Below are 72,089 nucleotides of genomic sequence, written 5' to 3'. Positions count from 1 at the left end.
CCACTGACATTGCTCCCCCACTGCCAACATTTCTGGACCTGTGGGGAGACCCATGAAGCAGACGACATGGCCTTGTGCGTCAGATCTGGTCCGCAGGTCAGAGGTTAAGCACCACTGTTTTAGCAGCTAGCAAATAAAAGTTTGAACAATGTCTTTAAAAAGATTTCAGAATTCTTCTCTTCAGAATTGGAAATGTGAAATGCCCTGGTTCCAATCCAGACTCCATTAGGTTTACATTGGTCAACACTGCTACCAAAAAAACCAAAACCAAAACCAAAACAACCCCCCCCTTAAAGCCACAGCATTTATTCGTTCTGTACTTTGTTATGTGTATATATGTATAAATGAATGTATAAGGGGAATTAATACATGATACTTTTTCTTTGCCAACAAAGTAATCAGAATATTCATGTTATGGCTGTTGTCTGATTTTTTTTTTTAGTAGAGTCTGTTCTGCTGTAAATATTCAGAACATGGGTGCCGAGTTCATAGTAGCCCAAGAGTCCTGCCCCCTGCCCCCCTCCCGCCTTAGGGAGAAGGCTGTCACCTGAAATGTGTAAGACTTTCCATATTTCCATCATCTTAGTTCCCTCCCAGCAAAAATAAAAGTCAGCACCTATTGTTCAGAGCTATTGAGTTCTGAAAAGATCTACCCATGTACTACTTACACCAAAGTAAATTTGACCCAGGTGTCTAAAGTGCATAAAGTTCTGCCTCTAGTTCTCCCTAGAAAGGGGTATTCATCATTAGTTCAAAAAGTTGGTAGCTCAAAACCAAAGCACAGCTGAACAGTATATTTTTTCTGAACGTGATGCACAATTCAGACTTATTCCTTTAGGCAATACATTACAATAACAAACATTACATCTTAAATAAGTGTGTAATTGTACTCCAACACACCATATTGTACGTCTGATATTGAAGAGTATTGAGAAATGTGCTTTTGATATGAAAAATATTATCATTTCCAGAGCAAAGTAGATAACCACTTAGTTTTACAAAAAGTAGTAGGGCAGGTTTAGTTCAGTCAGATCTGAGGCCTCACAATACTTGAGTTGGGCACTGCTAGCCTCAGCAGTATACTCAAGATTCAGTATGCAACTGCTTCTTTCCATCTTCTCCAAAATGGTTACTCTTATCAGCAAAGAATTCAGTTGTATGTGGAAAAGATGGCACTAGGGCAGTGGTTCCCAAACTTTTTTTTTCCCCCACAGACCACCTGAAAACTGCTGAGGGTCTCAGCAGACCACTTAATCGGCGTCATCAGAAAAAAATAAATCAAAAGTGCAGGGCCAAGTACAGATATTATCGATTGTTCCACAACCTTTCTGCAGACCACCTGAATGGAGGCTGTGGACCAGTTTGAGAACCTCTGCACTAGGGTGTGTGTCAAGATTTTGTGCATGGGGCTTGTGGGATGGAGGGTGGGATTTCCAAAACGGCTGCAGAATTTAAACATCCAATTCCAATCACTTGTCAATGGGATTTTGGCCCATTTCTTTCATGTCTCTCAAAGTCCCAGGTGATGGCTTTCTACAGAATAGAGGAAAAAGGAATTCTAAGTGTTCTTTCAAAGTCGGCAGACTGTTCAGCTTCAGAGTTTTCAGCCAGCCTGCAGCAGATAAGTAGATAAAAGTAGCATCACAACTCATCCTTGAAAAGTTTAGCCCTTTCCAAGAAAAGGGTCCAACCTCAAGGGCAAAATCGGGCATCCTAAGAGATCTTTCAAGCAGGGAATAATACTTTTATACTTTTGACTACGTGTCAGAGTGAAATCAAAGTCCTTTAATCAAGCCTCAAAATAGTCTATGAAGAAGTAGTAAACCTTTTTTCCATTTTAGAAAGGGAAATATTCTGTGAAAAAAACCCCAAACCAAAACAAAAACTCTAAGACAGTGGTTCTTGGCCTCTTCCATATCAACCTTTCATGCTACAAAAGAAAAGCATTGCAACTAACCATCAGGAAAAAAAAAAAAAAAAGAGGGTGACAGTGACTTCATTTATACAAGTCCTTGATCAGTTGGGCCTTGACAAATCCTGCTTTTGAGCACTTGTATGTCCTCTCTCAGAAATACTGCTTATGCTTCCAGGCAGGATTTTGAAAAAAAAGTAGAATGTAGATGTGCACTGGGGCCTTAATCTCTGTGTCTTATTTTTAGCTTCATCAGAAGATTCAGCAACATGAGGATATGGAAGCAAAACTTGCAGAAAGTAGATCTGAATGTGTAAGACTTCAGGCACTGCTCCACCAGCTGGAAGAGAATCATCTTTCTAGTTCTCAGTCTGTGCAGCAACATATTGCTAAAGAACTTTGGTAGGAACATCTGAAATTACACATCAGTGCTTGTGAACAACTTTTCAGTAGCTTATTTGGAGGTCCTGCGCACCTTCAACTCTTACTGGCAATCAGGGCCTTTGTTTGGCTGATGCAAGTAAAACAGATGCGACACACAGGATCTTATCCCCAAACAGACATGTCCTCCCTTTCTTATACAGTTATCTATTGACCACATTGGAAAATTATGTCCTCTGTTTATCCAGGCATAGCATTGACAAGAAGTATAAGCTTCCCCACACTGAATCCACAGGATTGAGAGGATAGTTCAGTTTTACCTATTCTCTATACTAAAACCATTTCTGGGATTCCAAATGTCAATTGTTTGGGCAATATGGACACCTACAACATGTTTAATTTAAGTGGCACAGACTATCTTCCTTGGCTAGTATTAACAGTTTTTCAACCTATGGTACGCATACCCCAGGGGATATGCGAGACTGGCAGGAAGGTTTGCAGGTACCCCAACACACTCACCCTCTTTTCATCTCAAAAGTATGGCAAAAAAATTTGGTGTGCCACACATTATGCAGCGCTTTAAATTCCCCAGTAAATATTTGATATGCCATGCTTTGCACAGCACTAGGTTCAGCCTGCCTAGCTTTGGCCAACATCACCTTTAGCCCAGGTACATACTTGAGTTGTTCACTCTGGTGTAAAAAGGTGGCAAGCCTATCTACACCAGGTCAGACATCCATCATATTAGCCTTATATACACAGCCCTTCTTCCAACATATGGCACACATTAATCTGCAAATACAAAATCCCCTGGAAAATTGAGTGTTGGGGTACTTATTAAATTTTTTGGAAATTAGGGGGTATTTGCTACTTAAAAGGTTGAGAAACACCGTCTAAAAAGACCAATTTTTTTTACCATTTGGAAAATAACTATCCAAGGGCCAGTTTCCAGGAGAGACGGATCTCTTTCAGCACCTGAGGAAGATAGAGAAGTCTCCATCAGGAGGAGAGATTATTTTTGAGATATGAAGTGGACTTACTGCTTCTGAGAACATAAGCAAAACACACAGCAGGTCAGGAATCAGCACAGAAATTAAAAGCAAACTAGTTGTTTTACTAGCATTAGTAAACAAAAAAAACACAACCAAAAAGCTGACCAAACAATTACTAGTTTAATATTAGGAAGTTTTAGTCCTACAAGCAGGAATTTAACTATAATTCGCACAGAAAATGAAGATCTGGCAGTCTAGATCAAACTTTGGTAGTTTTACTATGCTCCATAAGTTGCAATAAATTTAATGTGTAATTGACTCCTATAAGCATTTCACTAGGAACACAGCTTTCGGACTATAATCTAAATTTATTTTTATTTAAGTGAGGAAGCCCAAAAACTAAGAGAGTGGCTCAAAGAAAAAGAACTTTCTGCTGATGAGAACAAATATTTACGCAACAAAATGGCAGAAGATTGTGGACATCTGACAAAAGAAAATGGTCTTCTACAATTTCAAGTGCTAGAAGCTAGTAAGCACCTAGATAGAGTAAGTTTCCATTGGTTTTAAATAAGGTCGTTCAGAAAGTGGGGAGAAGGGGTTGACTAGCCCCAAATAGATAGGAATTATTTTTAAAACTTGTTGGACAAATTTACACATTAGTTCCTCTAGGAGTAGGTATTTGTGAACAGATAAGCTTTCATATTAGACTGTAAATGACTTGTGTTGCCTTGGAAGTGCAAAAATGTTTAGGTACAACAAAAAGTTTGCCATTTTTGCTTTAAAATGTTAAGATAAACAAAAATGTACTTTTTCCACAGCTGCCCTGTGCTAACTTATTAGTGGTTCATTTAAATAAAAAAGAAACATCCCAACATACCAATTCAACAACACTAGATTTGCGTTTTACTGATTAAGTGGAAGAATAGTAAAGCTTGTGAGTATAAGAAAGGTTGCGGTTTATGTACACAAACCAACATCAGGTCAGAAATATGTCCAGTGATCTCACTTCTTGATCAGCAGTGGCAGAAGTTGCTCCAGATAAAGCAGACTGTGCTTTTGAGCAATGACTCCTCTACCAAATTTGAAACTTCATGGGATAATTACCTTTTAGGTAGTATTTTTATTTTGGAGAGGGAATAAAGCAATAACAGAGGAAAGTAGAAGGAGAGAGAAGCAATTCTCAAGAGTGGTAAGCCACAATACGTACAGGTAACTGGTCTAAACAAGTGCTGCAATCCTTAAAGCTTCTTTTTGACCAATGGGTTGAACACCCCTCCTCCTTCCATGATGCCTGATACTGAAGGGTATCAAAAGGAAAGTTTTTAATCCCATAAGAGCTTTAGAGATTGTTTGGCTAGGTTTATAAAAATGTTTGCAACTTGGGCCTAGGTTTAGTGTCATCTGGAATTACCCCATTCCTGTTCAAAACAGTTGCTGGACTGCTGATGTTTTTCCCCAAAACAATACATTCACTGTACTATACAGCCTCCAACTGGGGATGAAGGGTCCTCTCAAGACTGCTTTGAGGCAGAGGTGCCCCTCACTATCAACAAGGTGTCACTATAACCATCTTCAACACAAGAGGTCAAATGACTTAGTAGTGGCCTTCCCTGCACATGAAAAATTTCCACGCAATTTTAAAGCCTCATCCTCTATAAAAGTGGATTTTATGAACACAAGTTTTAACTTATGCACAAGTTAAACTCAGTATAAAAGTACTGCATATGCAATTTGCTACAGGAGAGGCAGCTGAGAGAAGAGGAAAGCACCTGCAATTCAAGGCAGATCTCTGAGCTAGTTTCTAGAAAGGAGAAAGAAAGGCAACTTGAGCTTAAGCTCACAAGACGAAAGAAAGAAGGCCCTTCTCATATGAGAACAGGTACTGCATATTTTGTTTTGACCTTTTCAAACCAACTATAAAAATACTTCTCTTCCCCTGGGACCCGAGTACTAAAGCTAAAGTGAAAGAGACCCATTTCCTCCATAATTAATTAAAATTAAAATAGTAATTTGATATCTAAGCCCAAGAGCACTTTAACACACATACACACCTCGAGATATGCAAACAACAGGTTGCAGGTTTAGGGTTACATTGTGTTAAAACAGCTCTTGTATAATGTTAGCAGGGATAGCACAGTTGTATAAGCTCCGGCTTGAAATATCAAGACGCCCTAGCACAAAAGTTCAAATTCCAACAAGGCTGACTCAGTCTTTCCGCCTTCCAAAGTACATAAATCCAATTCCAGGCAGTTTTACTGCAGGAGGAATTCTTAAAAGCAACGGTCCTCTCTGCTGAGTGTGGATGCTAAGGATCTCATTTCTAATAATGTTTCAAGTTCTTTTCCTGCCACTTATAGTTGCGAGGCAACCAACTGCTAACCTCAAATGTTGGAACAGCATTTCAGTTGTCGTTTTCGTATGAACATTATACATACATTTTGTAGAGTTCTTGTACCCAAAACATTTTACAAGCAACAGAAATGCAAAACATTTGCTCTGTAATTATAGTACAAGAAATGAGCGCAGCTGTACTCCCAAATACTAGGAATTTTTTTTGTTAAATAAAAGTGTATGTGCTTTTAAAAACAGAGGCAGATGCTCAAAGTACTGTATTCAATCCAAAAATTCCATTAAAATCTTTGATGCTATGCCAGTCAGTTATTCACAGAGCTCAAACTAGTTAGTGAATGATTTCAGTATTCAGAAGCATTTACCCAATTTACTAAAAAGCTATAGTCTGAAAATGACATGTCCATCAATTGCATGGAAACACAAGAAAGGACAGCAAATCAAATATATAAAAAGCAGTTTATAGTCAAATATTTACAAATTTTTTTTTTTTTATTTAAATTTTGTATTTATATGCTGATATTTAAGCCTTGCAACTATATGCTTAGTTTGAGTGGTGTGGCCTTGATTTTCATAATCGTGCATGCAAAAGTCTTCATGTAGTTTAGTTATTGCAACTTTAATCAAAGTCAAAATTTTCTATTTATACAAGCATCCCAATTTGCATATATAATCCTGTTAAGGTACGAATTATTTGTACAATTTAAAGAGGTAGCTTGTCTCTCAAAACATTTCAATTGCTGGTGTAAGAGTCTAAAGTGGAACTCTTTTGTAGAAGGGAAAAAAAAAAATACTATTCACACACACAAAAAGATGCCGAGAAGCCTGATCTGACTGTATTGAACTGCTTGAATTTTCAGGAAGTTCCTTAATAAGGATTGTAATGAGGGTAGCCTGAGGCAATAGAGATGTCAATCTCACAGAGTACTGTCTGTAATAACTGTAAATTAATGGGCAGTACAAGATCACATTCTTGGTTCCTACCAGAAGATAGCTTGTTTGTTGAGCAGAGACAATGTGGCAGGAATGGACAAAAGGGAAAAATGGAAAATTGCCTCATGACACAAGACAGGGGTGTCAAAGATGCAGTTGGCGGGTTGGCTGTAGAGCCCCATTTGGCCCCATGCCGCCTATGAATTGAGTGGACCCACAGGTAGCAGGTGAGGTGCACTGAATGGCCCCATGTGGTTCCTGTTCCAGCGTGCATCTGCTCCATGCTGGATTCAGTATATGTCCTGGAGCAGCCAGAGCAAGCACCACGTACAGTGCAGCTCTTGAGAGGATGCTGCACGCAATGCAGACTTGGACCAGCTGCTTTGGGGCACATGCCCCACATGAGTCCACTCCAAAGCACATGCTGGATCCATTATAAAGTAGATCTGCACTGAAGCAGGCACTGCATGTTGTATCATCCTGGAGTGGCGAGAGCAGGGGCTGTATGCAGCATGGGCCTGGAACAGCCCATGTAGTATCCTCCCCGGCTGTTCCAGGGCTGCACTACACAATGCCTGCTCCCACCACTTCAGGACACCCACAGGGCCAGTACGTGAGCCCAATCTGGCCAACTGAGTTTGACATTCCTCATAAAATACTTCAAGATAGTGGTGGGGAGGAAGTGCCGTGGTAAATTTATTCATAAGACTCTGTACGTAGCCATTTGGTAGGGAGAAACTATAAGTTTTGCTGGTGACATTAAAACTTTTTTTTGTAGAAAGTAAATTTTAAAATGTCTTGCATTGGTAGTAGACAGTCATTTTTAATTAAACCTTTCTTCCTTGAGGTAGCTAGAGGAAGGCTACTGTGTCTTCAAATACATTTTCTATCATTTCAAATGGTTGAGAAAGCTACAAGTTTCCTACAGCGCTTTCAAAATTTAGAAAGCTATGAAACGGCTAAATATTAGTAGCATACAAAATTAAAGTCTATTCATTACATGAATAGGTACTAGATCTCCAGCAAGGAAGGAAATCTGTGGATCTAAATGAACAATCACTTCAGAGCCAGCTAACAGACTTAGAAAGAAGATACTTACAGGTTCAACTGGAAAAATTCCAGGCTACAAAGGGAAAAAACTCATTTGGTACAACATATTTCTCAGTTACATAAACAGGTAAATAATTCAGTGCTTAAAAACAACTGATTGAGATGGAAGCCAGAAACTTGACACGAAATGAATTAGTCAGTCATTCCCTTCATAATGAACATATTCAAAAGATAGAGCCTGTTATAAGTGGTACTTGTTACCTCAACTCTAGTTCAAGGTTGCCCCTGACCTTTCCATAAGATCCTGTTTTCAATGGCTTATAATTTTGCCTATTTATTCTGATAATTTTCCATGCTGAAGTCAGCCTTGGGCTAAATTGTTTGGGGAAAGCAAAATCCATTTATATGCGTCTTAGAACACGGCGAGATCACACACACACTGCAGTTTTTTCTTTTAAATATGGCCAAGCAATAGGTTACATCAAGGAGTGCTACTAGCACCACGCATTTGAGAATAGACTCAATGTGGCAAGGACAGTGGGTCACCTTTATTAAAAGTATGCCTTCTCACCATATCCTATTTGTTTTTGAAGATCTCATGGAAGTTTTATAAATTAAAAAAAATATTTTTTCCCTCTTGATGCAATAAGAGTCTGTATTTAAAATTAACCCACTAACTAAACCTAAAAATGAGTCAGAAGTGGGAGTTTTAAAAGTTACAGCTGCTGTGCTATGACTGTTACAACACAAATGCTAGGGACTATCCAAACAGCGAATTTCCATGCCACAGCTGACCAATGGTGCAGCTCTAGTCTAGTATTCCTGGCTCGACACCACTTGAAAGTACATGAAATCTCAGGATGAGTCTGCCTAGTATTTGCGATTTAAAATACACTGATTAACAAGACTCCAATACATCTCTCATATACCTTGTATACATTTAATCCCTCAATTTGCAAATAATTATCAAATTGTAAGAAACATCTGGAACAAAGATTAACCTTTTCATAATGAGCTGTGCATGATAAAGTTATGTCCTCATTTCACTTCTCAGTGCAGCATATGACAGCAAAATTCTAATACATCTGCTTTGTATATAGACATGAGTAAATCCAGAAATCTATTATGTAAAATAAGGGAATCGTAAGTTCATGCTCTGAAGCTGTTAGAAAATTTGTAGTTGCTTAAACAAAAGAACAGAGATAACCAACTAACAACTTTGCATAGTCATGTTAGTGCATAAATATTTGTGTACACCAGCTTCACCCTAAAATAAAGCTTTAGAGCAAGGCACCTTCCTAGAAATGTAGTTTATTAATGCAGCATTGAAAAGTTCTCCTCTTTTCAATTATCTAGATTTCTGAAAAAGATGATGAAACACATCGCATGCACAGGCATGCTCATACTATGGTCCAGGATCTCAACAGTCTGAAGTCTCAAGTGGATATACAGCATACCTTACAGAAAGAAAGCTGGAAAGAGCTTGCCAATAGTCTAACAGTATAAATGTCATCTGCACAGCAAGCTTTATTCAAGGTTGTCAAATTTTTATTTAAAATGAGCTTAATAAGTGACACTAAAACTACAATGGATACATATAAAAAGAAGGCATATGTCCTGAGGCACCAGGTCTTTTAGGTAATTGTTCCTCATTGATAAGTACTGTGCATTCCTATACAAAAAATTAAGTTAGATCATGTCTTGGTGAGTTACAACCCTGGGAAAGAGGCTAGGAATGCCAAGAGGAAACATCATGTTTTGCCTTTGCAAAGCTGGCTTCAAAATACTGACCAAATATTAGGCCTTGGCTCTCTTCAGAGTGGTATATATTAATTCTAAGGGAAGGACATCACAGTTAGTGGCAGGTTCTGACATGAATTTTTTTCCTTCAAAGTCTCTTCTTAACATAAAGTGATGGAATTTCCATTTTGACTTGTATATAACAATGATTTTATAAAGCTCGCCATTTTAAAATTAATTATTCCTGGCGTACAGGAGTTAATGTTAATTTGTTGACAGGTATGTTATCTAAGATTATACAGCATTTTTAAATCTCAGCCTTCAGGAAAACCTGATTTAAAAGCTTTTGGCATTTATTACCTCCAGGAAAAAAGTTGTGCTGAACAAGTTACTAGTACACTACTTACCTTAACTCTGAAATTTAGATTGAAATGGCTTTGGACATTCTCAAATTCTTCAAAAGAAAAGTTTAATTTTCAGTTTAGCATAAATCTGTAGCATAAATCTCAAAACAATGGCAGCCATTCCATAACATTTTGTACAAAATATATTTAATTTTGATATTAGCAAAGTTTTCCATTAAAAAAAAAGATTGCACTCAAACTGAAGCAGTTTTCAAGTTTAAGTGTCAGACTTAGCTGGTCTAAAGTCTTCAGAGAAGAAAAAGTGCTTTGCCCAATTTGAAAGTTTACATCGTATGTCTGGTCTCTCCAAGAATTTCAAAGCAGCAGTATTTACTTGATTACACTGCAGGAAAAAAAACAAACAAAACACAATCCCAGTCCTTGACAAATGCAATCCTGACTCTCATCCATTCTGAACGTTGCTACTGCAAAGGATAAATTTTCCTACCTTATTGTTTTGACCCTCTCAACCTTGTTGCTTGAGCTGTGCGCCTGGCTTGTTCTGGTCAGACCTTATGAAGAATGCCTTACATTCCAAAGCTTGTCTAACTCTATCCCAACTACACTGTAGGTCTAAAGATATCACGCTACGAAATCCCTGCTTCTCACTAGAGCAATGAACATTTAACAGCACAAACAGCATTAATTGACACTAATTTACAGGCTTAAAGCATGCTGCAAAAACTTAACATGATTCCCTCCAAACAAGCCTTTTAAAATAACCTGTGCATCAAAAAATTCTTAACTCACCATTGTATCAATGCAGAAACTTGCATTTACAACTGGATCCAATAAAGTATGTAGGTGCTGCAACACCTAAAAAGACACCAAAAGGAAATGCTATACAACAAGGGTGTAGTTTAAATACCTGTTCCTTTCCAGACCTTAAACATCTGAGTCCACACTAGTAAGACCTCCCCATTATCAGGATTCAGAGTCTGCAAATAGCCACTTTCATCTATGCTATGAACAAAAAAAAAAAAAAAAAAAAAAAAAAAAAAAAAAAAAAAAAAAATAGCGCATACTTCACTTTAGAAGATATTTTTAAAAGATATTCTGGCGGCGGCGAAGAAAGACTATCCTTTGTATAGTAATAACAGTTAGAGTACTTGCTCCAAACTAGAGGCCTAGGTTCCACATCCTTGACAGCCTGAGTGGATTTCAGCTCACATCTCCCACCTCCCTTCAGAGTACCTTAAATACCAGGCTACTGACTAGACGCAGCAGGGGCACACTTCACCAGTTCTGTAGAATGCATAAGCTATACCATTGTGCAAAAAGGATTCATAAAAAGCACAAGAGAGGGCATGACCATTGGCTAGTGGTTAGACCATTCACAAAGAAGAAGAAAGAGCCCTGGATTTTGACCCGATCCAAGGATTATTTCAATGTCATTTAATAACTCTTAATTTAAAAAACACAGAACGGCCAGGGACTAGAACCCAGAACAATGACATTGCTTCAACAGGAAGAACCGAATGCCCCAGCCTAGGCTAGCTTAAAGCCTAGTGGTCAGGGCAGTGTTGGACTCCCAGTCTAAAGGTAGTCATAAAACAAAACAAAACAACAAAAAACCCCCCTAAAAACAAAAACAACCCCCCCCAAAACCAAACAACTACTCCAACCACAACCTCATTTTCCAGATAGATGGGAACTATTACAATTACTGTGCTCACATTTTAAGAAGAGTTTTATATATTATATATTGTATATTGTATATGAGAGGACTCCAAAGCACTATTTCACCTAGTTTCTCCATTTCAGTGGGCCAAGACAGGAACTAGATGTTCAGCTGCTCAGACCAGAACAGTTAAAGTAGCTGAACTCTAGAGCTAGAGACAGACATTACACACAAACTGGTTTAAGTGATCAGAAACTGCTTTTTGCCTGTAACTGAACAGATGTTCAGAGCACATAAACCAATCTGAAAATGGCTGAAACTGGTTTGAGATAAACCTGGTTGAATTGTAGCATCAGACTCAACTGATTTGGGTCAGACCGGTTTATGCAATTTCTGTCCCAGACCCCTTGCTGGTTTAAGAGACCCCCAGCATGCTCTCTGTGCTGGGCAAGTTTCTTTGTTCAACAGTAGGGCTGGCCCCTCCCCTCTGCTCCCTGGCAGGAGCTCCAGCAGACAGCAGGGTCTACCTGGCTTCTCCCTGCTCCCCCACTCCGACCATCTGCTGCTTGCCTCCTTCCCTCCAATCTCCCACAGCACAGGCCCCACCCCACAGACCCTAGGCATGTGGTATGCTAGCTAATGCCAAAAGGTGTCTCTGTGTGCAAGTGTCTCCAATTTCACTGGGACAGGCAGACAGAACAGTGACTGCTTAGGGCTTTTTGGAGCTAATCAACAGGTCAGCTGATAAGCTGTTTGAGAAGAGTTTGAAGTAATGGAGAGAGGCTATTGTTTTACAGATGGGGTGATAAACACTGTAATTGGCTTCCTGCTGGCTTGCTTGCCATCAGTTTGCTGCACAATATAAAGAAGCAGGGAGGGAGATTGAAAAGCTCTGTATCATTAACAGATGCATGCACTGCACATACACCCCTTGCCTCAGTGCTAGCCCACAGCTGGCAATATACCCGGCCCTTGAGCAGCCAGCGGGGAAGAGCCTGGGGTGGTGCAGGCAGACCTCCCTAATCAGAGATCCTGCCAGCACCTGGCCATCCCGACCCCCTCACCCCCCAACCCCAGCTCAGTGCTGTAAAAGGGAAGGGAGGGCTTCTTTAGCACCCCCCAGCTTCTACCCTGAGCCACTGCAGCCATGAATTTCCTCAGGCCAGAGAGAATGTTTGGTTACAAATAACCTAGCCAGGTTAGACTAACTTGTAAAGATTGAATCAATCCAGGCTCAGGCTTTTTGAATGTGTAGCCTAGGTGTAAAAAACTTTCTGGTCAAACAAGGAAGCTTACTAGGTGGCTTGACTCCCTCTGAGGTTGGATAGCCACTAAGCATCATAAGTCTTTAGATCTCAATGGGATCAAGGGCCAGGTGCATCAACAAATGATAGATGGATATATACTAGTTATGAAACTGAATTAATAGACTAGAAGTGTGATTATTTACTTCATGTATGCATTTGGAGAGATGTTGTTCCAATTAATAAAAAAAGTAAGGCAGACAAAAAGGTGTATGGCTCGCATTAAAACCGCCAACTACTACAGAACGATTTTTGGCTTCATACTGCTATAGATTAAATAAGTTGGCTTATAAACAAATATGTTTTAATAATTGCTTTTGTGCATTTTTATTCTCCATCTTGTATGAAGCTTCTCTTCAAAAAAGACACACTTAACATACTTTTACTAGTTTTATAAAAAACTCAGTTTTTAGTACTGCTACCCCTGGATCCTGACAAAATGTATTTCTCAAAAATCCTCAAAACAGCTTCACTCTTAGCTCCACTTTTTTCCCCCCCTGCCCTGGATTTCAGGCCTGCTGTTTTTATAAGATGGACTTTGTAAATAAAATATATAACAGCTAAAACTCCATTTTTATCCAGCATGTTGATGCGTCATCTTGATTATATTTTTTTCTGGAGCACAAGCAACATGATCAACAGTTCCTCAAAAGGGAAATCTCAGTCCCAGAAAGCTTATGAACTTTTCAACAAAAAAACTACAAAGAGGCAGTACAATCAAGAGAGCTATGCGGAACAGAACATAAATAACGAACAAAATGAATATTTTAACACTAACATACTAAGAGAAAAGGTGCAATACATAGTAACTATTCTTCTATGAAACTGCCTTATTCACTGTACAAATCAACAAAATTTGAGTTACTTCCTAGAAATGACTGATTAATGTTCTGATGGAGAAATGAACCTAGAAGTCTAATCAAAGTCCTGAGAGTGGTAAGCCTAGTCTGTCTTGGGGTCTTAAACTCTAAGCCAGTTGACCAATCAATATATACAAGCAAAGATGTAATCAAATTGAAGCTCATGTATCACAATTGCATCCTTTGGTTGTTCCATCAGTCCTCCCTGTAACTTCCTTTTGACATCAGAAAACCCTCAGGCAAGATCACTAGAAGTTATCCCACCTTCATTTTTTTTTTTTAACCAGACTCTCAGGCCTACAAAACATAGGTAACCCAAAAGTGACTCTACCTGCAAAGTGAGCTCTGCAATAGGAATCAGTGTTTTTCACAGTGCCTAAGACTACAAACACTTGTTTTAGAAGACCCAGGAAATTTGTTTTGTTGGCAGGTATGGAGGGGAAAAGCAACATTACAGGAAGAACACAATTAAGAATCTGAAAAACAAATGGGAAACAAGCCTATTTAACAAACAAGAATTCACTGAAAAAGTCTTACAAATTTAAAGCTAGAATCTAAGAAATAACAAAATTTTGCCCACCTACACAAGAATATGCCTGCTGTTAGCAACTGGAACCATATAAGAACCTGGTGTTTTGGACCAACACCCCCCCCAAACCAAATACACACACACATCACACTTGCAGTCAATACTCATATTCCCCTTAAAAATGGAAGCCAAAGGCTCCATATTGATTAAGCCATACACCCCCCACCATGACAGATATCCATAAAAAGGAGAGGCACTAAAAGTCACGCGACTCGTGACTGTAGTGACTGATAGTTTCAATCCCTGCTACCTGCACTATGTGTGTTGATGAAATATATATATGGGCTGTGACAGACACAGGAAAAAGAAGAGTAGCACTTTACTTTCAGCTTGGTGCACCCCTGCACTGAGCATACCACATGCCCAGAAGAGGAATAGAGTCAGTTTGACTCAGCATCTGTATAGCTCATGCACTTCAGTGGAGCTTTTTGACACTTATCTAATAAATGATTGAACCAAGTATTAGATAAAAATGTCAAAAAGCCCAGTTGAAGTGTATGCGCAAGCCAGGTCAAAGTGACGCAATTCCTCTTCCGGTAAAGCGCTGTTTCTCCCCTGCCAACATCTGTCAGTATGCTGTGTCCAGGGCTCTTGCACAGAAACAAGTTAATGATCCACTGTAGAAGCTTAACTCAGAAGTACCCAAACTAGACTGAACAATTTTGTGTTCACGCATCTGAATTTTACAATTGAAAGATGGTCTTAAACTGCTGAATAATTCGACAGAAACATTACATCTTGACCTAAAATTTATTATGCATTTATCTTATGTCAATCTTAGTTGTAGCATGTCTAATCTGATGGAGAGGGGCTAACCACCTTTTCAAGTCACTAGCTGGAACATCCCAGCAATAGGTGACTGGTAGGGGGTGCATGTGCCACCCCGACAGTCAACACTGATAATGTTGGTAGAGCTGGTGCCCCCCCTGACAGCACCCCTGCCATTGGCAGCTTCTGTGGGTGCTCTCCCAGATTCAGGAAGCACCAGTCACTCATGATCCCAGTTCCAGTCAGCACATCAGTGACACATGGGTGCAGACCTCTTCTGCAAGGACCAGGTACCTGGAAGTTGTGTTGCTGCTTTTCCAAGCTCCCCATTCTCAGCCTGGATGTGAGCACAGCTTCTAGACAAAGGAGAGGTGTGCTGGGCAGCTAGGAACGGTGCCCATGCTGCTGCCACTACTTCTTCTCAGCCCTTTCTTCTAGCTTGTGGGGAACTGTACCAGGGCCAAGCAGATTTAAGCTGCATCCACAGTGCAGCTGCTTCTCCACTCCCCACCAGACCCTCAGCTGCAGCATGGACACTACTTTCAAGTGTCTGACACTAACATGCATACCACCAACTGGAAGCAGCACCCAGGCTGCAGCCAGGGACCATGGCAGGTGGGAAGTGGGAAGGAGCTGTAACATATGCAGCTCCTCGATGTCCAACCCTAGCATGGGCAAAGGCAAATGTTGCCAACCCAAGAGACTGAAGACTATTGATTAAAGTGGTATAAATTAGTAATAGTACCTTCCATCATCCTACTTCATGATCTACTACTTAAAAGGAGAAAAAATAAAAGGAAAAAAAAAAGTTTCCTACATTGTAACAGTCATTTTAAATTCCAAATTGGAAAAAAAAAAAAAAAAAAAAAGTTTCCCTGCACCACAGGAAGTCAGAAGAAACACATTACCGCTTGACTTCTTTGGTGTGAGAAGGTAGCTTGAGAAAAAAAAGTGACCTATGATGAAGCAAGTGGAATAAGTATAATTTGATTAATGGTACCAATTTATCTAAATTGTTTTGACTTAGAATTACAGCATTATTCGTTAACTGCCTACAACTCAAGTTGGCAGATACTAGTTGTCAATCCTTCTAGTTCAAGATGGATAAACAAGAACTAAACTTCTGCTATAAACTGCAAGCAGAGATAGATATGAAAAAAAAAAATCATAAAAAAAGTGGAACGGTATATCAAAACAAACCCACATTTTACTCCACACAATTTCTTCCACTAACAAATTTAAGAAGTGGAAAGCTGAGCAATAATTAACTCAGATTATTCAATTTTTAAACCATATTCCAAGCAAATTCACTTCTCAAATGTGAGAATAGTATCTCCAAAATGTAACTCTCTTGCACTAAAGACCTATGAAAACACTAAGAAAAACAAAAACTTCTGACACCAAATGTTGCCAAGGAAATAGTCAGTCACAATGCAAGTGTTTAAGGCCAATCAAATGTACTAATACATGAATTTTTATAAATTATTTAATCTAGCCCTGCTGTTCAAAATATAATCAGAACAAAAGCACAACAATTCTGTAGTGTACCAAGTGTATATTTCAATTTACTGTATGCAATCTAACAACAAATTTGGTCATAATTTACCAGATATACATAAATGATTTAAGTAGTAAAAGAAGATTCAGTTCCAAGAGAATAAGTTCATACCTTGAGGAAAAAAGTAAAATACATTAAGAATGTAAAGCCAGGTCCAGTTTCTAAGCATTCGGTGAGCAGTATTCTAATAAAGCAGATTTAGGTGAATTTCAGATATATATATATTTAATATATATAGACAGATCTACCAATTGTAAACTATGGTTTTAAAGGGGATAAATGGGATGAAAAAAAAAAATCTTTATGCTATACTTACATATTCACAAAGCAGAACATTACTTTAACGTTTAAAATACTTTTCATTCATATGATCTTTGCCCAACTAATTTCTACTTTGGACCCCACCAGAATTACACGTTACTCATTTCAGGTTTAGAACAATGCGAATAAGATGTATTCTTCAGTTTAAAAAACAAAACAAAAACAAAAACCAAGAACTAGCCATGTGTCAGGTTTACAATGATGTGGAAACTACCAATGAAACAACTGGATGATTAAAAAAAACGCATTTTAATACCCATATAACTGTAGTTCAAACTTATCTCAGTTTCATCCAGCAGAGACAATGTCTAACATTAAGCCACTGTTCTACTGGAATAAAGGACAACAGTAAAGCTCGTCTCTTTAAATATATACCAACTTTGATCAGATGGAGCACCATTAGGATTCTGTCTGTCAAAGCATAGTTCAAAAGTTCTCCACTCAACTAACATAATTTAGTTACCCGATATAAAATAGGAAAATATACTCATTTTAAAATTAAAACAAAGCTGAAAATATGGTGACCTTCAATTTTTTCATACAGTACTGTCACACCGGCCAAGCTGTGTGTTATGGTAAATGCTGTGCATATTTATTTATCGTGACATATTACATCAAACGCAGTGTCCAACAATTGGTTAATTTGTTTGCCATTAGGCTAGATGAAGCAGAGGAATTTAAGCTAAAGGTGCAATACCCTTCCCTCCCTCAGAAAGAGGCCTGAACATCATTGGTATAGCATTACTAATTTTAGGAGGAGGAAAAAAAAAAAAAAAAAAAAATCAATGACTACAAAAATTCAAGTTTCAATGCTTCCTCAAAAACTGAAGTAAAGAGTGTTGGGAGTACATATAGCTCTACAGGGTACACCAACTCAAAAGAGTATCATTATATTTGGGGTGTGGGGTTCTTTTTCTTTTCTTTTTTAAGTTCTAGAAAATTAAGCCGCCAAGACAGACATTATTTAGTAACTGAACACTAGCAACAACCCAGGAAATAGAAAATAATTTAAGAAGTGTATTCACTTGGATAAACAGCAGTGGGCACAAGAGCCTAGTGTCTAATTGATACTGTGTAACAAAGCTTGCCAAAAGCAGACACAGGTAAACTAAAACTAAAAGGTTGCTTAATATTTCTATGACACTCTTTCTCCATTTCTGGGATTCTTTAAGCTTTATGTGGGACTGAGGTATACACTGGAGAAAGAAAACACAAACAAAAACAAAGCTTATGGGAATTAATGCCAAAAACGCTAAATTTTTACCTGACACCTGTCATGGCTGCCAGTTTTCAGGAACACAGCAACGATCAAATCTCAGTTCTCCTGATATTAGGAATATTAGTCATTTTGTTTTTCCTTTTTAAAAGATTATTCCGCATTTGGTTAAAGAGTAATAGCTTCCTTGCAATTTCAAAAGAAACATGAAGGAAATAGCCATTAATGCCAATATTAACTTCTCCAGTGCTAGTCACCTAGACCTCATGCTGGCTTAGAACCAAATAATTTAAATCAATTCATTAAGAGGATGATATAATCTACAGTGCATAATTTAGTTATTAATTTTAGCCCACTAAGTTAAGGGAGAAGCAAGGGTGGTATGACAAAGCCCTACTTATGGAAATGAAAGCCACTAGCCCAAATTAGCCTCACTGGCTCTGTCAGTCAAACCTATGATTGTTTTGGGGAAGCTGTTGTATTTCCATACCAAGATTGTAATTTTCTTCATTCATGTTAAAGGATACATGAATGTGTAACATAATAAGTATAGTTGCTACCATGTTGAATAGGACCCAAGTAGCTATATCCTATAAATAATAAAAAATACAATTTTCTTTTGATAACTGACTGTAGATGTGAGGACTCTGTATAATTCAACCAAATGGTTGTAAGCTGTACAGTCCTGTGCAAATATCATAAAAAAATTTAATAATCCTTTTTTGCTATAAGGCTTTGACCCTACAATTTTCACAGCAACATAACTACCATCCAGCCTGTACCATATTTTGCAAGCCTTCAGTCCAAGAATTCAAATAGTCAATCCACATAGTGTCCAGCTGCAGCAACCATAAGCAGTATGCCTGGTCAGTCATCTAAGGGCATACAGACTTCTGCGGATTCATCCCATCTAGACGGGTCATTCTGTTCTTCTACATCATCACCTAGCTCTTCGTCAGCTTCTCCCACTTCATTTTCCTCATACTCTTCATCCCTAGGGAAATCTGTGTCCTGCACTTGGTCTACTCCCTCTTGCCCTCCCGGCTGAGATTTATCTGCACAGTCTACGCAAACTCCATAGCGTCGTGATCCATGTCTTATTCCAACACTGGCTGCCAGCATGAAGATCTTCTTACACACCATACATTTGTATTTTTTATCCTTTTTGTGCACCTTAAAAAAAACAACAACAACAAATTACATTTATTTGGCAAATCTGCTGCATTTGCTTGAAATGCCACCAAAGCGGAGGTTTTTTTGGAGGTTTTGTTTCTCAGAAGACCCAAACATATCAAAAGTTTGCCAGAAACACTTTTGTTTGCCTGGTGAACTATGAACACTGGTAGGGGGTTGAAAGGCAGCATTATAAAGTGGCCTTAGGTACTACTCACAGCTTGAGCTGTTGGTAAATAAAATGATCAGAAACATTTAAGATCAATTTCACTTCAATTTTACGGGGCTTCGACTGACTAAAGTGTATGAATGTGATGCAATAACGTAGAGAGACTACAACAAGTTCTCATGTAGAAGGCAGGCTTTGTGATTTTAATGGCCATATATTTAAAATGAGCAAGAACACATCTTGCATGAACTGAAGATGTAAGTCTCTTTGGGCACTGACCAACATGGAAAAAGATGCACTTCACCAGAAGCAGTAGTGCATTAGTTCAACTGGGTTCCACAGCATCCATGTAGATCAGGTGCTTTAGTGAGGCATTTTGGCACTTATTTGTAGCTGATTCAAACCAACAATTAAAAAGTGCCATAAAAGCCCCAGTGAAGTGCCCAGTCTATGCAGACGTTGGGTAAGCTGATCCAACCAACGCAATACCTCTCTTTCTGAGCATGCACTGGGCTCAATTACAGGGACACACAAAGTTTAAAGTAAAGCGCCATTTGACCTGGGGGGGAGGCGGGGGGGGTGTGCTAGGTCTTTAATAGGCTTTTGTTCACAACCAAGCAAATTTTCCCAATTTCCTGAGAAGGGATTTTTCAAGTCCTGTAAAAGGGACAGACCAGGTACATAAAAATAGGTTGTTTTGGTGCCAATACATCATTGATTAAACTTTAAAGGATAAAAATTAGCTATCAGTTAAACAGCTACCAAAGTATGCATTTATATAAGAACGACTAAAATGAAAACTACTGAAGATCTTTGGCATGGGTACATATATTTTGCTTGACCCAGTATTTGGATTCCTGAATAATACTGCTGACATTTATAGGAACAGCTTTCCACCCATCATCCCCCACAACATAAAATTAAGGCATAAGCTAAGCAAGAAAAAAAAATACTCTGAACCAAGTCACCTTCGAAGGTTATAAAAAGGCGAAACTTAGTTTAATAATCCTCCTCTTATACTAAAAATAAAATATATATAATTTAGATAAAAATCCTTATGGAGGGGTCATTTCAGCAGGCATGATGGATAAAAGCAACATGCAGACAGCTCAGGTTCAACTCAGGCGGAGAACAGTTATTGAAACCACTGATATATCGCTTTCATAAGTTAGACTCACTGTATGGCCACACACCTAAAGCCACAAACTACTCATTATTGAGATCTGCCAAGTGACAGCAACTACTAACTGAAGCCAAATCTAAAACATTTTTTAAAACAAAAGTACTCTTTTACAAAGACTGAACTATCTTCTAAAAGAATTGCATTATTGCTTCTATTACTTTCAAAATATTCCCACTGACCTACAAAAATGCTTGCACCATCTACACAAAGAGCTTTGGAAAGAAATTTCAAGGATACTCCATTTTCCATTTGGGTATTTAAAAAACAAAGAGAAAGAACTGTCATGCCATCAGATAAATATATCTATTTCACAGTAAAGCACATCACATAAAATCACTTGTATGCAAAAATTAAAAACAAAATATCTGAGCATTGAGGCATAAAGTTTACCTACCAAGGAATGTCTCTTTACATGCTCTCTTCGTGTAAACAGCTTTCCACAGATGTCACAACTAAAAGATCTCACCCCTGTATGAATGAGCAAGTGTCTCTTTAGTGTTCTTCTGTATTTGGCTACATAATTACAGTGTGGACACTTCAGTTTGTTCATGATTAGAGCCGATGTATCGCCTAAAAAGGTATTTAACAAAAGAAAAAAAGACTACTTCAATATATTACAGAACAGCTCATGCAGTACAGACAAAAAAAATAGGTTTTTAGATGCATATATAAGTATCAGAATCAACTCTAGTTGTAATAGAACCAAATTTAAATCAATACTGATAGGACAAGTAAGTAGATATACCCTGCCTGTAAAGCCACTTACTAAAAATTAGGAATACCCATGAAGTCTCTACTGAAATATTTAGAATGAAAATGAAAGATATAAAGACCAGTTCTTTTAAGATGGGAGCAGGGATTATTTTTATGCATTAAAGACTCTGCCAGAAATCTTTCACACACTTTAGTCAATTGTTTAATCCAGTTTATACCACATTCCGTATACATTTTCATTCATACTACCTTATCCTGGAAGTTATACTTCAAGGTACAAATTTTATTTCAGACTCAAGTAGCTATAGTCTACCTATACCATGGAAGTACGAACTTCCAGGTGTTGCAATCTGTAACTTCTAGTTAAATCAGAAAGGAAGATTATTAAAGAAAGTTCCCAATGTATTTATCCAAGAGAAAAGGAAACAAAGTGAAGCTAGAAAAGGGAAGGGGAGGAACAAGACAGTGGGTTATACTGTAAATTTCAGTCCTGCCATAGAAGGGGAGTTGACATACATTCTGAAATTTGCATTCTGTTTGAAACCCTCCCCACATCCCCACACTACTTTATATTTGGGCTTCTAAGGAAAGAAGACAGAGATAGGCGTTTTAGAGGTAGTGAAAAACAAATATCATTAGAAAAGATCTGGGTTCTGTAATGTTACTCTATTACTGGCCTGATGGTAACCTCTGGTAGGTCATTTCACCCTTTCCAGGCCTCAACTTCCTCACTTTGTAAGCATACTTAGCTTAACTTAGAAAAAAAAAGGGGGGAGGGGGATAAATAAATCCATCAATGAACCTTCACCACTAGATCTCAAAAGGTAGTACGTAAGAGCTGTTTTTACTCGTCTTAGGAACACACAGAATTTGATGCAAGTGCTTTATGAAGAATAGATGTGCACTAAAGACCTACTAAAATATACAGATATAGATACATAGAGAGATATACAGCTACAAACATCAAGGACAATAAAAAGTCCTTTTTTAGATATGTGGAGAGCCGGAGGAAAAGCAAGGGTAACATTCATAGTTTCCCAGTTGGTAGGGTCAGAAGGGACCTGAGCAGATCACCAAGTCCGACCCCCTGCCATGGCATGAAAGACTACTAGGGTCAAACGACATTAGACACCTGCTAAACCAGATGGGACAACTGACAACCGATGCCCATGAAAAAGCAAACTTTCTTAATGGGTATTTTGCATCAGTTTTTCCACCAGTCCCATGGGATGCCCCAGCCCACTGTGGGACAGCGAGGCCCGGGTGAGGGAGATTCCTTACCCTCCATCGAAGCTTACCTCATGAAGGAACACCTTGACAGGCTGGATACCTGCAAGTCAGCCAGCCCTGATGGTTTACACCCAAGGGTACTCAAGGAGCTGCCTAGCATCATAGCTCATCCCCTGGCATGGATCTTTGAGAAGTCCTGGTGTTCTGGTGAAGTGCCCAAAGACTTGATGAAGGCCAATGTGGTGCCTATCTTCAAGAAAGGGAGGAAAGTAGATCTGGCAAACTACAGGCCTATCATCCTGACCTCTATCCTGGGGAAGGTCTTGGAAAAGATTATCAAAGAGGCCATTCTTAACCGACTAGTTGATGGCAATATCCTGAGGGATACCCAGCACGGGTTTGTTGTGGGTAGCTCTTGCTTGACCAATCTCATTTCCTTCTACAAAGGTGACCTATCACCTGGACAAGGGGGAAAAGATTGATGTCATATCTCGACTTCAAAAAAGCCTTTGATCTGGTATCCCATGATCACCCCTTGGCAAAACTGGCTAACTAAAGCCTTGACCACACCACAACCTGCTGGCTGGGGAATTGGCTCCGTGTAGGACCCGGGGGGTTGCGGTTGACAGAAGCCAATCATCGAAGTGCTGTGACCAGTGGGGTCCCTCAAGACTGTCCTAGGGCCTATACTTTTTAACATCAATGATGTAGACATTGGTGTCAAAAGCAGGCAGGCCAAGTTTGCCGATGACACCAAACTCTGGGAGTAAATCATCCACACCTGAGGACAGGAGGGTGATCCAAACAGATCTTGAAAAGCTCATGAAATGGGTGGATGAGAACATGATGGTGTTTAACACTGAAAAGATGCAAGGTTCTCCACCTTGGCAGAAAAAACCTGCAATATCTTTATAGGCTCAGCACTGCCACACTGGTTAACAGTACAGATGAAAGGGACTTGGGGGTCATGACTGACCACAAGATGAACATGAGCCTTCAATGTGATGCTGTGGCTAGTAAAGCGAGCAAAAACACTGGCTTGCATCCACAGATGCTTCTCAAGCAAATCCCGGGACGTCATTCTCCCCTTGTACTCAGCCTTGGTGAGGCTGCAGCTGGAGTAGTGTCAAGTTTTGGGCTCTGCAATTCAAAAAGGATGTGGAGAAGCTTGAGAGGGTGCAGAGGAGAGCCACATGCATGATCAGAGGTCAAGAAAACAGACTTTATGATGAGAGGCTGAGAGCCATGGGACTCTTCAGCCTGGAAAAGCGCAGGCTCAGGGGTGATTTGGTGGCCACCTATAAGTTTACCAGGGGTGCTCACCAGGATCTGGGGGAACATTTGTTCACCAGAGCGCCCCAAGACAAAACAAGATGGAATGGTCACAAACTTTGCCACAACCTATTCAGACTGGACACAAGGAAGAACTACTTTACTGTCCAAGTCCCCAAAGTTTGGAAAAAAGACTGCCCCTGGAGGCAGTTCAAGCACTCACTTTGAACACCTTCAAAACACATTTGGACATTTATCTTGCTGGGATCTTATGATCCCTGCTGAATCCTGCCCCTGGGGCAGGGGGCTGGACTCGATCCTTTGGGGTCCCTTCCAGGCCGAATGTCTATGAAATATGTAGAGAGATATACAGTAAAAGCTCTGTTATCCAGCATCCCCCAGGAATGGGGGGTGCCAGTTAATCAAATGTGCACCATTTGGCACACTCCCCAGCATCAATGTGCCAGGGGACAGGGAGGGGCCTCCCCCCCCCCCCACAGGCTGCTTTTTCCCCGCAAGCAGGCTGCTTTGCTCTGGGCTATGGGCCGACAAAATGGCAAAGAAAAACTCAGCTTGCAGTGGCAAAATGAGAAGTCCCCCAGAAGTGGTACCTCCAGCTTCACTTCTGCCATGTCACTCGGATGCTGGTTAATACAGTTTTCCGGCTAATACAGTGCCAGTTAACACAGCTTTTACTGCAGATTATATATAGAGATATAGATATTAAAATAGGCTGCCGCTTCCCAGATTTCTTCAAAAGAGCTATCCCTAGCCCCACATCTATGCAGCAAAGAGAACCTTTCTTCAAAAAGGAAAGAATATTCAATTTAGTTCCAAGAGATGTCTTTACCCATACTGTGAGGCAGCAATACATTTCACCAACTAGAATTATGAGTCAGTACGTTGAATTTTAAAACCTGAAGCCTGTTCAGCAATCTAACCTAGTTTTTTTCTGTACATTTATCAACTTATCCAAGCCTAGCAATAGCTTTATGTTGTTTAAACGAGTAAAACTAACAATAATTGTTAACTTGCAGTAGGAAAAGGTGACATGGTATTATTTAAAAATAAATAAATAAATAAATAAAATGATGGCGTCTTCCTACCCATGGAGGAGGGAATTTTTAAAAAAATATTTTTTCTCTAAAAATATTATTAGGTACCAGTCCTCTGGTTTACATTATGCAGGTGGTCAGATTTAAGAATCATGCCAGTCCCTTCCAGCTGTATGAATCTATTAAGGAGTTACGTATGCTGCTTGCAAACAATACCCCCCCGCCAAAAGCACTTTCAAACTTGGCACATTTCCACGCCAAGTTCTATGCATGCCCAAGAGAGGCAGCATCTTAGCTGGACCTGGCTAGCCTGATGTCTGTATAGACCGGGTGCTTTACTGGGGCTTTTGCAGGGGCATTTATGTAGTAGCCAACTGATTCAGCTTTAGCTACAAGTACAAACACTGCAGAGCTGGGTGGAAATAATGAACTGCTTCATCCGATAAAGTGCTGGGGGGGGTGGGGAGTGTTAAGAGTCTGTAAGCAGCCTTAAGGAGTTGATCACAAAACCATCAGAGGGCCCACATTGAAACAGGAAATAAGAAACAAAAAAATTTACCTACCATTTTCCCAAGCTTCTTTTGGCCAAGATTCCGGCAACAATCCATACTTGAAATCGTTTGAAGTGCCTGGCAACAATCCATACTTGAAATCGTTTGAAGTGCCTGGCAACAATCCATACTTGAAATCGTTTGAAGTACCTGTTAGAAATATAGCATTTATTTTAATTTTATGGATACCAAAATCACTATGGAAGAGCATTCTGTAGAAGCAGCAAATATAGCAAAACAATCTGAGAAAACAGATTAAACTTTTCATAAGAATCACCACTCTAAAGTCTAATATACAAGAGGATTGATTACTGGATCCATCTCTTATGTTAAAGATCAGCACAACAATCAAGATGAAGCCCTAATTTTATCAAATTATAAATTTTCAGATTATCCTTCTGAACAAACTTTCTCTTCCCTTTTCCAGGAAATGATGCAAAGTTTTTGTGCCATAAGAGCCCCTCCCTTAAGGTGTCACTCCCTGTTCTTCACCTTTTTCCTCCCATCTGCATAGCTTTGCTTCTGTTTTCCTTCCAACACAAAGTATGTTAATTCCATAGTTTTTATCTTGTATACCTGAAAGATATACCCGAGTGTTTTTCCACCCCCACAATTGTCTGTAAAGACATGCCTTTATTTGGAAAAAAAGTAGATTTATGGTTTAAAAAAGAAACACTGTCCACTTACTGCTTTTCAAATGTTATCCACTGCACCCAGTATTTTAAATTTAGCCTGCCAGTTTCTAGTTAGCTGGTTTCACAGTTTTTATACATAACTTTTCCACTTTTATTTATTTTTAAACATGTACACAATTCTTTCCCATTACTTTTCTTAAAAGACCTAGCAGGTTCTATATTTCTGAATCTCCCATTTTATAAAAAGCATATAGATGTAAAATATTCTTTTAAACAATGTTAAAAGCCAAGAACAACACTGTTAAAAAACTCTCCCTGTAATTATAATTTGGATTTCTAAATCTTCTCCCCCCCACCCCTCCACTCTACCAACAAACAAAGTCACAGTCTAAGAGAACAAAAGTTATACTTTGCTTATTGTCTGTTCCATTTCTGCTGGTCTCCATTTTTTTCTTTATCCTTTAGTTCAATCCCATTGCTTTACACCTAAAAGTGCTGAAAAAGCTACTTGGAAGCAATATTATGATGATCTGTCAGCAACCAAATGAGTACAGCTCCCTCACCCATTGCTTCAGTTCTTAAAACAAGAATGCGGGCAGCGTGATTCACAATAGGCAGATCCTGACTGCATGGACAGCATTTTCAAGCATGTTGATATTAGTAAGCAGACAAAATTCAGACTGAAATCTGATGGACTGTCACAATACCAAGTCATTTTCACCATTTCTTAACTGGTAATGGAGGCTTATATCTGGAGAGTAATATTTTGATCCCCCTTTTTGTGGGAATTTAAATCCTAATGCACACTAAAACAAAACAAGCCAAGCAAGACTGCAGGTAATTCTGCACTTTTGGAAAGTGCCACTGACAAATGTGTTTGCTGAGAAAGCGAGAACGTCCTGTGGGGGTACAATAAGAAACCAGAAAATTAAAAAGCTACGCCATACCTCTGGCACTGCTATAGCAGCAAAGAAGAGAAGTGAAAGGAGGGAAAGGAATTCTCTGACACAGGTTTTTAAATGGGAAATGGCCAATTTACTGAAATTGAGAAAACATTTAAGAAGTTTCAGTTTGAGTAAATTTCTGAAAAAACAAACTAAAATACAGCTTTCTGATGGATTTCCGTCATGCTTCCCTTCACACTGCTTGGAAGGGGCTTTAGGTCTGGATCATTCCCTTCTACAAGTTCCTTTCATTTCAGGGTGGCTGATGAGATGTTAAAAAAGCAGCGATTTAAATTCGGCACATTCTGGGCACAGTACAGGAAGAAGCAGTGGCCTTAGCTGGACCTGGCAACCCAGCTTGCCCAACGTCTGTATAGACTGGGTGCTTTAGTGGGGCTTTTATCTAATAGGCGATTGAATCACCCATTGGGGTACACTGATAAAGATTTTTTTGGCTGATACTGATGGCTGATTATTAACCAGCCATATTGCCCGATACTGATTTATAGCCAATATGAAGCCCAGAAGCTTGGAGAGCACTGTCAGGCCAGTAAGTCTGTGGCAGGTAAGGGGCATGGGGTTGCAAATTGAAGCCCCCATGGTGATGGAGGGAGTGGGGCTGGGGACAGAGCTGGCACTGCCCAGCCAGGGTGGTGAATGTGCCCCCACCAGGAACGGGGCAGAGACAAGAGCAGCTTGTCCAGGGGATGTATGGGGGCAACTCCCCACTGCTGCATACACCCTGAAGAACAAGCATGAGGGGCAAGTGCCCCCTGGATTTATATACAGGGCTAAGGTGGGCTGCTTGCTGTGGGCTCAGGGCTGCACTGGCCTCTTCCTGGTGGGGGGGCCAGGCCAGGACTGCACTTGGGGCCGGCAGTGGCAGAGCTGGGACGGGTGGATACAGCAAGTTTTGGGATGGCTGTAACCACCCCATAGCAGCCCCAACCCTGTCCCACCCCAAGCACAAGCCTGGCTCAGCTCCCGCCAGGAAGAGGCCAGCACAGCCCTTGACCCCAAGCTTGCAGCTGCAGAGCTGGTTTAAAAAAAATGTGCTTCAATGGAAGAAGCAGCATGTTATTTCAAACATCTCCAAGCAGCTAAACATCTCAGCTTCTGCACTCATCATGCTGCAGAGCCAGGAGCTTCAAACATTTCTGGATCCAATTTTATTGCAAAGTTCTCAGGACTGAAAGTTTAGATTTTTTTTTTTTGGGCAAAATTCTCTCTTGTATGATGCTTACTTTTTACTAGTCCTACAGAAGTTTCCATTATTCATTGAAAAAATAAGTTTTATTTTATATGCTTAGAATTTCACGGGGGGGGGGGGGGGGCGCAGCAGCGCAGACGACAGGACATGACTGCTTTCGAGTTGCTCCAGAAAATCAAAACCAAATATTCTGTTGTTTAATTTACCTTGGCAAGTAGAAGAAGGTAGAAACTGCTATGGCACACACTGTTACCTGGCTGCAACCAAAGCCTGGTGGGATCATGAAACTGATTTCAAACAATTTAATAAGTCACAAAACTTGGAAGATCTTAATGGACAAGAATATATTCCCCTCCACTGCCATGTAGGCTTTTCTTTAAGAAGTTCAGGGAGATCAGGGGAGAACAAGGGATAATTCTAATTTTTCAGCTTTCCAGTCAGAGTTCTCCACCTCTCTTCGGGTGGGTGGGTGGGAGAAGAAGGCAAGGGTGAAGAGGTAAAGGGAAAAAAAGAGAAAAGAAAGAAAAGAAGGTAGAAACAGCATCAGAGCAACAACTTTTTTTCCCCCCTACCCTGTTACAAGATGCAAGGGACTGAGAGAAATAAATATTGTAATAAATTGCTCTTTGAAACAACAGATCTTTTTTTCCTTTTTACATAAAAAGGAGGGAGTTGGTGCTTAAAAATGGACATAATGATATCAGAGGCATCTCAAAAAAGCACGTCATTGAATATATACACGTAACCCCCCCCCCCCCCCCCCAACTATTTGTTTCCTTGAAGGGCAAAGTAAAATTCCATTACACAGACACAAACTAAATGAAGAGGGCAACCCACAAATCCAGGACCAGTAGAGGTGCGTCAATACATTGGTCTGATATCAGATCTCTATTGATATAAAGAAAATTGTCTATATCTGATATCAGCCCATTGGGGCTGGTAATTTCGCCAATAAATGCCCATGCTGCATGCAGCTGCAGCTCAGCAGAGAGTAGAGCTGGCAGTGTGGAGAGCTGCTTCCAGCTGGTAAGTTAGAAGGGCAGGGGGAACAGATCAATGCTTCCCATGGTGAGGTAGAGGGGCACAGGACAGAGAAGCAGCTTGCGGAATAGGGGCAGCTCCCACTGTTGCTTGCACTCTGGGAGGGGGAGGGGGTGCGCAAGTGCCCTTTGGATCTACAAGGGGGGCTGCAGCTGTGGGGTGGAGCCAGATCCAGCGCTGCGTGGGGAAGAGTGGGCTCCAGCAGTGGGGCAGCTACCCCAAGTTTCCCTGCAGTTCTGCTCCCAGCCGTGCACTGCTGCAGTTTTTCCCAGTGCTGGGATGGGGATGCGGCGTTCAACTGGGGCTACGCTGGATGGTGGTGCGGGGCTGGGAGCAGAGCTGTGGTAAAGTTTGGGGTGGCAGCCTTTTCCCAGCGCCAAAGGAATCTGCTTCTACCAACACAGCACTGGCTCCAGCTCCACCCCGCAGATGTAGCCCTGCCCCACACCACGCAGATCCAGCAGCACACACCCCTGCCCCCTCCGGGGTACAGGCAGCAGTAAGAGCTGCACCCCCCGCCCCCCATGAGGCATGCCTGTGCCCTGCCTGGGCAGCACCTGCCTCAGCCCCAGTCCCTCCCTTACTGCAGGGGCCATTGATCTGTCCCCACGCACCCCTTCCACCACACCAGACTTACCACCTGATGGCAGCTGTATCAGATTGGTATTAGTTGATATGCCTCCTTAAATATCAGCTCTCTGTATGAGCCCCCAAAATCTCTATTGGTGCATCCCTAGGGTTCAGTGTTATCTGATATCACTAAATTGTGGAAGCTACAAGTCTCCAATGAAGTCTTTTTAAAAAAATTCTCTTGAGCAAAAGGAATGGTGAAGAAAAGAAAGCCCTTAAAAAAACAAAAAACAAAAACAAAACAAAAAACGCCACACAGAAAACCAGGCCCCTGGCACATATTATACTTAAGATGTGATTACCTGGTTAATCACATCTTAAGCAGTTACCTTGCCACATGTTAACTATGTTAACAGTATGGTAAAACAAGGAATAAACTACAGAGTTTATTGCACATAATTGGTGTAATACTTTGTGGCTGGTTCCCATCATACCACTAATTGAATGTGTGCCCTGGTTAGGCTCCCAATCGCAGTGCATGGCACTGACCTGTTGCAGCAGGGAAGCTGTAGGCAATGTCGTGTGGGTACATCGGCTGACAGGGCTCCCAGCCACAGAAACTTGTTACCTGCCAGTGCAGGAGGAGCCTGGATCTGATACTTGATCCCACAATCATGCTTTCTGCCATGCACATGTGGATCCCATCAGATCTACATTAGAGCCCACCAGATCTTTGCACATCTGCTAGGGGCCACAGAAGTGGTTTAAAGCAGGCATCAGCAACATTTTTGGGCAGTGCCAAAAAACACCCGCAATCTTGACTTGTAAGGTGTTGGTGTGCCAGGGGTGGATGACAGGGGAGCCACGGAGGGCCTGATCCTTGTTGTGGCAGTTCAACAGCAGCCCTTTCCCCACTGTTTGCCCCAAGGCATGCATACACCCACTGCCAGAAACAGGCCAGGCTGGGGCTCCATGGACCCTGGTACAGCTTCCTGCAGCCTCTCAGAAGCAGCCAAGGCTGCACTGCCACAGCAAGGATTGGGCCCTCATGGCTCCCCTGCTGTCCACCCAGAGGCATGCAAAATGCCTTTGCGTGCCATGCTGTGGCATGTTTGCCAGGGATTGGCTTCTCTTAGTTTAAAGGAATTAGAGCCACAGACACTGGGGGGAGGGGGGGCAGACAGATTAGAGCCAAAAATATTTTAGCGATATGAGGCTAAAAAGTTATTTGCAGCGCTGAAAAACCAAGCTTTGAAAGATGTTAGCACAACAAAGTATAATGGCTTTGCAAACAAGCACAAAAGATTTGACTATAAATGTGCACCAAATTAACTGCAATTCAGCCAGCCAGCCTTTTCACCAGCTCTAAGAGTTGAGAGCTTAGTACAAGGTTCCAGAGAAAGCCAAAAATGGACTTATGAGCTTAATCCAATACAGATAAATACCTCTCCCACAAGCTTAAAGGGAGACTTGCCTCGACATGAAGCACAAAAAGAACACTAACATTAGCATATGAAGGCAAAGAGTACTACAAAACTTCCTAATCTCTAATTTAGATCTAAGCTGTTGATAGCCGTGGCCAATATTTAGGTCACTCCAAAAGGAAGTCACTACTGCAGAAAAAACAAAACAAAACAAAAAACCCCCTTCATCTCGTGCATTATGCGCAGCTCAGAGGAACTTTTGATAACTAAAACGGTAGTTTTCAATCTGTGGTCTGCAGACCCCTGGGGGTCCACAGACTATATTTAAAAGGGTCCACAAAAGATGACTATGATCAATCAAAAGTATGAGAATACCCACGCTTGCATCAAAAAGGGGTCTGCAAATTAAAAAAGGGTTGAAAAACGAAACACCAAATCTAAAGGGTCATCTATGCACAAAGGAACTACATGAATTTAACACAATAATCACTTTCACTAGGTCCCAATGGAGACACTTCTTATAGGGAAAAACCCCCTACTTTTTGTAGTTTGGTTTAATCAAACTTATAAATGGATTAAACTAAATTGTAAAGGCACTTAAGAGTGTGAAATACTGTTCCAGGCTATTTCCCTGTCTAGGCAAGGTGTTTTGTTTCGTTTTGTTTTTTGAGGTCTAGTTACATAAAACTTTTCACAATGAGAAATGCAAAGACAGGTTGTCTACTTTCACCATCTTAACCTAAAACCCAACATGTTAGCAATCAAGATGCCTGAAGCTCGTCAGTAAAAACCACACTGAAGGATTTCCATGAACCTTCAGACAAGAAATCAAGACATTCTAATAAGTTTCTTCTCAGCAAACATGCCAGTTTTCACTCTCAAATAACCAGGTAGACATCCTTGACTGGGAAGGCTTTCTGGTCACCGAATCAGACTGCCAGGTTTTCAGCTGGATGCTTGACCACCAAAACCCTAAACTGATAATGTACTATTAATCTTTGTCAATAAAAATCTCTACAGCAATAAGAATCCCAAACCATAATATTCCACAGACATCTCTAGGAGAATATCACTTTTTCAGTTATCCTACAAGACATTTGTTGCCCTTGATTCAAATCAACATTAAGTAAGTAGACAGTAAAGAGGGGAGGACGAGGGCAACATGAATCAGACTCGATGTTCTGCATAGCTCATCTCGACAAGGAAACCAGCAACGTCACCTAGCACAGGCACTGCCTTGCAGAAGTTCAATGATACCTTCTATTATTATTGGTATTAGAGTCTAGAACACACCATGGTGTTCCACTGCCTTCCAGTGTCCCAGTAAATATAATTAAACACATGACAGACATTTGTCCCCTAGTTCTCTCTCAAGGGGTAAGAGTGTTTTTGCAATGGACATTTTTTTTTTTTTGTAACATACACCCTTATGTCTTTAACCTTATCTGAGTAACAAACATGTATTTTGCATGTAAGAATGGAAGATGACTACCTTTGTAAGCCTTATTTCTAAGCGTGCACTGATAGAGATTTTTTTTTTGGGGGGGGGGTTGTGGATACCGATAGCTGCTATTTAAAGGAGGCATATCCAATATCTGATAAAGCTGCCTTCAAGTGGTAAGTCTATCCTGGTGGAAGGGAAAACAGAAGGGAAGGGGGCAGATCAACCCTCCCCACAGTGAAGGAGAGTTGTGGCTTGGGGGGTGGGGGGATGGCTCCCACCCCAGGAGGGTGGAGGGGGGTGCCCTCCAGATCTGCCCAGGGCAGAGGTGCAGGCTGAAGCTGGTGCTGTGCAGCTCTTCTCAGCAGGGCTGGGCTCAGAGGAGGAGCTGGCAGTGCTGGAAGGGGCTGTAGCCACCCCAGATTTCACTACAGCTCTGGCTCCCAGCCCTGCACCACCAGATGCAGCCTGACTCCATGTCCCACCTCCATCCACATGTCGGGAACAGCCAAGGCTGTGCTGGACAGCTGAAAGGAACAGCAGTGCTGTAAGCGGGGCTGCAGTGAAATTTGGGGTGGCTCTCAGCCCTCTCCCAGTGCCTGCTCCGAGTGTCCACCCCTGTCACAAGCTTCATGCAGCGCTGGAAGAGGTTCGGAGCAGGCACTGGCAGCGCTGGGAGGGAGCTGCAGCCACCCCAAATTTCACCACAGCTCTACTTCCAGCACCACTGCCGACAGCTGCTCAGCACAGCCTCAGCTTTTCCTGGCGCATGGGTGGAGGCAGGACATGGAACCAGTCTGTGCCTGGTGGCACAGGGCTGGGAGTGAAGGTGCAGTGAAATTTGGGGCAACTGCAGCCCCTCCCAGTGCCACTGGCACCTGCTCCAAGCCCAGCCCCTGCCAAGAAGAGCCCCATGTAGCACCAGCTGCAGCTAAACTTTCCACCCATGCAGATCTGAGGGGCACCCCCTCATACCCTCTTAGGGTGCAAGCAGCAGCAGGAGCTGCCCCCCCCCACCCCCATGAGTCGCACTTCTATCCCGTTCCCCTTCCCCCTCCCCCAGGCAGTGCCTGCCCCCTCCCTCACTGCAGGGGCATTGATATGCCCCCCGCTTCCCCCCAAGCCCCTTCTGACTTACCAGCTGCTGGCTCTGTTCTGTGCTGCGTGCAAGCACAGGCATTTATTGGCCCAATATCTGATACAGCAAATTTTCTTTATAAATCAGTACCAATCCGATAAATCGGACTGATGCATCAATCCACCTCTACTTATTTCCTATGGAACTTCATTTCTGTGACTTTGGCTAGCCCTGAAAAATGCTTCTTTCTTGGTAGACTCTTGTACTGTCCTCCTGAAGAAGTCAACAAGTACCTATCCATAATCAACTTAGGCTCCTCTTGAATGTCAAAATGATCTTTGCATTATAAACGCAATACAACTAAAATGATTTCAAGGAAGAACTTGGCCTACTTTTAAGTGGCTCTAGGATAGATACACTTAAAGGATGGATCAAGAGTACTGTTGTGATCAGTGTACTTACTACTCCTGATAAAAATTTACATTCATTTTTTAAAACTTTATAGGGTACTGCCTGTTCACAAAAGCTACCAAGTGAAGAAGTTATAAATGTGAATCATTAACCCCGATGAGTAAAATCTTGATGTTTCATAGATAGCATTTAATAGCTGAAGTCAGGGGTAGTCCAGAAACAAACTTTACCAGTTCTTTATATAGAACTGATGGAAATAACTCTAAAGCCTGAAACTTTATAGGCAGCATATCTGAGGAACTTTTGACCAAACAACTCCAAAAGGATGCAGTATTAGAGACTACTTATATCTACATGCCATCTTATTCTGAAGACTATTCTTTCTGTGCAATTAAAAAAAAAAAAAAAAACACCACACACACACACACAAATTGCATCTTTAATGGAAAAAATGCCAAAGATCTGGTGCCTCAGGTTCATACATCCAATGTTAACAACACCAAGTTCCAATCCCACAAAAAGTCTCTCTTCACGGTAGGAAACAAGCAAAAACAAGAACAACCCAAAACATTAAAGCCAAGAGCGAGAACACTCCAATTGCTGGACCCAACTGATATTGCTGCCAAATATTTTTGATCAAATTAAAGCATTTGTGTTTCTTTTTAAAGAAAAAACTAAATAGTCCAAAGTTATGGTTTTATAACCTACAAGTACATCTGTAGAGAAGCATTTCCATTTAGCAGTGCATACACACCTACTAGGTTTGAACTCTGCAAATACACGAGCAGTTGCTCACATCACCTGCATAGCAAGTGAAATGATTTAAAGAATCTGCATACACCCAAGTTGCAGTTCTGAGTTAGTTTCAAATTCCATTTTTAAGACTGATCTTTGCCTTACTCTGTTAGACACCACTCAGAAAACTCCCAAAGGGCGTGGACAAAGCACTAACAATAGAGGGCCACTGCCATACCATTCAGATGCAATTATCCTCGACAATAACCTTATGAAAACAAGCTTATCAGAGGGAAGGTTAAAGTCATGTGACAAGTCACTTTTCAGGAGATCTGAACAGAAAGTCACTTAAGAGAGAGACTGGAACTGAACTGCTCGGCTAGTGTACATTGCTTAGAACAGCTGTTTTTAAACTCCGACAGACTGTACACCACCAATTTAAAACAATACAACCTTAAGTACTACCAGCACCAACTTAAAGTACCACTTGCACCCTTGCATGTCATATAAAGTAATTAGGGGTGTACTTCATAGCTGTGTTGGTCCGAGACGTAAAGACGTATAAAAACTAGAACTCTTGGTTCCAAAATTATACCTTTAACTAGACTAACTGGAAAATGGCAAGAAAATTGTTCCTTTCTGCAAGCTTTAGGGATCAAAATCCCTTTGTCAAGCTCTGGGAAATCAAAAGGTAGGAATCAAATTTGGAGAGATTCAGGAAGATTCAATGATTTGGACATAGACACAGTTTTAAGTGTTTTTTCTACATACCTGAAGGTACTAGGCAGCTCGTGAATGTCGAAATGCTGGAGTGGATGGAGCGTCCCACAGAAACGCGGGGTCCCCCCAGCATGCTTGGCAGCAGACCTAGAAATGGACCAGAAGCACTTCCAATCCACTTCCGGGTTTGCCACTGAGCATGCAGGCCGCCCCCCCCACCCAATCGGACATTCCATCCGCCCCACCATCGCACCCAATACCTTGAAGTATGTAGAAAAAAAAAAATACAAAAGCTGTGTCTATGGCTGAATCATCATTGAATCTTCAGATTTGGATTTAGCCAAATTAAGATCAGGGACAGTGATCCGAATCAACAAGTTGAACTGCTGTCCCCGATTTGGGTCCAATCCAAACCATATATGGCCCGTTTCGCACACCCTTATTGTCCATAGACTGTTTAATATAGCTGAAAATTCAGCTTCTGTTTGTTATGTTGGCAATCTGGTTAGTCACAAGGGGGCTCTTAAGATGCCACCACACTATTTTACAAGGTTCAGGAAAGCCAAGTGACAATACATAATTATTCAAGTTTTAAGAAATTCAGATCAATTCATAGCTCCATGATGCTTGAAGACAGGTAGATTTACATACAAGATCCAATTCCCCCCCAAACAAAACTAGAACTAGAATTAGACTGGTACTAAGAAATGGCCACACACTCACCACCTTCCACAGTACCTCCAAGTTAAGGAATTAGCCTACATCAGGCAATTCTCTGGTCCAATAACTGGTTATGGAGGAACCTCATTTCTTTTTCAAGATGGCAACATTTCCAATACTTGCTGGATGTGAACAGGCTTATCCCCATTCTAAAGACTTAGTTCAAAATGCAAATTTCCAAAATTATTTCAAAACTATTTATGATATCTTGTTGCTTCATTGGCCCACACCTCTTCAGTAGGTGCAGTACCATCAGCCTAATTTCTTGACAGAAGAGCTTGATCTTTATGTAATCCTCCTGGTCTACACAAAAAGCTCTTCTCTGACTGATGTTAGGGCTCAGAATTGTTCCTAAAATGTATCATACTGTATTCTTCTACTCAAGAAAACGCTCTGAATATCTGTTTGATGCCACAGATCATATGACAGACTCATTTCGATAAGGTTTCCCAATCCTGGCAGACATCCATTATCATCAAGTTAGTTGTGAATACTTGCAAATTGTACCTGCAGGAAAATATTTTACTGATGTGACTAAGTGGAGGGATGTCAAGATATATACAGAAATGTTTAGTTAATGCATTTGTTTGGTTGATGGACCATTTCAGATGTAGCTAAAGTTAGTCTGAGACAAAACGTAACAAATGTTTTTTATAAGCACAAAGCCACTGCCAGAGGAAACTGATGTATACCTTGATAAACTGGAAGACAGCATTGTTTTGAAGATGCTATTATAAAAAAGGATACCCCCTTTTCTACTACCTGACTTAGTGCAAGTTCAGTTTAAAGTGTTGTAGCTGGCCTTCCTTTCTTAAGCCTGAAGAACTGGCTCAGGGGTGGGCAAAATACAACCTACGGGCCAGATCCTGCAAGCCAGGGGATGTTGCCCCCTAGTTCCACCCCACCCAAGTGCAAGTGCAGCCCAGACCACGGTGCACGTGGCCCAGGCATACAGTGGGGCTTGGTGGCACAGCAACGGCTCCTTCTCATTGCTGAAGAATGTGGACCTGCTGCCTGAGCATCCCAGCCCATTTGCTGTTCACCCACTGCTGGGGGCAAGGTAGGTGGCTGGGTGGATGAGGTGGGGTCATGGGCAGGCATGGCCGGGATCTTGAGGCAGTGACAGCATGGGCCCAGAGCACAGCCACGATCTGCTCCCCACACAGTCCTGCAACAGACAGGGGTGTGAAGGGAGTTGATTGCGACTGTCCCAGGCTGTAGTCCCACACTGTCACCACCCCAAGACCTCAGAGCCAGCTCTGGACACAGCTCGCCACCCACCCATAGCCCCATCCCACTTGCCTGGCCACACAGGGCTGAGGCAGAGATGTGATCTGCTCCCCACACATTCCCGCCAGCAGAACTGGTGCCTGGTGCAGAGGAGTGTGGCCAGCAGATTACAGCCCTGTGATCCAGCCCCAGCCAGCCCACTCCTGGATGCTGCTCCTGAGCCACATAAGGAGTTATGATGACCTGTTGCCTGGTGGGAAGGGAGGCAGACCCAGCCTGTGACAGCTCACCAAAGCTGTGATGTAGCCCCTGGGCACAAATACTTGCCCCCCCCGAACAGAGAGACTTGATGAACCACTCTCCCCCTCAAATCAAGTCACTGAGGTAAAGATCTAATGTCAATATCCTTCTTGGATACAACCCCCCACCCCCAACCAAGACATGTCTACATCAGGGGCTGTCAACCTATTGGTCCATGGACCAGATCTCATTGGGGGGCGTGGAAGAGAGACAGCAGCAGTGAGAAAAAGGGCCTGACCCCTGTACAGAGCTTGGAAGTTTGGCAGCAGTGGCAGTTTTAATTACCACAGTTACCCCACACAAAAAAAGTTTCAGGAGCTGTGGGAAACCCACCAGCCATATGACATGGCTCTTCAGGCCAGATCTGATACTGATAAAAATATCGTTTTTGCTACACACTGTTTTCTGTGCCTTAGCATACCCTTTGGGAACCACTGCCCTGAAGGATAACAAACAAGCAAACGCCAGCCAGCCAATCGCTGTAAATCAGTCCAAGACCATTTCATAGCATCAAACTGGTCTGGGATGGACTTCATTAAGAGATTCCAGCAGAGAAAGTATAATTCCCTTTTCAGTTGTTGTTATCCCCAGTAGTTTTCAGCCTGTAGTCCACCTCTTGGAAGTCCACAGACTATGTCTAAGGGGTCCATGAAAGATGACTATGATCAAGAGTATGTAAATACTCACACTTACAATTTAAAGGGGTCTGCACCTTCATTCAAAATTTCCAAATAGAGTTCACACTTCCATTCAATTTTTTTTTTAGGGGTCCACAAATGAAAAAAGGCCGAAAACCATTGCTCTAGGCAGCTCAGCCAGCTTCAAATGAAGTCTTCATAGCAGAGGCGCACAAACCAAGAGATGGAAAGGTTGATTTAAGTCTTCAAAAGATGCAAAGGTCTTTTAAGTCCAGACCAAAAAAGTGAAATCACCTTTTTCACTGAGGTACCTTGCTTTTATAACCTGCTGCCATTAATTATACCACATCTTTGAAGGCAGTTCTAGACACTGCAGGAACGGTTTTGGCAACCAGAGGGCTAAACAACCCTTGCCCCCACCCCTCCCAACCCCCCCCCAAAAAAACCACACACAACAAAACCCCCATACCCATCCATTACTTTTCTGTAATTTTATCCATAAACTATGTCGCTCTTTTGGCAGAGAAAGCCTACTCCATGGTTTGTCTGAAAGTCAAAATAGAAAAATATGGGATTATTCTAACAAAATGACTACCTTCACAGAGACATTGTTTTTATGCCTTGTCATTCTTTGCGTTAGTCCAGATTACCAAGATCACCAGTAGCTAGTCTTTACCACTGAAGGAGACTGTGTATTAAAAATTTTAATAAACCAGACACACACATATCCTCTTAACTCCTTAGACAGAATTCAATATGCATCATATGCAGACTTTGTTTTAGCCACTATGAGAACTAGAATATTTAATTTCTTTATTTTTGCAAACTGCAACTAGACCCTGTGAGCAAAGACCACTGCTTTGCTTCAAGAGCTCTTAAACTTCCTTGTAGCATCTCTACCACCTTTTTCAGCAGGCCTTACAAATTCTGGATACTGGTAAAAATTAATGCCACCACTATCTTATCAAGTGGATGATACAGGCAGTCCCTTCCTAACAAGTTACATCATTTCCACTCAGCTCCTCCGTTGCTATTCTGGAATAACATCATCCCAAAATATGAAATATAGGTTCTCTGAGGCTGTACAAAAGGAAGTCTGTACATCTTAAGTGCGAGAGCCACAAAAAGATCAACATGGCCAGGTCAAGACGACATATGGATATGCGTATTACACCAAGGAGGTTGTATTCAGGCACCATGGGGAGTTCCAAGCACATGATTTCTAACAAAGGGACAACAAAGTGAACATCTCCTATAGTAATGGTGTCTGAAGTGATCCAGGGGAGACCAAGTTGATTTTGGGCAACAGTTTCACTTTTGGAAGCAAATGATAGATAGATAGATCTCTGAAAGCAAATGACAAAGATCTATCAATTTTCAGAGATAGAAATATCTGGACAAGCTCACAGACTTCTTTAGGTTCCAGGTGACTGGATAGAGAGCTTCTTAATAACTATAGAGACAAAGATCTATAACAGTGGGGAAAGAAACACTTCAGTTTCAGGGTAATCCTAACATCACTGGATTTAAGTAGAACACTCCAATCAATATTGTTAATGCTAACATAGAATCATGGACAATGAGGGTTGGAAGGGAGGTCATCTAGTCCAACCACCTGCTAAAAGCATCCCCAACTAGATCATTCCAGCCAAGGCTTTGTTGAGCCTGGTCTTAAAAACCTTCAAGGGTAGAGATTCCACCACCTCTCTAAATAACCTATTCCTGTGCTTCACCATTCTCCTAGCGAGAAAGTTTTCCCATTATCTAACCTAAACTTTCTTTGCTGCAACTTGAGACCACTGCTCCTTGTTCTGTCATCTCCCACCACTGAGAAGGTGTCTAGCTCTACCCTCTTTCAAGCTACAATTCAGGTAGTTAAAAGGCTGCTATCAAATATCTCCCTCAGTCTTCTTCTGCAGACTAAATAAGCCCAGTTCCCTCAGCCTCTCCTCAGAAATCATGTGCTCCAGCCCCTGAACCATTTTCTCATGTGCTCCAGCCCCTGAACCATTTTCGTTGCCCTCTGCTGAACCCCAACTTATCCACACCCTTTCTGTAGTGGGGGACCCAAAATTGGACACGGTATTCCAGATGTGGCCTTGGTAGCCTAGAATAGAGGGGAATAATTACTTCCCTTGATCTGCTGGCAGTGCTCCTATGAATGCAGCCCAGTATGCTGTTAGCCTTTTTGCCAACAAGGGTACATTGTTGACCCATACTCACCTCACTGTCCACTGTAAACTTCAAGGTCCTTTTCTGCAGAGCTGCTGCTTAGCCAGTTGGTCCCAAGCCTGTAGCGATACGTGGGATTCTTCCATCCTAAGTGCAGTACTTTGCACTTGTCCTTGAACCTCATGGGTGTGTCCATACATGCTGGCACGTGCACCTGCAGCAGCTCAAATAGCAGTGGCACAAATTTGTGCTGGGCATTTGCTCCTCAGCACACGTGTCTCAACATGCACTGTGGTGTGGGGCAAATGGTGCCACTTCGGGCAAAGTGACCCTGCCCAGCTGCTCCCAGATCTTCAGCCAGCAATATAAAAGCCTGCCCTGGCAAGCAGCTTAGGGCTACTTGCCCTCATGAACTTCTGGGTCTAGACCAGTTGGGATCTGGGAACACTAGCCCCATGTGCCAGCTAGCCCTGACCTACAGTGGCCCCTGCACCCTCTACAGCAGTCTGGTAGTGGGGGCTGCTGCCTAGCTGTGACCTGCTGCACACCTGTGACAACATCTGCCTCCTTGGACCTGCAACCCCCCATGGCTGCCTGCCTGCCAAACTCAGAAGGGGAATGCAGAACTGCCTGGGCTGCTGTACAGGTACTGCAGCAAAGCTGCCTGCACATCTGGGCCAGCTATCAGTGGGCTGTGGCTACACAGCTGGCTTCTGGGCAACAGTACTGTTGTGTCTTTTGGTGCCCCTGCTCTGCCATCTGGGCAGCTATTGCCCACAAGATGTGCTCCTTGCAGTGGCCCACTTTGAACTGCTGAAGTATGCCTTCCTGGCCCCAAATGGCCACGAGGTCAGCCACCTCATTTGCCTTCTGGCTGGGTCTCTGGCTTTGGTTTTGGGCAGGCTTCTTGCCCAGGTCCTGCCACTTGCCTCACTAGCAGGGATCCTGGTGTTCCCCATTTAAAAATGGCAAATTCTCTGACAAAACCCAAATTCTCTCATTAAAATACCTAATATCCATGTTCTTCTGGAATTAAAGTGAAATACCCTTATATAGAGAGAGATCAGTTCAGCAATGTTTTATAGATATATTTACAAGTGTAAAGCAATTTGGAAGCCTACCAGTGCCACTATCATCATTATAAAACAAATTCTAAATATCTATACATTTTGGTGTTTGCCTTTGGTTTTTTTTTTTAAATCATAGAAAAAAAAGAAAAAAAAAAAATCAGAGCTGCTCCTGCACTCTTCTCTCACCAGCACATGGGGTGCCAAGCAGCACCAATAGACCAGTGCCTTCCCTTGCCCCTCACTTTCAACCCACAGCCCCTACCAATGCTCCTCACTAGCTCTCTCCTGGCAGCAGCTCCTTCCCAGCACTAGGACATGAGTCCAGCTGCAGCTGTCCCACCCACTGCTATGGCTCTGAGCAGTGCCAGCCCTTGCTGCTGGGGCCTGGGAGTAGGAAGCAGAATAGTCTCCATGCTGTTCCTGGGAAGCCCTCACCTGGGGCTCAGGGATTGGGCTAGGCAAGCCCCTTCCCTTCCAGGCTGGCCTCCCCCTGCACAGGCTGCTCTAGGGGGGCAGGGAGGCTCTACGCCTAGCTCAGGCAGTCTCTCCTACCCAGGACACTCCCCACCCCAACCCTCATCTCTCTCTCCCCCTCTCCCTGTTGTACAGCCCTGCTGCCACCTCCACCCCTAACCCCAGCCCATCACACCCCCAACCAAGTTTCCTCAAACCAGGAGCCCCCAAAGGCCAGGGCCCCATGTCCCAGCACTGGTGTAGGCAGGGCTGCAGCGTGGTAGTTGCCCCAGCAGCTGCGACTCCTGCCAGCAGGTCCCATCTTGTCTGGCAGCTGGGCACGCAGGGTGAGAGATGTGGGGTTTGTGAGGGCAGTGTGGGGACAGCTCAGGAGGGATGGGTCCTCCCCTGCCAGCAGCAGCCGCTGAGCCCAGCCGGTCCACAAACACTTGGACAGAACCAGACCAGCTCCTGCTGTTGTCTGGGGCTTCCAGCATTGCAGACAGAAGCTGTATGCCCTCAAGCCAGGCTGGGTCCTGCCTGCATGTGCCTTCCTGTTGCTGTGGGGGAGGGGAGGGGCCAGCAACCCACCCCTCATGAGTAGTCCCCACCACCCCCACCCCCTTGTCCTACTTACCTGGGACAGCACCCAGGTCCAATCCACCACTGCAGCCTTTCCCTGCTACTATTTTTCCCAGCATGTGGGGGCACCAAGGCACCAGAGCATCTTTCTGGAGGACATAGCCTTCAGTTACCTTTTTTCCAGCTTTTTTGATACTAGGATTTCACAGTATCAAATTTAAAGCCTGCGTGGGAACATTTTTTTTCTTTTGTTCCTAGTGTGCCTCTTGTGGCATCTCAAACTACTTTGAGGCACCACAACAGGCACATGCATGCTCATCTCAATGTGCCCCATGAGATTTCTTTTGGCCCAATCCTCCAATTTGTCTAGGCCACACAATCCCTGCCTACATCAGTGCTGGGACATGGGGCCCTGGCCTTTGGGGGCTCCTGGTCCGAGGAAACTTGGTGGGGGTGTGACGCGCTGGGGCTGGGGTGGCCGCAGGGCTGTACAACAGGGAGAGGGAGAAGGAGAGGGAGAGGGAGAGGGAGAGATGAGGGTTGGGGTAGGGAGTGTCCTGGGTAGGAGAGACCGCCTTAGCTAGGTGTACAGCCTCCCTACCCTCCAGCATATCTACTACTCCCCCTAGCTTGGTGTTGTCCATGAACTTGCTGGGCATGCACTCCATCCCACCTTCCAGATTGTTAATGAAAATATTGAACAAAACTGGCCCTAGGACCAACCCCTAGGGCATTTCACTTGATATCAGCTGCCAACTAGACACCGAGCCATTGATCACTACCTGTTAAGCCTGATGATCCAGCCAGCTTTCTATCCACAAGTCCATTCATCCATAAAACATTATCAGTCCCGAGTGAAATGACGCACAGTGAAGGGCACCTTGGAAATTCTTGATGCTGCTACTATAGGTGATGCTGGGAGAGCATTTGATAGATATCAGGACAACTCAAACCCAACAAAAAATCCTGCTTTGCCCCACGTGGGATCAGAACCAGGGCCAATAAGTAAAAGTACCAACATCACTGCCAAAGGTCCAGGCACAGATATAGAAAGGGAGGGATGATTCTGGCTTTTTGTTACTGAGTACTCGAATTGGGGGAAGCAGTTTTGAAGATGAGTAAACTGCAAGTCCCTTTCTCCCACAGAGCCAGAGGTAACTGACTGACAAGCGTGTCCAAGAAATATCTGCACTCTTAAGATGATGATTCAGCTTTCTGACATGCCCTCAACACCTTAAGTGATATCGCTTCTCGATGGAACAATGGCAACACTACTTTTGCAGAAGCAGCTGCAGCAGGAGTTTCTTCCATCTAGGTAACTTCCGAGTGAGAGCCTCCAGTTCAAGTTTGTCAGGGAAAGATTTTAGATCTCTGCTCTCTGGGTTTTGGAGAAGTTTGAAAATTGCTTACAAAGCCCATGTTCAGGAGAAGGTCATATCCACATAAAGACAAAATCATATAGGAACACTGAGACTAATTTCAAATAATTGCCCTCAGCAGGAAGAAGAAATAGAATGGTTGGGGTCATCCCACTCTTTATACCCTCTGGGAGGGAAAGTGCAGAGGCAAGAAAGGACATACATTTATCCCACCCCCCACCAGACATTTACCGATAAAGACAACCAGAACTCCTGTGCATGGTAATCTCCAACCTAAATTTTGCCTGCTGCAGCTTGAGGCCACTGCTTTTAATCCTGCTCCCTGCAGCCACAAAGAAAAGTCGATCTCAATACTTTTTCTAATAACACCTCAGGTTTTGAAGACTTATCAAATCCCTCCCCCCAACTCTTCTCTTCTCCATGTTAAATAAACCTCTCTCAGCCTCTCCTTATAAGTCATGCTTCTGAGGCTCCTAATTATTTCTGCTGCTCTTCACTGGATTCTTTCCCCTCTTTCCACATCCTTTGTGAAGAGTGGGGTCCAAAACTGGATACGGTACTCCAGGTGAGGCCTCAGCAACGCTGAACCGAGTGGAAGAATCCCTTGATTTTCAAGCTACACTCCCCTAATTCCAACCAAATATCTTGACAACTTTTTGGGGCAACAAGAGCACACTGTTGGCTCACATTCAGCTTATGGTTCAGTGCAATGCCCAGGTCCTTCTCTGCAGTCCAGCCAACCATTCCATGATAAAGCACAGGACCTTTATCCTTGTCCTTGCTGAACTGATTCAAGACTATTTCTCCAGTTTATCCAAGTCATTCTGGATCCTAGCCCTACCCTCCAAGAAAGCCTGCAACTCCATCCAATCTGGTAAACCTACCTGGAAAGACATAAAAGGACATACTTGTAGACATCAATGAACACCTAATTCATTATCCAGCATACCCATCTGCCATCCCACGCTATTGTTTTACAAACATATGTGAAACAGAAAATTTACACCAATAAGTACTTTAAATAAAACGTATCCCCACTTTCACAGAATGGAGTTGGTTTTTTTTTGTTTCGGGGGGGAGGAGGAGGAATTTCCAAAATTTCTTCTCAGGAGAAAAATAAAATGGAAATTTTTTGGTACTGTCAACAGTTCATTCTCACTTTTAGACAAGCAAGCACAATTCATCTGATTGAACTAGTGCTGCAGGAAGTTCAGCAGATGAGCCTTAATAATAAAATTGTGCTTCTTGTATTAATGTTCATTAGCCCTCTAGAACTACTGAATACTTATTAGTCAAGTGTGCCAGGGGTACTGTGATTGAAATATGTAAATCTCTCCCTGCCCTACTCCTCAACAAAAAAAAAAAACCCAACAGGGGGGAAGGGGGAGGGGAGGAGAGATAAAAAGCAAAAGCTCTTAAGATCAAAATTGTAGACATCTAACCACAGCTGATGCTATAGTAAATCCCCACCCCCCAAGTCCAGCCCTTTCCTCTTCACAACCAAAGATCACACTGTTTAGTTTTGCAGGAAGAGCATCAAAAAGTTCTCTCTTGTCTTTTTTTCCCTTTAAATGGCAAGAAACCCTTGTCTGTTTGGTATTTTCTCTTCCCAACCAAGAATACTGCCCCCTATTGATGTTTTACCACTTGAACAGCAGGAACTCTCCACCCCATTTTTGCCAGTCTTCCAATTCTCCTCACCTTCTGTCTCTTCCTCCTCCCCTCTCGCATTTTTGTTTGGAACAGCTGTTGGAAACAGACAATGTCACCAAAACCCCAACAGTTTCCATACAGTACTCCATTAATAGTTTTGTCCTATAGAAGCCTCCCCTATACAGCTTTCTTGAAGAACACAGAAGAAGTGGAGAGTCTTAGAATTCTAAGCCCAGTTTTACACACAACCAACCCATTTGAGAGAGGCAAGAGATGTACTATAGAGACCAAGGTTCCCACTGACCTAATATTACAAGAAACAGATCAACTAAAAAGTTTGTACACAGAGATGTACCAACTTTAGAGAGCAAAAGAAAGGGATTTCAATTTTGGAACTGCACTTTGGATTTTTGGGGGGAGGGGGAAGTTCTGCAATTAAGACACATCAACTGTGTTTCATTATTTGAGAAAAAAAATGCTGCCAGCTATCAGCTTTTTTCTGTTTCCTTCAGAATAGATGCTCAGGTGTTAGTGGAGAACAGTCTTTTTAGTATGAGGATTAAACATTCCTAGGAAATCAAAGGGCCACAATCAGGACTTTAAGAGTCCGTTCTCAATTCTCTTGCACCACTGAGGCAGTAAAAAGAATGGGAATTACTTCCAATGCCTCAGATAGTGACTTAGGAATTTAGAGCCAGCATAACAGGAACCTACATCTCCTTTGTACAATCCCCGTGCAGACAGAGAAATCACTAGAGCATGCCATATGCCAACTGTTCTCAATACATGTGTGGTTCCTGGTCATGGTCAGCTTGCACATACTAAAGCAAGGTTAGACTGATCCAAGGTATGGCCATGGAATCAGAACACTCTCTCTTTTACTAGGCTGTCCTAAATGGCTATAAGGAAAATGAGAGGCCTCCTTTATGACAGAGTTCCCTAAAGCTTAGAAAGAAAGTCGAGTTTCCATCCTGCTTTCCCTGAAGCTGTCACAGCAGAAGGGAACAGCAAAACCAACTCTTTTCTCCCGTTACAGCCAGACAGCTTGGAAGCTACCCTAGATCAGAATTAATTGATGATCCTTATCTATTTTTTAAACAAAAACTTGTGCGAGTTAAACAAAGCCATTTTCAATTCATAATAGAAAAGACATTAACTTCTCTCAAGAGCCACTGATTTAATACTAACAATGAGAAGTTATAAAAATGTAGCTTTACCTTGTCCCATGGAAAGTATGGTCAATTGAAAACAAAAAAAACCTTCAAAAAAATAGATTCCATTTAAGGAATCAATATTCTTCCCACAGGAGGGCAATTAAAATTTTGAAGTTGTTAACTCAATTTAAAAAAAAAAAAAAGATTACTGCAGATTTAAAATATAATATGTATTAAGTTAATGTGGTTTAAATAGCTGGAACAATTCAGTTAATCGTTTGACAGAAGAAAGCATTTTACAGCAGGAGCAAAAGTAAAATTTTTCCAAAAAATATTTTCACCAGGCAAGAAGCTTATTTGGTAACCAAATGACTCCTAGTTAGGAGGAAACTGAAAACTGGTTTTCACCAACATAAACAAGGGGTTTTAAACTCTTCTTTGTCTACACATCATGGCAATTGTCTGTACTCTGTGTACTGACTGTCTTTTCAAAATAATAGACAGCAAGACACACAATAACCAAGGAAAATATTTCTAATTAATTTTGGTTGTTGACTTTACCACAGGATCTCATCCAATACAAGTTTATAGAAATGTTTTCCTGTAATGGACCCAAGCTTAAACTTAAATACTTAAAAGCTTAAATAATTTAAGGTATAATTAAACACATACCTGCTTCTTCCTTAATAAATTGCAAGTCTTCTTCTGGGTATGAAACTGATGGCTGCATCACTGAGCAATCTTCTGAGTTCTCTTCATTGTTTGGTGGTATATTATAAATAAACCTCTTTGCAGTTTGATTTTTCCTTCTTGCTTTTCCAGATTCTTGACCTGATTGTCCTTGAGAGCCCATGTCATTCCAGACAAAAACTTTTCCTTCGCCTTGAGATTCATTTTCAGCCATTTCAGGTGAGCTGTCCTGGACCCAACTACAGTCATTCATTTGGTAGTTTTCAATTTGGCCTTCATCAATACAGTAACCATCATTTTCAGTTTTTATACTACTTGCCAAGTTAGTGAGATTTCTTGTTGCCCAGAAACTGGCAACTTTCTGATCCCTTGATGAAGGCAGACCATCCCTACTAACAGATCTTCTATTATAATCCACCACTACAGCCTCTGGAGCTTCTGATTTTATGCTTATATTTAAGGCATCTTTAATGAAGTTGCGGCAAGACTGGACAACCTCAGTCATCTGAAGGTAGCTGGCCACTGACATCACTTCAATGGCATTTTGGCTCGTAAGCACAAGGTTACCAGAATATAAGAAATCCAAGATGACAGAAAAACCTTGAACAGCAACAACATCTAAATAGGTAACAGTGGTTTGGTTACGGCTTTCTTTGTTCGTAAAGCAATACAGAGTCTTAAAGAAGCGGCTGCCTGCAACCAGGATGTTCTTGTGAGCTCTGAAGACCCTCCCACTCACCACAATATTGACATCACAAAGAATGCCTTTCTTCCTCTGTTCATTTAATTCTTGCAGGAGCTGATAGCAGTAAGAGTTCTCATTTGGCCGGTTATTATAGTCACAGTATCCCTCATTATTCAATTCTGATGGTATTTCTGACTCCTGCAATTAGAAAAAAAAAAATTGAAAAAAAATTAGGTTTTAAATGAATTTCTTCCCTATTTTTCCTTCCACAGCAATGTGGCAAAACTAGTTTATAAAACCAAATGCAATTTACAAACAAAGTCTGAATACGCGTCTACATAAGAGGCAGTCTTGAGCACAATTTTCAGGTTTTCCCTTTTCCCTTTAAGTGATATTAAAACACTTTTACTCTTCCCCTTCCCTCCCCCCCATGGGAAGAAGGGGCATAAGGAAAAAAAAACACCTTTCTATTCAAAATAGTTGCACTGGCACAAATACTAAGGAACTGAAATTTTAAATCAAGGAGAATAACTGTTAGCTAAATATTTTTAACAACCTAGCATTTTAATACAAATGCCTGAATTTAAAAAGAATACAAGTGGAAAGGAAGGAATATTTTACATATTCAGAACCCTAGCATTAAGATAAACAAAGCCATAATTTTTTATATTAACCCAAATGTATAAATTTCAAGTATAAAGAACTTCCTTCCATTAAAATACACCTAGCCATCCATCCAGGTAAAAATGGACTGACAGGTGGGGAGGGGGGCGGGAAAAAGACAGAAGCCTTTTATACACTAGATCTTTGTTCTTTCAGAGGCCTGCAGCACTAATGGGAAAATGGATCAGATTCCCAGTATTTCCTTCCTTTCGCCTTACAATATTGTATGTAGAATGCTTGGTAAGTAAAACCAAAATGCTCAATACCCTCCACCTCCTTTGGAGATCACCTATAATATGCTATGATCCACTGAACACAAATTACATAAGTTTTCTGACTTCTAGAAAGAGTTTGACAAAATATTTCATAGTTTCATAGTTTGTAGGATCGGAAGGGACCTGAGTAGATCATCTAGTCCAACCCCCTGCCATGGCAGGAAAGAATACTGGGGTCAAATGTCCCCAGCAAGATGTGCACCTAACCTCCTCTTAAACACCCCCAGGGTAGGAGCCTGCACCACTTCTCTTGGAAGCTGGTTCCAGACCCTAGCCGCCCTGACTGTGAAGTAGCGCCTCCTGATATCTAACCTAAACCTACCCTCTGCCAGCTTGTGACCGTTATTCCCGGTCACTCCTGGCGGTGCTCGGGGAAACAGTGACTTCCCCAATGCCTGCTGATCCCCCCTGACTAGTTTATAACAGGCCACAAGATCCCCCCTCAGCCTTCTCTTTTGGAGGCTGAACAGGTTCAGGTCCCGTAGCCTCTCCTCATAGGGCCTGTCCTGTTGTCCCCTGATCATACAAGTGGCCCTCCTCTGGACCCTCTCCATGCTGTCGACATCCCTCTTGAAGTGCGGCGCCCAGAACTGGATGCAATACTCCAGCTGCGGCCTGACCAGTGCCGCATAGAGGGGGAGGATCACCTCCTTGGACCTGCTCAAGATGCATCTGTGGATCCATGCCAAGGTGCGGTTGGCCTTCCTTACTGCCTCTCCACACTGCCACCCCATGTTCATCTTGGAGTCAATGATGACCCCCAGATCCCTTTCCGCCTCCGTGCTGACAAGAGGGGAGTTCCCTAACCTGTAGGTATGGTGCCGGTTGTTCCTCCCCAGGTGCATCACCTTGCACTTGTCTGTGTTGAAACCCATCCTATTCTCGTCCGCCCACCCTTGTAACCTGTCTAGGTCTGATTGTAGCCTGTCGGATCCTTCCAGTGTGCCCACGTCCCCCCTCATCTTAGTGTCATCAGCAAATTTGAACAGGGTGCTTTTTACCCCGTTGTCCAATTGCTGATGAAGATGTTGAACAGTGCGGGCCCGAGGACCGAGCCCTGCGGAACCCCACTGCCCATGTCCTTCCAGGTTGAGAAGGACCCATCTACTACCATTAATCAATCGTCTAATTGCCAACTGCAGCAGACTAACATTACACTGTAGCTCAAAGGGACAGGTACTGAAGAAAATTACTGCAAGGATCAACACACCATAATACTTAACTGAGTAGTGCCCTGAATCAGCATTTAATATGGATTTGCCAATAAAAGAATTTAAAATCTAACACTTACAGCACATATGAAAAGTTACAATACTTTGCTTTTATAGGACATTTTTCACCAGGGAATTTTAGAGAACCATGTTATATTACTGAAGACAAAAATAATGACATCAGACAAAGAGATGCCCAAAATTAAGATGTTACTCAGTGATACCGCAAGTAGTGAGAAGCTGTTAAATTTAAAAAAAAAAAAAAAAGAAGAAGATGGATAGGGAAGTTACCAGCAGATAAAACAGCAGCAAAGGACCATTTTCCAGACAAGAAGCAAAGAAAAAAAATTGGAAAGGGAGCAAGATGGGATACTCAGTATGGCCATCTTTTTGCTGAGGCATTTCCAAAAATAGGATTGAAGGTAACAGCAGCAATTTCATAGCAGAGCAAAAAAACTGTCTTCCAGGTGAGAGCTGATGCAATTCTTTCCACTTCCTGGTTAGAAAAGTATAGATGTTTCAAAAACTAGCATGAATTCAGAGACCAAAAAACTGGTTTTCAGATGCCAAGTTATGAAGAGAAAAATAGTATGATCTCCAGCTAGTATAATTCACAGACTTAAGGCCAGTAGACACTTTTTAAAGACATTATCCAGGGGACAAGAAATCAAAAAAATATCACCATTAACCACATGCTTAGCAGAAATACTCTCCCCCCAGACCAAACACAAGATATCTTGTATCATTCTGGTTTGAAGACAACACAAGTGTCTCAATTCCTACCATAATATAGAGACACCACATTCCCACCACAATAATGTTGAGCTGGTGACCTAACATGTTAACAAGTGTTGCAATCTCAACATGGATAATCAAGATGCCTCTGACCAAATCTCCATATAAAAATCAAAAAGCAACTGCTCAAAGTGTTCTCCCCCTAGGCTGTACACAGACATATCATTTGAAATGGTCCCAAATGTCCTAGGTTTGGGCCCAGATCAAAAACCAGAGCAACAGCCCTTCCAAGCTGTATTGCTGCTCCTCTGCCAGTCGGTGGCAAGCAAGGACACAGCCCAAAAGATGCGCTATGTGCATCTGTAAGCTCTCACAAACTTCACAGTGGACCTGAATGTCTGTAGCATCTGGGGACAAAGAGGCTTTCTGGAAGGGAAGGAATGAGTAATCTGTTTACAGCCCCAATCTGGGGGGGCCAGAGAGGGGGAGAAGGAAGAAGGACTAGAGTCCCAACCTCTGCTACAGTTCAACATCAAGTGGCTCTGACGCTAAGTTAGTCTTCACTTTCTCAAGCCATTATTCTCCTCAGAGATGACATTGGTAAGAGAGGTAGAAAGTTGGGCTGCAGCTAAGAACTGATGGAAAAGATTTTTCCCCTGAACCTCACTATTTGCCAATACTTTATTTGGTACATCTGAGCACTACCCTCAAACCTGGTCTCAACAAGACTCTGCACTTTACACCAACAGTGTACCATACTTCTGATGGCAACTCCAATTTTGCAAATGTAAGTTCTTAAATGATTTGGGGACAGTGTTGCTGGCTCCAAAAGCCTGGACAGAAAGATTGTCACGTGTGGTCCATGGAGTAGCAAGAACTATAACAACTGAAGGTGACAACACCTGAAGATGCTTATAAACATTTAACTCACTATTTGGAAAACTCGCACAGCGAACAGAAAGCAGAGCAAAGTTTATTATTTGTGAAAGGCTATTAAAGCAAGTTCTAAAAACAGGAGTACTCAAACTTCCTAACCCTTCTAGTCACAAACCTGATTTTGTAGTCATGAGCCACAAGACAAGTTTTGGAGTTGTATGTACCCTAGAATCAATTACTTGCACCCTTTTCCATGTCAAATAACTTGTTATTAAACAACTACGAGCGAGAGAGAGAGAGAGAGAGCGAGCGCAAGAGAGAGAGCGTGTGTGTGTGTGTGTGTGTGTGTGTGTGTGTGTGTGTGTAAATCGTATTTAATTTTTAAGACATTTTTCTTACCAAAAAAAAAAAAAAACCCAAAAAACCAAAACCCCAAACCTATATAGTTTTAATTTAAGATGTTAAAACTCATTATGGAATAGGGATTATAACTTCTAATTACAGATTTCCCTTGCTTTATGCAGGTTCTGTATGTACAAATTTTCTCTCATGCAATTACCTTTTTTATACTAAAATTCACTCTTATGTGATTGGTGCAGTGGAAGCCTGCAGTCAGCTGCTTTGCATGGTGCATTGTGGGAGTGATGCGCAGCAAAATATAGTCTCCTGTATGGATCTCTTTGCTCACCATCTGCGACACGTGTTTCTGTAGTTGCCATCCTCAATATGGTAACATTCACCACCACCCCATGCTGGTGTGTACTGTCTGCTGTTGATGAGTACCAAAACTGTCTCACAGAAGTGGTAGAAATGGGTCTGGGGGTCAATACACAGTCAGTCATATTCCCATCTGTTACACTGTAAAGTGGGTTTCCCTCATGCACATTCCAGGAATGCATGTACAACATAAAACGAGGGAAACCTGTATATACAATTTAAGACAATATATTAACATAACCTTTTTAGAAAAAGTTTTAGAAATAGGCAGAACCAACCTGACAAGAGTGCGAGGCCCAGGGCGAATCAGCCCATGAGGGGCCCCACCCCCAGGACATGAAGAAGCCACCGCCATTGGTAGCGACATAAGCAGTGGCAGGATAGCGAGTGGCTAGATGCAAAGCCAGCAGCACTGAGTCACCATGGCCACTCTACCCACCTCCACAGAGCCTCCCAAAGCGCAGGGCCTGGCATGGCTGCCCCGATTCACCACCCCAGGGACAGCCCTGGAAATGGGTCACAACAACCCATTGACTATATTAGGGGCCTAAACTTATGGCATTCCCAGAGGCTCCCCTATAGCTTAAAGAACACCACTCTACCAAATGGGACTCAGTGCTCAAGCTAGAAGATCCCATTAAGTATCTCTGTGACACTTAGTTTCAGTTCTCAAACTGTGGATTTGTCTTGAGAGAGAACATCCTTGTTAAAAGCAGTATATGGAGATGAGAGATAACAGACCCAATTACCCACCCAGCCCTGTTGTCTCTCTGCAAGTGTGGACACACAATCAAGACCTTTCTCTGAAAGTGCAAAGTTTCAAGAAGTTAAAATGAATAAAGGAAATCAAACAGGAACACACTTTTTGTAGAAAACAATGATTAAATTGAGGCTTCCTGACCAGTGATTTAAATCATACTTTAAAGCTGATTTGATTTAAATCAAGTCCACCCTGATGAACAGATAAAAGATTCTTTTTCCTAACTACTTCTCTTTTTTCAAGAGTCCACATTTAACCTGCATGGGAGCAACATTCGACTCAAGCTGCAGTTCAATCACCCCAGTTTTGTAGTGAGATTTTAAGTACTGCATCATGAAGAGAAAGAGGACCAGATATATGGTTGTGAGGGAGTAACTTTCAATTCAGAATAAGACAGTATCCCGAGAGAGTCATTAGAAGACTAAAAAAAGATTTACAAGATGCCTTTTCAGGGAAATGACTGTCAAATCAATTTAAGTTGGCTAACAGAGACTTAAGATTAGTATGAGTACACAAATTTAAAGTGTTTAGTATGAAGACAACACAAGATGACTAACTGTTGACACGCAAGCAGTCATATTTAATAAAGGGAGACAGAGGTAGTTAGGGATCAATATTTAAGACTGATTCTCAACCAGTGTGCCAGTGCCATGGGATGTTTTGAGATCCTTTCAAAGTGCCACGGAGTGCCATACAGTGCTAGCATAGTTAATACAAGCATGATTCACACAATAAACCCAGAGATTTCAAATAGGAACTCACTGTTAAAAGCATTCTGACTTGTTGTGGTCTGAGTTTTTTGCTGCAGCAGAGCTGCTCTATCATTTTTCTGCAGTTAAAAAACCTAAGACCTGGCATTGTCCAAAGGGGTGCTTTGTGTCTACTGAGGTTGAGAGCCACTGATGCAAGATTTAGACACAATTTTACAAAATGTATGACTCAAGAAGAGTGACACAAAAGGTTTATGCTCTCTTTGTAAGAAAGCAACTGTTTGTAGTATTTGTGAGCCAACTGTTATATTAGCATCTAAAAACCAGACAGCTACCTAATTTGGCTGAACCAAGTGAAAACAAGTTTTAAAATGCATCTCAAGAGGAAAATGAATTACTAACAAGCTGTGGACAGGGGCTTTAACTGATTTAACCCACTAGCTTCCTTTTAAACAGATTGTTTCAGATAACAATTCTAGGGAAATACAAAAATATACTTCAAGATGTAAGCTACAGCACACATGTACATGACAATCTAAAGAGCACTCACTGTTCAGCTACGAAACAATCAAGGAAGCTCTTAAAAAAATACGCTTGTCTAGATTCAAATTAAAACACAATGAAGAGACAATGTCCTCCAAGCACAAGCCATCTCCACTCCAAATGAGGTACTTACAAATCTTGAAAGCCAAACTGTTGGTTAGTATGGATTACAGCACCCATAAAATAATGAATATGTAAAAACGAATACACCTTCCTTACATATCAAACTGAATACATGAAATATGGATTTTTTGGGAAAATTAGTATCAAAATGATTCTTGACTCACTGAAGTCAACTGAATGCTACCAGTGGTAACCGGCTATTTAGTGTGCATAATATGCTAACTAAGAAGGTTAATAAAGAGAGATACAACAGATTACTAAGAGTTCTACTGAAGATGCTACCCCTTTCCTCACCACCTGAATACCTCTCTACTATCAGGCATCCAAGAGAAATCAAACTAATTGAACCAGAGAGTCCTACCCTGCTCTCTATTCCTCTCTGTACAGATGTCTAACAAATGTACCCATCACCTTTTTAAAAATTCTTCTCCATGTATTGCTGCATTTTGCCTTGCAGGACCTTTCCTTCCTTATCCCATGGGATCAATTCTTTCTTCATTCACCACACCCAACCCCAAGCAGACCCAATAAGGGACTGCAGGGCTCTCTCATCATTGGTAGAGTCTTAATAGAATCCAAGAGATGTAAAGCAGAATGCAGCATAAACAGCCAGCTGATTGAAAACATTTCACAAAACTATAATATTAATATTGACTACACATTTATGTTATGCTAGTGCCTACCAGACAGTCTGGTTAGTCCCCATTGTGGTAAACCCTATACAGAGATATAATAATTCACTTTTATTTTAAATCCAAGTTCTTTAGAAGGGGGACTATCAATGCGACTAAGCAGTAATCAAAGCATCTAACATTAGTACTGCAGCTTGTTTAATACTACTTCCTATTCATGCTGCCTAACGTGAAGCAATCAGTTCACATGGAAAAAGTAGAATAGCATTTAATGTGGTATTACTTGCAAAGAAGTTGTCTGATGCCAAAAGGAAGATTCTTTGTGATGTTACTTCCAAGGCCCAAATTTAAGATGCATGGAGAGAGAGAGTGTGTGTGCGCGTGCGCGTGTAGAGAGAGAGAGAGGAAGGAGAGAGAGAGGAAGGAATGCTATCATCTCAGGGATCTACTTAACAGCAGAAGAAAGCATAGCAAAACAAGTTAACTTGACTCTCAATCCCCTTTGTAAGTGTGTTGCACTGAAAGGGTCCAAATACATCAAATATATCAAATACAAAAAAAAAAAATCTTGAAGGTAGTCTTAAATTACCACATATTAGCAAAGTCCTGTTTTTGGCCTGCTACAGTTTACTTAAAAACTAGGTTAAGAGTTAAGATTAATGCCTCAAAGAAGAGGTATCAACTCAAAGCTCAACACACATGAATTTACAGTTACAACTACTTGTAATCTATTTCGGCATTCCAAATTAAATGCATCCCTGAACTAAAGTGAAATCACTATTCATTTTTTTTCATGCTTATTAGCCAACAAACCTACAGAAATTTCCAGTGCTTTAGTATCTAACACCTGCAATTTCCTTTCCACATTTGAACAGTGGCATCATGCCATATGTTTATTAGCAGCTGTTAAACATGCCCTGCAGTTGAAGCTTGTCAAGTTAAGAATACTTGTATACTGTTCTTCTAAGGCAAAGACTGAAATCTCTCTCAGCTTTCATTAACATTAAAACCCTTTCCCCCCTTGATATATTTTCCTAAAGTTGAGAGAGAATGTATGAGAAGGGGCACAAATCTCATCCTTGTGTTTTAAGTACTTGAAGAGGGCTTTAAAAAAAAAAAAGTATGCCAATATGAACGCAGTAACCTAAAGAGATAGGGAACTGGAAGAGATCTTAGATGTAAAGATGCACGGAAATTCAAACGCAGAAGAAAAAAATGCAGAGTTGATTTTTAACCAAATTTGAGATTAGATGCGAACAGACATCAAACACCTGCACATTGTTTGAAAAATTCATGTAAATTAAAAGCTCTCTGGAGGAAAAGGTGAGATTATGACATTGACTGTTTAAGGATGCAAGGGATGGCTTCCAATTTGAAAGTCCAATTCCTGAAGCCACCCTTTACAGGCTCACACTATTCAAGGTAATACTCAGGAACACAGTAGAAGACAGTTACTGACCTCAAGAACAGAAGACAGGAGACGAGAGAAGGGGTGGGGTGGGTAGTACCCCTGTGCACCAGTAGCTCCAAAATATTAACCTATAAAGTTAAACTTAAAGGATTCTAAGTGTACTAATACTCTCATTTTTAAAATGTTATGTCTTACTAGATTTACAAGGGTTTTAAAAATATCAGTCTGCTTCCTCTTATTTAGAATATGGAAGTATTATTGTGGTCCACCTATTCAAAGTTTAGAATTTATGGGTACTAAGGACAGCTTAAAGAAAAGATGACTGGTCTGGCCGTTTCATGTTATGAAAAATTCCCGGCACCCTGACCCTCAGGTGGTGAGAGTCATAACTGTGTCACTGCTTCATGAAAGCCAATATGAATTTATGTAAGCCAAAGATATACCCCTCAGTATAAAGATCTTAATATGGAAGTCCACAGAAGTAATTACGTTAAATATTTAGCAAGGAAAGTACTTAGAACACATGCGGCCAACTTGAAAGTAGGAAAAACCTTTGTCTCTACTTAATTTGTTTAAAAGGAACAAAAGAAAGCAGAAAAATCCAGTGACACATCAAGGTCAATTGGAGGGGGGAGGGGGGGAAGGAATCATGCGACATGAGCCAGGCTTACTACACTACAGGATAAATCACTCTTAAATAACTGAAAGATATAAACAAGAAAAGAAACTAATGGCTCTAGAGTAAAGAGGATAACAAGTAGTCATGAAATTAAGAAAGAAAATACAATCATAATAGTAAGTAAAGTTATTTAAAAAAAAAAAGATACTGGAAACTGACAACTAAACCTCAAACTGCAGGATAATTGACAAAATGCTTGAATGTTTCATGGCACTGCCACACATCTCAAAAACCAAAGCTCTGCTGCTCCTAGTTTTACTAGACAAGATAAGCTACTTTGCTCTGAAGGTGGATATTTACAGTATATAAACCAAAAATTTCTTAGGGATGACTCAAGTCACTTCACCTAATACAGAAACAGCTACCTTGATCAGCAACACAGCCCCTGGACATAGGAAGCTGCATAGTGAACCTTGCATATACAACCCAACTGAAAGCATGCCAAAGAATCCAAATTCTCTTAACATACACATCTTAATACAAATATCCACCCAAATGTTGGAAATGCCTGCTCCTCTCAGAAGTGCCCCAGCTTCTTTTAAGAGCCTAAAGGCATGGTTTCAACTCTGACTCAGCATTAGTTAAACTAGTGGTTCTCAACCCTTTTGTACCAGGACCCATTTGTCAACTTCGATGACCAGTCCTGACTGAGTGCCCCAGACTCCTGACCCAATACCCCAGTGTGGGGGACAGGGAGGTCCCAAGCTGGAACACTGCCAGTCTGCAAGGGAAAAGCCACTGTTTCCCATGTTTTCTCTCCTTTAAAAGGAGAATCCATTTTTAAAGTCTGTTCACAGCCCTTTATATATAGTCATGTGACCTATGGGTTGAGAAACAGTGAATTAAGCTAAAGTGATGTTAGCAGTGAAGTGAATCTAACTTGGGCTAGGACTCAAGTTCTAGCTTATACACAAGTACCTTAGCTTGAACCAGAGTTTACTAACCCAAGTCAGCTCTTTTTTAACTTGAACTAAAAAAAAAAAAAAAAAACTTTATTTTTGTATCAACATAACCTCAGGAAAAAAATTATTGAAGAGAATGATGTATTCCTTAGGTACATCTATACCTATGCATCTAAGTTAGCCCCACTTAGTTTCTAAGATCTAACCTTTGATTGGTTAGAAAGACATTCAAAGCAACTTAAACCCTTCCCTCCCCCTTAATTCTGCCACCTATTCATTCAACTATCAGTATGTAGCCTGCATTATAACAGTGCCACAGGAAGTTAAGTACAACCTGTGGATTGTTGCCTGAGTATCAAGCCAAGCACAAACAAACATTACAGGCTTTTTAGAAGGGCTGAATGTGCTGACATTCCAGAGGCCCTTCAGAAATTTGGTACAAAAGGCCCATGAAAGAGCCAAGCATTAAGGGAAAAGGCCCAAGGAGAGGTTCTAACAACTCTTTCACATGCAACACAACTGCTCCAAAGCCTTCAAAGATAGGTGGCATATTAACTAGGCTTTCAGGAAACCACATGTTTATCTGAGATCCACATCGTGAAATTTCACATTTCATGCAAAGTAACGTGAAATCCAAATCACTGCTAGGCAAAACAAGAAAAAAAAAAGGAGGAAAACAAAAGCAGGAGAGTAGGAAGGAGCAGCACTGGAGCAAACACCCTGCGAGGAACACACTTTGTCATCTAGGCCCCACCAGAAATGCACCCTCCTAGCAAGCATCTGGAGGAGGTTGTTTCTAGACTTAGCTAAAGCCCCCCCTCCCCCGGAGGAAGCCGCTAGTTTTTTGTTCTGGAAATGCTTGTCACCAACTGATTTCCACAAAAGCAGCCAGGCAAGGGGCAACGGGGCCGCGAAAGCAGCCGCAGGGGCCTACTGCGAGGGCGCTATGGCGGCAGCCCCCCCCCTGCAGCGGGGGAGGCCCAGGCCGCAGGCGGGCAGGGCGAGCCCCGGGAAGCCATTTCAAGGCGCTCGCACATGTGGGCACGAGCCGCGATCCCCGCCCCCCACTCGCCTTACCTGCTCCGCCGACACGGGCTCGTTGAGGCGGTGCTCGGCCGAGAGGTGGTGCCGGAGCAGCAGGGCCCGCTTGTAGTTGCGCGTGCCCTTGCACAGCTCGTCGTGGCCCCCGGGCGCGGGCGCCGCCAGGTCGGCGGGCGCGGCGGCGGCGCACCATGAGCAGGACATGAGGCCGGTCTCCTGGCAGTAGTGCAGCCATGGGAACTCCTTGAGCCAGGAGCCCTGGAAGGAGACGTGCAGCTTCTGCAGCAGGGACTTGGGCCGGGCGGCCAGCGGGAAGTGCTTGATGCTCTCCCCCTCCCCCGCGCCCACGCTGCTGCCCTCCGCCTCGTCCCCCCCGTCGCCGCCCGAGCGCCGGCTGCTGCTGCAGCTGCCGCCCTCCGCGCCGCTGCCGTCGCCCAGGCTGCCCCCCTCGCCGTCCTCCTCGTCGTCGCTGCTGTCGCTCAGCGAGCCGCCGTCCTGCACCAGCTCCTTCCCTTCCAGCAGGCCCTCGGGCTCCAGGCCCTCGGCGCCCTCCAGCTCCAGCTCCTCGTCCGCCCCCCGCCCGTTGAAGTGCCGCCGCGGCCAGGCCGCGGCCTCGCAGCCATTGTTGGCAGAGGGGCCGGCCAGGAGTCCTCCCCCGCCGCCGCCACGAAAGGCCAGAGTCCGGCGGTTCCTCTCGGCCAGCATGGGCCCGGCCGCGACCGCGGGCGACGCCGCGTCCTGGGGCGGGGGCAGCAGTAGCAGCTCCTTCCCCTCCTCCGCGGCCTCCAGCGCCTCGGCCTCCAGCGCCTCCAGCTCCACTTCCTCGTCCGCCCCCCGCCCGTTTAGCGGCTCGGCCTCGGGCCCGGCCCACGCCTCCGCCTCGCCCGCACCGCCGCTGGCCGAAGGGGGGGCGGCGCTGGCGGCGGCCGCGGCCGCGCTGACCAGGCCGCCGCCCCGGAACGCCAGCGTCCGCCGGTTCATCTCCGCGAACATGGCGCGCCCGCCCCCCGCCCGCCGCGCGCCGCTCCTCGCCCGCCGCCTGCTCTGCCCGTGGGGGGGAGGGAGGGAGGGGGCCCGGCCGCCGAGGCTGCAGAAGAAGCCGAAGGGGACCGGCCTGCGCCGCCGCCGCAGGCTGCCCCACAATGGATCCGGCTCGGCTGCGCTTCCGTCCCGACAGGCCCCAGCCCAGGTCGAATGGCAAATGAACAACGGACTGCTCCCACAATGCACCGGGGCCGCCACCGCGGGGGAGGGGGGAGCCCGGGGGGGGAGGGCGGAGGGAGCGAGGCCGTGCGGGGGGGGGGGTGGCAGGCCCCCGCGCCTGGGGAGTGGCAGCGGCTCGTGGGTGCCGCCCGCCCCGCGCCGCGCCGCCCTTCCCGCGGACGGTGCAATGTCAGCCTTAACCCCCCCCGCAAGGTGCCCCCGGCGCGAGGGCGGCCTGCTCCTGCCCCCCCCGGGCGGCCCGAGCCCCTTATGGCGTGTGAGGAAAAACAGTGTCTGCAGGGCAGTGGCGCGCCTCACCGCCCCCGCCGCACGCTGCCCGGCGCCAGCGGCGCTCATAGGCGCACATCCCAGTGCCGTCGCCTCTTGTGCAACGCGGGTTTAAAGAAAAGGGCGCGCACGTGCTCCTCCGAGCCAGGCGCCTTGACAGCCTCTTACATCACTGCCAGCCAATGGCCGCGCTCTCGGCGTGTTTATACCTGCGCGGCCGCGCCCCCGGCCCGTGCCCGCCCTGACCCGGAGGGTCGGGCGGGAGACCTCGAGGCGGGACTGGCTGCTGGTCTCCTGTCCTACACCGGCGCCGGCCAGGGCACTTCTCTGGGCTGGGGGACTCACACCTCAAGGTCACTCCCGGCCCCTTGTCACTTTAGTAGGTGGCCATAGAGGACGGTCGGTTGTCCTCTACTGGCATGAAACCAGACACTTTTATGTCCTCTCTTCAAGAGAAAAAGAAAGGCCATAAGGGCGTTTCCTATCAATAGAGGACAGAGGATAACCAGACTGTCCTCTATGATGGCCACCCTATTCCTCAGTCCCACATTTTGTGGGAGTAACTGAGAGAAATGCTCATAGAGAAGCAGGGCTGGAAGGGACCTCCCAAGGTCATCGAATCCAAGGGGTGTTTTCTTTGTAAAATAAACCCAACCTTCAGTGGTCAGGGTAAAACCCAACTTCAAAAAAAATCCCAAATGAATACTGTGTAATTTTGCCAGAAACTGGAGGCGGCCTGAAACCATAGCTCCAACTTTCCCTAGTCACAGTGGGGAGCTAACTTTGCCTAAAGCTGACCCTTCAAATGTCACACCCTTGCTATTTAACTGCAGAAACATCCAACTAACATGCAGTCCCCAACCTGCCTCCCATACTTTCTTGGAGGGCAGCAGCACCCAGTGTCTCCTCCCATTCAGCCCCCCCCCATACACATTGGCAAACACAGACATACATTTTTAGCACACAGCTATGTACCACATTATAAAGGTATTAGTTTATGCCTTATGAGGCTGCATCACCAGGTGTTCAAGCATAAAACATTTTGGAACATATTAAAAACTATAACAAAGTGTTTATAATTATGGTAATTTTCATGGCTCTGTAGAGCTGGAAGACAATATAGGACCCTGTGCATGGTAATAGTTGGTGTATGTTAGTGCAATCTGAGTCATGCAGTCTATGGTAGCCTGAGGTAAAGGGGGTTAAGTAGCTGTAAAGAGAAGAAGAAAGACAGGAGAAGAGATTTAGAGAAGAAAAGAACTATAATGAGAAGAGAAAAACAAAACCCTGCAATGGTAAATATATTTTTACAGGTATATAAGATTTTAGGACATTGTTAAGACCATATCTTTGGTATGCAATGCACACTTGCTGGGAGAATATTCAAAGGCACTGTCACTGTTAAGTCCATGGCATGTGTATTGGGGGGGTTGATTCTGCCCCTTCAGTCTTGCTTCTGGCAGGTGATTTCAGCCAAATGTCTTCATACTGGTGATGGCCCATGACATCCTCAGCATAGATGTCCCTTGATCATTGGATGGTATTGGATACAATGAGATGCCTCATTAGTTTAAAGTAGCAGCAGGGTACTCTGCAGACTCACAGGACACTTTCTGCAGACACAGGACACGCACAGGATACTTTCATTCAGGACACTTTCACCTCAAGGTTCCAAGCTTGAGGTATCCCAACAATTAGCACTTGTACTATCGTGGTATCTGTTCTCAAATGGGATGGTCATGTCAATCATCAGGATCTCTTCGTTGCCCATGTCCGTTAACAATGTCTGGATGCAGCTGGCTGTTGCAGTCTTGAACTGCGTGATTCACAGCTACTGCCCTGACTAATGCCCAGATGGACTTTACCGTTAGTCCTATATGGTGTTGTGGAGGAGTTACCAGGTCTTGCATGGGGCTTGCAGCAACACAGGACATAGGACAGGGTCTCGCTCTTATAGCTGTACCACCAGCATCTCTCATCTCCGTGGACTTAATGGATGGTATCACTGAGTGGAAGACAGTTGATATAATGGATGAAGCATCAGTCTGCGAAGCGCATGAAGTTCTCTTGGGGCATGAAGTAGTTGCTGGTGTCCCACTTTGAGGTGATCTTGAAGATTTTGCTGTGGTTGGGTTTTGCCTTCAGGTCCCCAGTGTATTTGGCCTGCAGGGCATCCTGTCCCTGACTCGGGAGCTGACGGTGACCTCTACAGATTATAGAAGTTTTGATTTGGAACCTTGCAGAAGATGAAAGTTATGGAACTAGTGTGCATCTTAGGCACTTCCCAAGAGAACAGGGAAGCAGGCTGAGGAAGAAACTAATTAAGACCACAGGCAAAAGCAGCTCAGAGTGCTATTAAGGATGGAATTGCTGGGAAACTTAATCTTGGGGCCCATGGACTTGGGAACAGGAAGATCTTGAGTCCTCCTATTCAAGGGCCTTATTACACCTGCAGAAGATTTAGAATTGGAAAGAGCATTTTTAGATTGGAAAGAGTATTTTTAGATTGGAAAGAGCATTTGAACATCTCACTGGCCTACTAGAACATGCTATCGTATTGTGACTTACTATAATACTAGCCCCAAAAATGCAGAACTCAAATCAACATGATTTTCTGTCATTTTGGGGGGTCATATGACACTTATCTAAAATCCAGATAAGAGGTAAAATGCTCCAGCAACAGATGAATGAGCTAAAGCAGGAGTGCCAAACATGATCCACAGTCACCCCATGCAGCTGTGTCTTAGCAGAATCTCAGTGTGACTTCGGACCATCCCAACATAATCTTTGTTGCTTGCCAGGTCCAAGAAAAGTGTCAGGAAAGTATATGTACCTGTACATGGCCTTCATTGATCTCACTGAAGCCTTTCATTTCATCAGTTGCAAAGCCTTGTAGAAAGTACTGGGCAGATTTGGTGGTTTGAAAAGTACATCAGGGTCCTGAGACTTTTCCAACACCAGATGACTGTGACCAGTGTTTGTAGTAGATTGAAGACATCCATTTGTCATCCAAACAGGAGTCACACAAGGATGCATCATTGTTCCAACTCTGTTCTCCATTCTTTTTGGCAGTCATCCTGCTTCCCATTAAGGACCACTTTCCTTTCTGGAATTGTCATTGAACACTGAACAGTGGAGGGTCCTTCAATCTGGGAAATTTTCACTTGAAGACAAAAGTACTCAAAACAACCATCCTTGACTTTCACTACAGTGATGACTGTGCCATCTTTGCACACACTGAGGAAAACCTCCAGACTGATCTGGATCTTTTTGGAGAAGCCTATCGAACTTTGGGACTCTCTCAACATTGAGAAGATTGAAGTGCTCTATCAGCCTGCCCTGGGCCATGAGTGTGATCCCCTTCCCAAAATTACCATCAAGGGAAGGTTGTCCCTTTCCTTAGTAGGCACCTGCCACGGAGAGTAAACATTGATGGGGAGATCCTGCACAGGATCCAGTGTGCAAGTGCCTCCTTTGGGGAATTACTTCAGCATGTCTTTATTCAGCACAATCTCCAGAAAGACATTAAGATCCAGGTCTACGATGCAGTTAGCATCCCCATCTTCCTCTATGGATGTGAAATGTTGGTGACCTACTGTTGTCATCTCAAGAGCCTGGAGAGGTATCACCAATGATGCTTCCAGAAAATGATCTCTAGGAAATGGAAAGATTGCTGCACAGATGCTAGCATCCTTGCTGAAGCCAGTGTTACCACAGTATTGAGCTGGTGATCCTCAAGCACCAACTTTACTGGACTGGACATTGTGTATGGATGCCTGACTCTATATTCCCAAAACAGATACTCTACTTTCATCTCTTAGTAACAGCCTGAAATCTCAGGCCAGAGGAAATGCTACAAGGACACATTGAAGGCATACTTCAAGAAAACGGATGCTGATATCAAGAGTTGGGAGAACCTGGCTGCCAATGGTCTGCAGTAGCACATTGATCACAACCCCAACCAAGCAACAGTCCATTTTGAGGTAAAGTGTCTTGCCCTTGAAGAAGAGAAGGGAGAAAAGAGGAAGAAAAAGAGAGGAATCCTAGCCTGCAGACTACTTTCCCCCTGCAAAAGGACCTGTAACTTCTGCAGACTAGTCTATGTTTCAAGGACTATACTCTTAAGTTACCTCAAGACCCAATGATGAGCTGTCATAGAGATCATCCTTGAATTGAGGGATTGCTGCTGACAATGGAGCTGTGACATTTGATCTTCAGGGATCCCAGAAAGACTGGGGATTTGGGGGTGAAGTGAGGGGGATAGGGCCTGCCACTGAACTGTTTTCCTGGAAGCCAGTATCTGTGTGGTTCAGTAAACAAAAACACTGTTTGAGTAATACAACTCAGAATCTTCTTCCTCCAATAGGGAAGATGGAGAATTTGCAAAGTTTCAGTAGTTCACATTCTCAGTCTGCCAGACCTTAAATGCTACTCTGATATCTAGGCTACTTACCTGCCCAGGGTTCATTCACAGCTAGTTTCCCCAGTTCTCGACTGCACACCTGTGTACTAGTGGTAGCTCTGTAAGGCTTCATTTCAGCAGTTGGGCCACCAGAGCTTGAAGATCATTCTCAGGTCACAATCCTAAGAGTAGGAACATGTGTTTCCCTGGGACAAACATCAGTGGCACAATACGGTATGTGCCACTGCTGCTTGTCACCAGGAAACACCCATGCACATGTGCTCTGGCACATGGCATGTTGCCCTGGGTAGAAGGGTAGGTGGGAGCCCCAACAACCTTACCTGGGGCCCTGCAGCCATAGGTGCCAACTTTGTTTTTTGCTTGTGGGTGCTTGCAGGCATAAAAAAAAAAAGCAGTATAAAGCAGTGCCCAGAAGAGGCTGTGTGTTATGTCAATCCAGTTCTACAATGTCTATAAGGATTGAGTGCTTTAGTGGGGCTTTTTCTCTAATAGCTGATTGAATCAGCTTTAGCTAAAAGTACCAAAATGCCTGCTGAAGCACCTGATCTTTACAGATGCTGCAGAACCAGGCTGAAGTAACATGCTGCTGCTTCTGATAACGTGCATGTTTTGTTTTGTTTTATTTTGTTTTGTTTTTCAATATCTGCAAGTGGCTTCATGGGTGCTGAGCACCCGCTAATTTTTTCAGTGGGTGCTTGAGCCCTGGAGCATGGCTCCAGCTGGCCAGGCTCACACTGCTAGAGGCACACATTGCTCTGGTTTCTGAAGGCATACACTGCCCGACATGAGCTACACTACTTTTTAAGGCATAGGTTTTTTTGACACAGGGATCTCCCAGTGTCAAAAATCTCCCCTGCACTGCAGATTAGCAGTGCAGGGAACACCTGCATATTCGGCAGGTGCGATCCAGCAAACAGGTCTGCAGTGCCACATACCACATTTCCATGCTTATCTGGACGCACTGTCAGAGAGCTGAGTTGTCCATGGTAGCTAAGCTAAGGTGCAAGAGTGTTTATACACACTTTCAACTGAGAGTTGACAGGCAACAGAAACATTACTGTACTTAGCAGAGCTAGAATAGCTCTGCTAACACAATGTGGGGTTCAAGTATGCACATATTTATATTGCTAGAACAGGAGTTTTTACAGCAAGACTTTGTAGTGTAGACTAGGCCTCTAGTTCTAACTTTCTGACCTCTGTCCAGTCTGATTTTATATAATAACATACTGAAAGGGAAAGTGCATCATAACGCTATTAATCCCAGTTTTTCAGGGAGAAGCATAGTCAGAGGATAGCAAGGCAGAAAGACAGAAGAAATTGCTACAACCTCAAATTAATGTATTCAGCAGTGAACAAGCTAAATTCTGTAGTATTTTGGAATAATGATAAATTTCATGGCTACATTTCACTTGGAATCCATGGGCTACTGAGTGGGATGATCAGGGCAATTCACATCTTTCAGAGCTATTATGTCAAACTCTTTGTAGATGCAAAGTTCACGTTGGGCTATTATTTTCACTACGGTTAGCTTGTGTGATTGGCTTTTGTCTCAAACACCTGGGTTAGCTTTACCCGCATGTGGGCATATCCACTGAAGAGCCCTATCTGCTGTGTATCTGTACCTGCCAAGGTGTGTTTGGGGTGTATTTCAAAATGTTTTCTACTGAGATACTTTAGGCTTCTTTTAGAGCTGTGCGAAACAGCACCATTTTATTTCGAGTTCTGTTTTGACGGGACAGTATTTCATTTTGAGTTTTGTTTAGTTTCAAAGCACTGTTCTATTTCGCTTTGTTGAAACTGTTTCGCTGTTTCAACACTTTTTTGACATTTCGCCCATAGGCTATAATGGGGACTCATGAAACTGCCTACAACTTTGTCATTTTATCGAAGATTTGAGTAAAAACAGCAGGGATGGTAGCCCCTTCTGAGGGCATGTATGACTTTGTATGTGTGTTAAGGCACACCCTCATTGGCACTGGGGGCTCTACACAACATGGTAGTGTGCCCCAATGAGGTGTCCTCCTCCCCTACAACCTCAGTTCAGTCTACCACTTTAAATAACAACAGGTAATAAGTAAGCAGCACAGTAGCACTAGCAGCATCTCAGGCAGCCAAAATATGACAGAGCCTTTCTTTCCTTTCCTGAAGGAGCTTCTTCTCCAGCAGCTGCCAGAGAACTCTCCCTGCCAGCCCCAGCCCTGGAGCTTAGAAGTGTCCAGGGCCTTGCGTCCTTCCAGTTAGGTGCTAGGGGTGTTAGTCTAAGAACATGGCACTGGCAGACAAGATTCTTTGAGTCAATCTAATCTGGTATCTTTTAGTAGACCAACTAAATAGTTACAGAAATATATCTTAGCAAGTTTTACATTGAAAAACGGTTCATCAGGCTGAGAAAGCACCTGCAGTTGGTTTGTGTGTCTGCTATTCCTGGATGGAAGGAATAGTAAAGGAGCCAGAGGCTGGCATGCAATGCAGGCAAGAAAGACAGTGCGGGACAGGCTGAGGTGGGGAGAAAGGGGGATGTAGCAGCACAGGTAAAAGTGCAGAGGTACTTGGGGAGTCAGCTGTCCAGCAGGTTGCAGTGTGTCAGAATTCTACTGTCTATATTGAATCTATGAGTTTCTGTACTTACTACCTTTGTAAACTCCCTTTGAGGATCAGGCCTGAGAGATTGGTGACAGGTGGTGTTCTGTTGTTGTCTTTGATAGACTTTTGGTGTGCGCTTATTCTGGTGTGCAGTTGTTGCTTGGTGTCTCCATGTACTTTCCATCAGGGCACCAAGAGATATGTATTATATTGTGACGATATCTCCATACTGGAGATTTTGTTGGCAGGTTTTGCGCGTCTTGTCACAGTATGACCTGGATTCATTCAGTATGTTTTGGGCTGTAGGAAGTTGGCTTCTGGTGATGAGGTTAGTGAGGTTCAGTGCTTGTTTGAATTTACAAACCACTTTTCACAGAAGAGTCAACCTCCTAGGTACAGAAACTCATGGACTCAATATAGACATTGGAATTCTGACACACTACAACATGCCGGACATCTGACTCCCTAGTTACCTCTTTACTTTTACCTGAGTTGCTACATCCCGCCTCCTCCCCACCCACCCAAATCTGTCCCTCACCCACTGACACCTCCATTTCTATTTTCACTGACTGCCTTTTTTACCTGCATTGCATGCCAGCCTCTGGCTTCTTTGATCCCCTGGAAGCTCTCCATTTGGCTCTGAAGTTCCCTTAATACAGAGATCACCTGGCTAAGTAGGCTAAGGAGGGCATCACCAGCACTGATGGTCTCAGTGGCCTCGAGGAAGGGCTTGAGGACCACGAAGACCTGGGAGATGGTATCCCACTCAGCTCTGTTAAGGGGGCCACTGATCCCAATCTCCCTGAGCAAGGGCATCTCATGGATGGCCTTCTGTTGCTCCACCAGTCTTTCGAGCATCAGGTATGTGGAGTTTCACCAAGCCTCCACATCCTGGATGATTCTGTGCTGCGGGACATTTAGCTCTGCTTGTTTGTCCTGCAGCATCTTGCTCCACTTGTTGCCCTGGTGGAAGTAGCCTGCCACCTTCCTGCATTTGGAAATGAGCTTGCTGATGGTGCTGGCACTGTCATTGGCAGCCCTGCCCCACCCCCCAAAGGCATCCCTGATAATGAGATGCAGCTTTTGTCCCACACAGCGGATGCCAACAAAGTTGGCATCACACACTGCCTTGACTATATTGGCCCCATTGCTGCTGACCATGAACCCACAGATGAACTCACACTGCCCCATGAACCACTCCTACACCAAGTGGTTCATGGCCCCCATGATCTCTGTTGCCGTGTGGGGCTCATCCATCACCTTGGCTTGAAGGAGAACCTAATGACAGCCTGACTGGTCGCATCAGTGCCCTGTGAGGGAGGGGTATGCATGATCCCCACCCCGGCTGCTTCAGATGTCTGAGGTGAAGTGTAAGGCCACCTGCGGACCTGTCTTGTGCAGCTTCTCCCCCAAGTACTCCCCGCATGCCTCATACAAGGAGGGCACCACTGTCCTGCTGAAAGTAATGCATGCGGGCACTTGGTAGGATGGGGCCATGAGCACCATGAGCTGCCTAGACCTTGGTCCCTCAACTAAGGAGAAGAGCTGGCCATTGACAGCAAGCATCTCCATACTGCTCAAGGCGATCTCACTCGCCCTTGCAATGAGCCCCACTTTCTGTCCGCCTTTCCCCCACTGTTCCAGGTTGGTCTGCCTCTGCTTTGCGGGGATGGGGGCTTTGGAGCAAGAGGAGGACTTCCTATTGGGCACATTCCCACAAGTGCCAGGCTGAGGGGGAGCAAAGACAAGGGGGGGGGTTGCGGAGATACATCAGCATCCTCGTGGTGTTCATATGTTTTGTTCCCTTGCCCCAGCTGGCTTTGGCTTGGCAGTGTAGGCAGATAGCATACAGGGAATCATCTGCCATCTCAAAATGATCCCAGCCACACTACCCACTCACTTCTGGGGTGTGGGTGCATGTGTGGATGCTGCAGTTTCCCCCTCCTCAGCAGGCAGAGACACGGCAACAGGAGGAGTGGACTCAGCTGAGCCACTTGCCTCTGTGCCCTCTACCTCAGCTTCCTCTGAAGTGCCTTCTGGTGAAGGAGACCTGTCTCTAATGGAAATTTGAGGGGTGTGGAACAGAAACTCAGATGATTCCCCCTCCTTCCCCAGAATTTCCCTAGCTAGGGCACTCAGCTCCAGCTCCAGCTCCAGCTGTTCCTCTGGTACTGGAAGTGAAATAGAAGCGGAAGAGATTGTCATGATGGTGCTGGGTGTCATAGTGGTAGCGGGGGGAGGTTATGGCTGGTGGTCTTGGAGGGGATGCAGTCTCAGGCACAGGCAGTAGCACTGGCACTGCTCCCCTATCCTTGCTACCTGTACTAGTGGAAGTCTCATGCCTGCTTGTTATAGCAAAAAGGCTGCGTTCCAGTTTGGTGGGGAGACTTACAGCTCTCCCTCTACCCCATCTTCTGCCCTTCCCTAAAGGCTTGCCAGCTGCCTTTCCAGCACACTTCATGGTATGTTTCATAGTGTCTCGTCTTTGCCTTGGTGTGCTGGAAAATCTGTCTTTTCTTCTCCTGTAATGTTATCTATCTGATTTATGTAATACATGTAGATATTTAGATAATTGTATGTATGTGTATTTATGTAATGCATGTATGTATTTATGTAATAAATTAAATAAAAATATATAAATGTATGTGTGTGTTTTCCTATATATATTCTGTATTATAATATGCAATATAACTATGCTGTGCTTCCCTGCACAGTGAATGAATGCACACTGTGAGAGAAAGCACAGATTTGAACTGAATCAAAATAGACTAAACAAAAAGAGAATTTTGGGAGAAAAATAAATTGAAAGGACTCAATCAATGCCTATAACTATAAAATAAAAGCGTATAGAAAGAATGCAAAAGGTATTGCTGAATCCCACTTGTTAGGCTAGCAACTAGGAAATTATAGCCTTTGTTCTCTAACGCTGCTGATTTTTTGGAAGACAGCTCAGTAACTGAATGCAGAAAGCAGCGCAGGTCAAACAATGCTGCTTTTTATGCTGTTTTTCCATCCCTCCCCCAGAGCACTGGGATTGGAAGGGACCTCAGGGAAGGATCACAGTCACTGGCCAGCTACACAGTCAATATCAGAGTAGTCCTTCCCCCCCTCTTCCTCTGACCTCTCCTTACTTTCTGTTTCCCTGCAGGCAAGCCCTCATTTCATTTCAAAGCTGTTTCAAAGCCCTTCATTTCATTTCAATTTCGCAGTTTCAAGCTCGAAATGAGGTGAAACAGTATTGAAACAAAACAGCTGGTGAAATTTTGCACAGCCCTAGCTTCTTTCTCAGTAGTTGTATCAATTGCAGGTTAACTTGTCTATCTTTTGGTGTTATTGTTGGAAGAATATTGGGGGGTTCATGGCATTCAAGTGATTTTGCTTACATCTTCGTTGCAAAGCACTCAGGTTCCAATCAGAGTTAAAGCACTGGGCTTGAACTACACTCCCAATTAAGCAAACTGTACCAGGCTGAAAGCCTGCAAATATGGGCCAGGGGTTAACTACCAGTGAGATATCCCCTACATACCCTTGTCATTTGATGAAGTAGATTGTTACCTATGAAAGCTCATGCTACTTGGAGCTACCTTCTGCCACCCGGCTCTACCTTCTGCCTGACTTCAGACTAACATGGCTTATCACCCCTCTACCCCTAACATGGCTCCTACCCACTCACGAAAACCCCTCACCTACAGAGCCAATACATGGCCCATTCTAAAACTTTAGGGTGTGGCTAAATCACGAATGTTGCCTGCATTAAGGCTGGTATTCCACCTATGTCATAGTATAGATGGAAGCTAAACTCTTCAAGGGCTACTATTTCTACAGTGCTTCCCTCTGATTCCTCCCATATGTGAGGAAGAAAAGATGAGTTCTCCCACAATTCACTATAAAAGAATCAAGGTGTCTTAGCTTACTGCAGGACTAAGAACCATGGAATATGATCCCAACACACCTAGCATTTTACACAAGAGAGAGCAGAGCTGATACAGATGCAGCAACTTGATTATGGCTTTGCAGTGTGTCCCCTTTTATCT

The 72,089-nt window shown here is 43.2% G+C and overlaps 1 protein-coding gene across 2 annotated transcripts; it reads right to left on the bottom strand.

Annotated features, from left to right (window-relative positions):
- Nucleotides 1–17,543: 17,543 nt before the first annotated feature.
- ZBTB10 (zinc finger and BTB domain containing 10) lies at nt 17,544–60,685 on the bottom strand. 2 transcript variants are annotated; one of them, XM_090040230.1, is made up of 6 exons: nt 59,595–60,685; nt 47,578–48,478; nt 45,800–45,844; nt 25,358–25,495; nt 20,918–21,093; nt 17,544–19,171 (listed from the first exon to the last, which is right to left on the bottom strand). In XM_090040230.1, the coding sequence occupies exons 1-6, from the start codon at nt 60,549–60,551 to the stop codon at nt 18,866–18,868; spliced, it is 2,523 nt and encodes an 840-aa protein (XP_089896356.1). In that variant the 5' UTR covers nt 60,552–60,685; the 3' UTR covers nt 17,544–18,865. The 2 variants fall into 2 exon arrangements, with proteins under 2 accessions (XP_089896356.1, XP_089896357.1); XM_090040231.1 differs by lacking the exon at nt 45,800–45,844 and having other exon boundaries at nt 59,595–60,684.
- Nucleotides 60,686–72,089: the final 11,404 nt, after the last annotated feature.

Source organism: Crocodylus siamensis, chromosome 3 (assembly GCF_052110815.1).
Source record: "Crocodylus siamensis isolate JL-2025a chromosome 3, ASM5211081v1, whole genome shotgun sequence".
NCBI lineage: Eukaryota > Metazoa > Chordata > Crocodylia > Crocodylidae > Crocodylus > Crocodylus siamensis.
Note: the sequence above shows the minus strand (reverse complement) of the source record. Positions and strands in the feature narration are given on the sequence as shown.

Bases quoted from the DNA above. Each gene is read 5' to 3' on its own strand.
- ZBTB10 (XM_090040230.1), bottom strand. From the start codon at position 60,551: ATGTTCGCGGAGATGAACCGGCGGACGCTGGCGTTCCGGGGCGGCGGC. The intron at 48,479-59,594 runs GTAAGGCGAGTG...TTCTAATTGCAG, and splicing joins AGCCCGTGTCGGCGGAGCAG to GAGTCAGAAATACCATCAGA. The intron at 21,094-25,357 runs GTAGGTAAATTT...ATACCTTTTTAG, and splicing joins AAAAGAAGCTTGGGAAAATG to GCGATACATCGGCTCTAATC.